This window comes from Pan troglodytes, chromosome 1 (genome assembly GCF_028858775.2).
Source record: "Pan troglodytes isolate AG18354 chromosome 1, NHGRI_mPanTro3-v2.0_pri, whole genome shotgun sequence".
Classification (NCBI taxonomy): domain Eukaryota; kingdom Metazoa; phylum Chordata; class Mammalia; order Primates; family Hominidae; genus Pan; species Pan troglodytes.
This window is the reverse complement of record NC_072398.2, coordinates 210,997,458-211,066,987: the sequence shown is the minus strand read 5'-3', so window position 1 is coordinate 211,066,987 and position 69,530 is coordinate 210,997,458. Positions and strand designations below refer to the sequence as shown.

The window sequence follows — 69,530 nt, the reverse complement described above, 5'->3', positions numbered from 1 at the left end:
ATCCTTGTCAAAAATAAATTTTCCACATTTGTAAGTCTGATTCTCAATCATCTATTCTGTTCCATTGACCTATTTGTTTATCTTTATATCAATACCATACTATCTCGATTACAGTAACTTTTTTTAAGGCAGAGTCTCACTCTGTCACCCAGGTTGGAATGCAGGGCACAATCATAGCTCACTGAAGCCTCGACCTCCCAGACTCAAGCAATTCTCCTGCCTCAGCCTGCTGGGTAGCTGGGATTACAAGTGTGTGCCACCAAGCCATGCTAATGTTTGTTTGTTTGTTTGTTTGTGAAGACGGGGTCTTGCTATGTTGTCCAGGCTGGTCTTGAACCCCTGGGCTCAAGCAATTCTCCCACCTTGGCTTCCCAAAGTGCTGGGATTACAGGTGTGAGTTGCCGTGCCTGGCCCACTTTATAAGTCTTAAAATCAGGTAGTGTAAGTCCTGCAATACTATTCATCTTTTCATAGTCGATTTGGCTATTCTAGATCCCTTGAATTTCCATATGAATTTTGGGATCAGCTTGTCAATTTCTACAAGAAAAGTCTGTTAGGATTTTGATTGAGAGTGCACTGACTAATGAGCAAATGAGAATTGACATTGTAACAATATTGGGCCTTCTGATTCATAAGCATGACACATCCCTTGATTTACTTTGGTTTTCCTTGATTTCTCCGAGCCTCATTTTAAAGTTTTTAATGTACAATATCTGTTTTTTGGTCAATTTTATCCCTAAATATTTCACATTTTTGGATATTATTGTAATTTTTTTTTAAATTTCAGTGTCCAATTATTCATTGCTAGTATGTAGAAGTACAATTATTATGACTATTTCGTATTTTTATCTTATATTCTGCAACCTTGCTAAATTCAGTTGTTAGTTCCAGCAGCTTTTTTTGTAGCTTCTACAGGATTTTTTATATGGACTATTATGTTGATGCCAATAGACATCAACTTTCTTCTTCCTTTCCAATCTGAAGACCTTTCATTCCTTTTCTTGGCTGTTGCACTAACTGAAATCACCAGTACAACGTAGAATAGAAGTGATGAGAATGGACATTCTTCCTAATCTTCAGGAGAAAAGCATTCAGTCTTGCACCATTAAGCCTGGTGTTGGCAATAGGTTTCTTGTAGATGCCCTTTATCTTTTTTTTTTTTTTTTGATGGAGTCTGGCTCTGTCACCCAGGCTGGAGTGCAGTGGCGCCATCTCGGCTCACTGCAACCTCCGCCTCCCGGGTTCAAGCGATTCCCCTGCCTCAGCCTCCTGAGTAGCTGGGATTACATGCATGTGCCACCACACCCAGCTGATTTTTGTATTTTTAGTGGAGACCAGGTTTCACCATGTTGGACAGGCTGGTCTTGAACTCCTGACATCAGGTGATCCACCAGCCTTGGCCTCCGAAAGTGCTGGAATTACAGGCATGAGCCACAGTGCCTGGCCGTAGATATCCTTTCTCAAGCTGGGGAAGTTCCATTCTGTCTCAGTTTGTGGACAGTTTTTTAAATCAGGAATGGATGTTGGATTTTGTCAAGTGGCATTTGTTTTGTTTTCTTGGATTTGTTGAGATGACCATATGGCTTTCCTTCTTTAGTCTGTTAGTATGGTATATTTACACTGACTGATTTTTAATGCAAAACCAATCTTTCATTCCTGGGATAAACCCCACTAGGTCATGGTATATTTTCCTGTTTACCAGCATTTGCCCGTTTGCCAATATTTTGTTAAGAATTTTTTTATCTATGTTGATGAGGAATTGTAGTCTTGTAGTTTTCATTTCTTGTAATGTCTTCATCTGGTTTTGGTATTAGAATAATGTTGGCTTAGTAGAATGAATTGGGAAGAACTTTCTTTATCTAAATTTTCTGGAAGAATTTGTGTGTAATTGGTGTTATGGACTCAATTGTTTTCCCCTCCCCTAAATGTGTAATTTGAAGCTCTAACCCATGGTACCTCAGAATATGGCTGTATTTGGAGATAGTGCCTTTAAAGAGGTGATTAAGTGGAATCAAGGGGGGGTCCTAATCCAGCATGACCTGTGTCCTTATAAGATGAGTAAATTTAGACACACAAAGAGACACGAGAGATGGGCATGCGCAGAGGAAAGGCCACGTGAGGCCACAGAGCGAAGGTGGCATCCTCAAGCCACAGAGAAAGGCCTCAGAATGAAATCAGCCCTGCCAGCCTCTTGATCTTGGACTTCCAGACTCCAGAACTGGGAGAAAATAAATTTCTGTTATTAAAGTCCCTCCATTTGTGGTATTTTGTCATGGCAGCCCTAGCAAACTAATACAATTGGTGTTTCTTCTTCCTTAAGTATTTGGTCAAGTTCACCAGTGAAGCCATCTGGACCTGGAGTTTGTTTATGGGAAGATTTTAAACTATATATTCAGCAGCTTTCATAAATATCCAGCTATTTCCAGTTGAGTGACTTTGTGCCTTTCGAGGAAATTGACCATTTTATTGTAATTGTTGAATGTATTTTTACACTCATTTTAATACCAAAAATTACAAATAAAAAAATAAAAACCACCATTTATTCCACTGTCTAAAGATGTCCATTACTAATGCTTTTACATTGTATCCTTCTAGATAATTTTTATACCTGTGTACACCAACTCCTTTTTAAAAATGCTATTACCTTGTAGTACAGGGTGGTTTTTTTGTGTCAACAAATATTATTTGAAAACATGATTATGGATGGATGGCTAATAATTTGCTTAACTAACCCCTAATTTAAGTTGCTTCTAATGGGGTTGGGGGAGCATCAAGAAAACACCCCTTCAGTGTCTCTAGGAGCAACTCAAGTTGGCATTTGGTCTGCAGTCCCAGAAGTGGAATTACTGGGTCAACCAGTTTATTATTGACTCGTTATTGAGCACCCTGAGCTTGGTAGGGGGAGGGTGGAGGGAGAGGGAAGAGCCCGTCCTCTTCCTCAAGGATCAAGCCTCTCTGAAGACCAGCCCAACCAGCATGTCCAGTGGGAATTCCAGTTGATAAAGTAGCAGTGATGCTGCTCAGAGGCTCTCAGGGGTCCCCGGCCCCAGCCTTGGCCTCCTCGACCTACGTCGGAGTGGCTCTAGTTATCTGCAGGTTGGAGGCTGTATCTTCAGGATTTGGACATACTGAGCCTTACTTCTCGATTCTTCCTTCTTTGGAGTGTGGTGACATCATTAAGTGGTATTTGAGAAAATGGAGGCAAAGATAGAAGCCAAACTTTGTGCAGACAAGTGAAGACAGAGACTAGTCTTGTTTTCCAATCACTCCCAGTCTGATGAAGGAGATGCAGCCTTGTCCCAAGGGGGAAGCCCTAGGCTTTTGGAAAAAACAAAGGCCCCTTCCTTCCAGGATCCCCAGTCTGAAGGAAGTGTCAAGATTCATAAACCAAAACATATACAGGTAACATCACCTGTATATGTTTTGGAATGCATCACCAAATGCAAACAAACACCCTCCCATGCAAGGACCTGTGACTGGATGCAGTGGGGTTTTTCCGGGATAACTTCCTGGAGAGGAGATGGACCTGGATCCACAGAGAGGCAGCTGGGCAGAGGAAGGGTGGGGGCTGGGTGAGGGGGATGACATGTGGACTGTGGTTTGGTATAGCCAGAAGAGGAGGCTGGCAAAGCCAGGGGCAGGAAGGGAAGCCCCAGGGGTCTCTTCTGCCCCTTGTTGGCAGGTTTGAGGACATTGAGAGAGATGGATCAACTTGAAGGTGAGGGGATTATTTTCAGTGTCAACTTCCAAGAGTCATCTTCTCCTGCCTCCCTTACCATCCCCTCCTGGCATCTCAATTCTCCCCAAGGCTGGAGATCAGCCCCTACTTTGCTGTTGTTTGTAGACATGCGGTCTCACTATGTTTCCCAGGCCGGTCTCAAACTCCTGGCCTCATGCAATCCTTCCGTCTTGGCCTCCCACAGTGCTGGGATTGCAGGTGTGAGTGATCACGCTGTGCCCAGGCCTCTACTTTGTAACAATCAGATCTTTAACTGGGCACTTACACCTGCCCCAACCCACCACATGACACCCGACTTGTATGAGCATCACCCTCATTCGGTGAGGCCTTGTTATGTGCACTTACAGCTGAGAACTCAGAGACCAGGGAAGGGAGCTCTCCTACCAAGGCCTCACGGCTGGGAAGTAGGGGTCCTGGCATGGGATCTTCTATCAGTGCGACTGCTCAAACCCCCAAGCTCAGCCCAGGTGACCCAGCCCTGAGAGGGGCTCCCAGAGCTCACACTGCCTTGGATTCTCTCCAGCCCCATCTTTCTCATACATACCACCCCCCTTCAAAAAAGGCAAATGGTGCTGACAACCAGGCCCCCCAGGCTCTCCGTCGGATAATTGTGCCCCCTTCAAGGGCAAATTTGGCAATGTCACAACGCTGCTAAGTTGGTTTAGGTAGAATCCTCAATTTTGTCCTCCATATCTGATTGGGTTTCTTGTCCTCCGCGGCCCCCAGGTGATGTCTGAGCAACCCACCTGCCTTCAGCAGGAATCCTGGTGGATCGTTTAGCCAGAGTCTCCCAACCCCCTACGACCCCTGATGTTTCTTCTGGTTAACTTTCCAACCTCAGACCCCACCCTGCTCCTTGGCTATGAATTCCCGCTTTTTCTTATTGTATCTGCTGTTGAGTCCAGTCTCTCTTCCCCACTGCGGAACCCACTGCCATGGCCCTACACCTGTCCCCGTGGCCCCTTTGAACAAAGCCTGCCTTACTGTGTTTCAACAAGTGTCACTGAGTGATGTTTTATCTTTAACATCTTTCAGATGGGGAAAGAGAGGCCTTTGGGCTAATTTCCTTTCAGATGCATGGGGAAAGACTGATTCTCCTATCAGGTATGTAAACCCCCAAGTCAGGCAGACCAGAGCACCCAGGGGTGGGGACTGTACCAGCTGGCTGTGGGCAGGGCTGTGGGGGAAGGAGGAGGAGGTGGAGCCTCCTTTTTCTAGGGCATGTGTCACCTGCCTCCTGCCCAGGGGCATTGCTCCGGCACTCCCCTGCCAGTGTGCGAGGCAGCGTGAAGCTGGGGCCTGCTCCCCGCAGCCTCTGGAGCGCATCTCAGACCTTCCGAGACCTATGTTGCTGGCCCCCCAGAACCCGCAACATGGCAGAAGGGGCGCAGGCCAACCCCAAAGGGTTCAAAAAGAAGGTGCTGGATAGATGCTTCTCTGGGTGGAGGGGCCAACGCTTCGGGGCCTCCTGTCCTTCAAGAACCTCCAGGTAGGTGCCTGCTGCCCTGAGATGGAATCCTCCAGGGAGGGGCAGGGACAGGGGTGAGGGACTGGCTCCTAGAATCGCTTTCTCCTAAGAGTCCACATGGTGGGCAGAACCCCAAAGGGATCATTTAGTCAACCTTCACGTGGCACTCATGTGGCCCAGGGAGAGTGAGGCCACAACCCTCATGTGGCCCAGGGAGGCTGAGGCCACACATTTTGGAAGCAGTGCTGGGACTGGAATCCAGGGACCTAGGACTCCTGGCTTTGGATTCAAGACCCAGCTGCTAGGCTGGGTCATATGACTTCCTTCCCGGACTCCCTACTGTGTGCATGGGAGGTCTGGCCTGAGACAGCAGGCTTCCTGTCCTGAAGGCTGATGCGTGGAGGGGGTTCCTGCCAGAGTGGGGGGCAAGGAGGTGTTCGTGCCTCCTGGCTCTGCCATCTGGGGTGCGCTCCTCCAGGAGGGGCTGGGCAGGTACTGATGACAGCGCTAGGAGCAGCAACTAGGACATCAAGGGACAGCATTGATGACACCTGTCCTGAGGCTCAGGAAGGGAGCAGCAGGTCCAACACTGCCAAGGGTGGAGGGGATGGACTCAAGCTCCGGGTTTCGTCCTCCCTCAGGTCTAGCCTGGGTATGAAGAAGTTCTTCGCCGTGGCCATCCTTGCTGGCAGTGGTGAGTAAAGACTCCAGAGGGCTCCTCCTTCTCTCCCACTCCCAGCTTGTCTCCCGTGACCTTGGGCGCCTGAGTTATGGTTCCACTGACCAGCCTAGCTTCCTTCCTGTCTCTGGGCCTCTGCTTCCTGTCTCAGCCCAGCAGGCTGCACCCAATTCTGGGGCTGTTTACCCCTCCAGCCACCTGTAAACATGCATTTATGAGCCCCGGGCGGCAGGGTGCAGGGCTGAGCAAGCATCGTAAAATGCTGGTGTTGGCTGGGCATTTGTGTACCTGTGTGTACTAGTGTGTGTCCATCAGACAGGAGTTAATGATTTTGTGTGCAGACAGGCACAGGCATCTATGTGTGTATAGGTGTGTCTGAGCACGTGATGTCTATGTGTGCAACATGCATCCATAAAGTATGTCACAGTGTAGGCACCTGAGTGTGAGCCCATTTGTGTCTCTTTGTGTGAGTGTGTGTTAATTGGGGTGTGTGTCTTCAGAGCATGCTTATGGATGAAGGATGCATAGATCTGCAGGAGGGTGTGTGTGTGTAGGATGGGTGTCTGTGTACTGCAGAGTGGTGGGAGGTCAGGGGCTTCTTTCTGGGGGTGGTACCCAGGGCATCATGGCTCTGGGCAGCCGCCCCATAGGATTGTTGCGTGAGGCTCTTGACACAGACCTGACCCTGCCACTCGTCCCGGCATCATTTATGTGGCAGGTGTCCCAGCTCCATGGACCATTGGCTGGGCCTCTCACTGGCCTTTCATGCAGCCTGTTAAACCTTGCCAGAACACAGCCTGGCTTGAGGAAAAGAAATAAATGACAAAAACCAAAATAAGATTCCACGTGGCCAGATGTGAGAGAGGGCTGGTTGCATTCAGGCAAAGTAACCTGTTATTGAGAAGACGACTGCTTGAGTTCAGTCCGAGCCACTGGTTAGGGGCAGAGCCTTCAACCCAACTGAATGCGGACTTGGATTCCTTCGCTTGGACGGTCAGTGTGGATGTGGCCTTGGGCCAGGCCCCTGATTCTCCCCTGGATGCGTTGTGTATGTGAATGCATCTGTAATGCACGAGGGCGAGTGTGCAAGTGTGTGTATCAGGTATGTGTGGGTGTGTATCATGTATGTATGGGTGAGTGTAGGTGTATGAGTGTATCAGGTATGTATGTGTGAGTGTTGAGTGTATCAGGTATGTGTGGGTGAGTGTGAGTTTGAGGTGTCTGGGAATGAGTGTGTATGCAAGTGCATGTGGTGTGTAAAGGAGAGTGTGAGGTGGGCAGGTGTGTGAGTGTGTGTGAGATGGGTGTGTGTGTCAGTGTGTGTGTGTTCACCCTGTGCATGGCCGCGTAGACTTCTTGCTCTTCTTCTCTTGCCACATGGGAGTTGACTGTCGGGTGTCCTGGGAATGGAGGTGCCCCCTCCCCCAGGGTAATACTTACAAGGCCAGGGGCAGATGGGGAGGCGGCCAGGGCCTCGCAGTGGTTGGGTCCCTCCTCAAGGCGTTGTGTGGGCCAGGGACTCTACACACCTTCATGATCACACTTCAACCTCCAAGGTGCCCTGCAGGGAGGCGTCATGATCCCCATCGTCTGCTTTGGGCATTGTGATCCGAGAGGTTGCTGGTGTGTGCCAGGCCTCCAGCAGGGCACTGGCCTGCCTGATCTCTCATGGTTGAGATTGTTACTCCCATTTTACAGATGGGAGAACAGAGCCCCAGGGAGTCCCAGCTGGGCTTGGTTATTGGCCTAGTTCTGTCTGACTCCAGATTCAATGCTCTTCCCACTAAGGCACATTGAGGTGGTGAGTTCCCTGTCATTAGAGATGTCGGACACCATGTCTCTGGAAGCAGGCAAGAGTGGCCTTTGGGATTCCCCTGAGCCACCAGTTTCTGAAACCGTTGGCTTTCCCCTCTCCCAGTACATTTCCTCATTCAGGCTGGGGAGCAGGGTGGACATGGAGAGAGTGGCAGGAAGGGTGCTGAGCAAGGCCCCTCAGGCTGGCTTCAGCTAGAATGGCTGGGGTGGGGGAAGCAGGCGGAGCTGCACTGCGCTGCGCTGTGGTTAGCTTCCCAGCTCCGCAGTACACAAACCTGGGGCAGTCTGGGCTCTGCCCCCTCCAGCCTGTGGGACCTGGGCAAGCCTGCACCTTTCTGAGCCTTAGTTTCCTCACCCATAAAATGGTGATAGATTGGCTCTCCTGCTGGTGTGTGTAGGGCAGCTTCCCCCAGGTAAGGACTGTAGGTGCCAGGCTGGGCGTGTGGACGCAGTGCTGCATCCAGGAGGATGTGCAGAGGCAGCGCAGGCAATTCAGAGAGCCGCCGCACAGGCACAGACCGCAAGACGGAGAGAAGCAGTGGCCAGGGGGAGAATGTGTCCTGGGGTGGGCCGGCCTGGCAGGTGCCACAAAGCTGATTTCGCTGGTGCAGGAAGTGTCCTTGCACTATTTCTCCCTCTGTATGTGTGTGGGGAGACTGTTTTCCTTCTTCCCACCCCCAGCCAGTATCAGCCTGTAATACGAAGCCTTTTCTGTTTCTTCATTAACGATCAGGGCACCGAATTGTCGCTGGATTGATCCTGAGATGCACCAGGCCCGGGATCAGGGTGGGGACTCTGAGGCCCCCAGGAGGGCAGAGGCAGGAGGCAGAGACCAGGAAGGGACCCAGAATCAACCCCCTGAGCTTCCTAAGAGCATGTGGCCTTTGTGAAGCCCCCTCCAGCATACCAGGCACTTGGGCATCCCCCTTGAGAAGTGTGTACAGCCAAGTGGCAGAGGGTGTGGGTGCAAAACCCTCACTGCCTGGGTCCAAATTCTGTCTCCACTGCTTTCTGACAACGGGATGTAGAGCAAGTTACTAAATGCACTGGGCCTCAGTCTTCTCATCTGCACAGTGGCATAACAAGAGCATGCAGGGGGTTGCAGTGAGCATTCAATGGATTCATGCACACGGAAGGGGCTTGGGACAGTACCTGGCATGGAGCAAGTCCCTAGCAAGGATGACCTGCGTTGTTTTCTCAGGGCCGCAGGGATGTGGGTGCACACCATACATGGTACCTTGCAGATTTCTTTCCTCTGGCTTAGCTGCCCATGCTTCTTGCCCCAGCTTCCTCTCCTGCTTTCTCCTTCCTTCTCCCACCTACCCTAGGTATTGGGAGGATAGTCAGTCCAGACTCTCAGGATGAGAGAGGTTGGGAGCGGCCAGCCCCGGGGCAGGGGCTCAGAGCACCCCCTGGTTCTCTTGCAGTTCTGTCCACAGCTCACGGCAGCCTGCTCAACCTGAAGGCCATGGTGGAGGCCGTCACAGGGAGGAGCGCCATCCTGTCCTTCGTGGGCTACGGTTGCTACTGTGGGCTGGGGGGCCGTGGCCAGCCCAAGGATGAGGTGGACTGGTAGGTACCAGAGGCCTGGGCTCTTGTCAGGGGCCAAATGAGGACAGCTGAAGGTCAGACTGAGCTTGCCCTCCATCCCTGAGTGGGGGAGACCTTCTTTCCCCAAAGGATCCGGCTTCTTTGATGAGTTGGTGACCAGAGCCTGGTCTTTGACTATGTTCTCTCCAAACTGTTTTGAGCGCTTTCTGTTGTCCATCTCCAAGGTCATGGGCTTGGAAGTGTTTCAGCCCCTCCTCTCTCTAGGAAGGGACCTTTGACTTGCTCCAAAACACACATGGGAGAGCAGTCACACAGCTGACACCCCACAAAGGCAAGGGCTGTGACCCCTGCCCGCCTCACACTGGAGGCTCTGGAAGACAGGACCATGCCTCCTCCATCAGACTGTGAGCTCCCAGCAGCCATGGCTTGTCTTCTGCTCCTATCTCCCCAACAGCAGGCAGCACCAAGTTTGTATCACAGAAAGCTAAATAAATACACATTGACTAGCTGACTTCACGCCCCCAGAGGTGATGGGGACAGCCACATTGCCTGTGCTTCTTGTTCGCCATCCTACCAGTCCCTGTTGACCCTCCAGACCTTTGTCCCTCCCTGGCCATGAGGCACAGCCAGGGGTGGCCTCTGCCTACAGTCGACGCTCCTCCAACCTTGACGTAAACCTAGGCAGGTCCCTGACTCCTCCCACTGCTGCAGCCAGGGCTCTGGGGGAAAGCTGGGAGCCCTGTGGATAGAACAAAGACACAGGGGAGAATGTGTCCTGGGGGGGCAGGCCTGGCAGGTGCCACGAAGCTGAAGCTGTGAGGATCAGAACCTGGGGTGCCGGCCCCAGCTCTGCTTGGCTGTGTGACCTCAGACAAGTAACTGTCCCTCTCTGGGCTTCAGTTCAAATGTTTGACCTGCGAGAGACTGGAAGAGATGATCAGAGGTCTCTGCTGGTGGGAGATGGGCCAGCCCGGCCATGCCTGTCCACTCACCTCTGCCGCTCCCTAGGTGCTGCCATGCCCACGACTGCTGCTACCAGGAACTCTTTGACCAAGGCTGTTACCCCTATGTGGACCACTATGATCACACCATCGAGAACAACACTGAGATAGTCTGCAGTGAGTCCCTCTCCTGTCACCTGGGCCCCCAGAGAAGGGAGTGGCTGGCTCTACCAGCCTGTGCTGGGATGGTGGACAGGCTTGCCAGATTAAATACAGGCTGCCGGCCAGGTGCGGTGGTTCATGCCTGTAATCCCAGCACTTTGGGAGGCCGAGGTGGGCGGATCACTTGAGGTCAGGAGTTCGAGACCATCCTGGCCAATGTGGTGAAAACCCGTCGCTAGTAAAAATACAAAAATTAGCTGGGCTTGGTGGCATGTGCCGGTAATCCCAGCTGCTGGAGAGGCTGAGACACGAGAACCACTTTGAACTTGGGAGGCAGAAGTTGCAGTGAGCCAAGATCACACGCCACTGCATTCCAGCCTGGGCGACAGAGTGAGACTCTGTCTCAAAGAAGAAAAGAAAAAGAAAAAAAGAAATACAGGCTGCCTAGTGAAATTCATTTCTTAGCTATACAATGAAAAATGTTTTAATATTAAATATGTCCTAAATATTGCATGGGACATATTGATACTCAAAACTAATGCTAGTATAAAATTAATTAATATTTATAGATAAGGAAATGTTTAGGACATACTTCTACTAATACATGTATTTTTTTTTTTTTTGAGACGCAGTCTCTCTCTGTCGCCAGGCTGGAGTGTAGTGGCGTGATCTTGGCTCACTACAACCTCTGCCTCCCAGGTTCAAGTGATTCTCCTGCCTCAGCCTCCCAAGTAGCTGGGACTACAGGTGCATGCCACCATGCCCAGCTACTTTTTAAATTTTTAGGAGATACAGGGTTTCACCATGTTGGCTAGGATGGTCTTGATCGCTTGACCTCTTGATCCACCCACCTCGGCCTCCCAAAGTGCTGGGATTACAGGTGTGAGCCACTGCATCCAGCTAAACATGTACTGTTTACCTGAAATTTTAATTAATTAAGACAGGGTCTTGCTCTGTTGCCCAGGCTGGAGTACAGTGGTGCCATCGTAGCTCACTGCAGCCTTGACCTGGGCTAAAGTGATCCTCCTGCCTCAGCCTCCCAATTAGCTGGGATTACAGGCCAGTGCCAACACGCCCAGTTGATTCTTGTATTTTTTGTGGAGATGGGGGTCTCACTATGTTGCCCAGGCTGGTCTTGAACTCCTGTCCTCCAGCAATCCTCCCACTTCTGCTTCCCAAAGTGCTGGGATTATAGGTATGAGCCACCAGCCCAGCCTGAAATTGAAATTTAACCAGGAATCCTGTGTTTTGATTTTGGTTTTGCTTTTTTGCTAAATCTGAATCTGACCAGCCTAGCTGTGGCTTGAGAACATCTCCCTGAGGTGCTCTGATGCTCCAGTCCTGGAACTGGCATCCCAATTCTCCTGTCCCCCAAATTCTGGGTGATTCTGATTCTGTGGGTGTTGGTGGGGCCCAGGAACTTGGCTTTCAGCCGGCTCCCCAGATGGTTCTGAGACTGCAGCTCTGCAGGGAGGCTCTGAGAGAGACATGCTGGCCTGGGAGTCGGGGGACCTGGGTTTGAACTCTGGTTCTGTCACCATCTCCCTGCTCCATGTAGCCCTGGGCAGGTCCTTCCCCATCTGGCCTGTTTCCTCACTCATGGGTCCACTGAGGGGTTTGGATCAGAGCGGACTCTTTCTCTTCTGGTTCTGTCACTCGGACCCCACCTGCAGAGGTGGCTCCATCCTAGGACGCCCAGTGTTTCCAGGGATCCAAGGTATTAGCACCTGGCCTGGCGGGTTCCTTCATTTACCATGAACTTGCTGTGGCTATTTCCCAACTGAGACATGTAGGTAAGCGCAAGTGGCATCCAAGTAGCAGCGCCCAGGTGTCCCTGCCCTGCCCCACTCTGTGCCCCTCTCTGGGACAGGACTTCCCCTGGCCCAGCCTGTGGGCAACCACTGGGCCCTGTTTGCCCCCATGTCTTCACCTGGTGGTACCAGTTGTTGCTTATTAATAGCTCACAAGCAACGCTGGCTTTGCAAAGACACTCAAATCTCCTGTCATTGGGAAAGAGTCTAGTGGAGACTGGGGTGCACTTGGGACCCCTTGGGAGCCCAGATCTCTGTGGTCCTTATGTTCTGCTGTTCAAACATGAGGTGGATGGGCTGGCCTGAGATAGCAGACGCCCCCCTATTAAAGCAGCTGGAGGAGATTCTCCCCCCGCCACCACCCACCAGGGGTAACAGACGAACTTAAAGCAGTGACTTTCATGCTGGGTTCTGGGAATCCCTGGGGCCATCAGAGCCAGAGGCCTTGACAGGTGATGGTCACAGTCCCTGAGAGGTTCAGCTGGTACTTTAGTGTATTTTATCATTAAGCAGCTTCTTCTGGTGCTGTCTGATGCATCAGTTTTCTTTAAAGAGTTTCGTTTAAGAGACAGGATTTTGCTGGTAGAAAGTATGAAAAGTTTGCAGACCGATCAAGCTAGTTGGAGGTTCTCAAAGGGTAGCCCCTGAACCAGCAACAGCAGCAGCTGCAGCAACCAGGAACTTGTTAGAAATGCCAATCATCAAGCCCTACCCAGACCTACTGAATCTGATACTTAGGGGTGAGGTCCAGCAGTCTTTGTTGGAACAAGCCCTCCAGCTGATTCTATTGTGCACCTAAGGATGATTTCTGAAATCTACTAACTATAACAACAGCATAGGGACAAACAACAGTAGCATTAGCCCTGGATTAGGCATGTGAGAGGCTCTTAGGCACTAAGCTTTTGAACAATTGTTTTTCCCACTCATTTCTTACCAATAACTCCCTCTTCTTCTTTTTTTTTATTTTAAGATGAAGTTTCGCTCTTGTTTCCCAGGCTGGAGTGCAGTGGCATAATCTCGGCTCACTGCCACCTCCTCCTCCAGGGTTCAAGCAATTCTCCTGCCTCAGTCTCCCAAGTAGCTGGGATTACAGGCGTCCACCACCATGCCTGGCTAATTTTTTGTATTTTTAGTAGAGATGGGGTTTCATCATGTTGGCCAGGCTGGTCTCAATCTCCTGACCTCAGGTGATCCACCTGTCTTGGCCTCCCAAAGTGCTGGGATTACAGGCGTAAGCCACTGCGCCCGGCAATAACTCCCTCTTCACTGGGCGTTCTTTGATTCTGTGATTGAAGGGAAGAGGTCTGGGATGGCAGGAAGTAACAAGCCTGGGTGGCGTGGGGGGTGCTTTAGTTCTGTGGGTGACTTAGGTAAACCCATCCCCCTTTCTGGGGCTCAGTTTCCCCAGCTATGCAATAACAGTGTTGGGCTTCAGTGGTTCCCCAATTTTACTATACACCAGAGTCCCCTAGAGAGCTTGTTACAACACAGACTGCCGGGCCCCAGCCCAGAGCTGCTGACCTTGTAAGCGTGGGGTCGGGCCCATGGGTGGTGCTGGTCCTGCTGCCCAGGTAACACATTCTAAGGACCACTGGGACCTCCAAGTCTGTGTGCTCCCCTTCCCCAGCAGTAGTCCTGGGGGAGCTGCTGCCCCTTTCATCCACAGCCTTTGCCACCCCCATCCCCCTATAGGTGACCTCAACAAGACAGAGTGTGACAAGCAGACATGCATGTGTGACAAGAATGTGGTTCTGTGCCTCATGAACCAGACGTACCGAGAGGAGTACCGTGGCTTCCTCAATGTCTACTGCCAGGGCCCCACGCCCAACTGCAGCATCTATGAACCGCCCCCTGAGGAGGCCACCCGCAGTCACCAATCCCCAGCGCCCCCCGCCCCTCCCTAGAGCCTCTGAGGTCTGAGAGAGAAGAGCGGGAGGAGGGTCTGGCTTGGGGACCAGACGAGGTGCAGGGAGGGTAGGAGCCAGGCCGGGAGCCTGAGGGTTGCTGGTTGCCTCCTCCCTGGAGCTCTCCAGTGAGGGCTCAGCCCTCAGAAGACTCAGGAAGGCCTGGGTCCTGACTCCCCCAGCCCAGCCCCAGGCATGGGTGCCTCCTGCTGCTGGTTCTGGACTGGGTGGGAGGCACAGAGCTTATAGGGGTCTCTCCTGAGGGTGGCCGGGGAGACCTGAGAGAGAGGAGGAGGGGCCTCTGAGTGGGGCCTCCATTGCTGGCGCCAGTTTAACTCCCCGGAGCCTTAGAAAGTCTGAGCCTTAGAAAGTCTGGGTCTGAGCATCCAGGCCCAGAGCTGGATGCATCCTCAGCCCAAGATCACAGGAAGGCAGATTGCTGGTCACAAAGCATGGGTTCCGGGAGCCCCTCAGTTGATCCCACAGGATGGCCTGGGGTGGTGGCTACTTTGGGCTTGAGGCTCTCTAAAGCCCCATTCACAGAGCAGGTGCCCCACCCCAGCCCTCACTGAGGTGGCCATGAGTCCAGGTTCAGACCCTAGGGGATGTGCAGTGCTGACTGTCCCAGCCCCGAAGTCCAGCCTCAGAGCAGGCTCCTGGGCACTGACAGAGCCACACACCCAGGTACACCCCCCAGGCTAATATGGGGACACACAAAAATATGGCCTTCAACACCTACAAGTCTTCTCTGTGCCCCCCATCGACCCATGCACGTCACCCCAACCCTGCTCTGCCACACCACGTGGGTCTGAGGAGCACTCCTACCCCCCGGCTCCGGGTCCCTGACAGACACTGCCCTCCTGGCCTGCACCTGGAACGGCAGCCAGGACACTGGAGGGGCACCCACACCCTCTCTCCCTGGGCTGTGGATGGGTGTCGCAAGTCCCATCCCTCCTGGCCTGCACCTGGAACGGCAGCCAGAACACCGGAGGGGGACCCACACCCTCTCTCCCTGGGCTGTGGGCAGGCGTCACAAGTCCCATTGGTGGGGAAGAGGCTGAGGGCTGAGACCCACCTCAGTGAAGAGGGAAACGTAAGCAGGGAGAGCATCAAGGCGGGAGGCAGCCTGGAAACTTCTAGAAGAGGGTCAAGGTAGGAGGCTACATGGAAACTTCTAGAAGGCAGTAAGGAACAGGGTGGTGAAGGAGAGGGGAGAAGATGGGAGCATGGAGAGACGAGGTGAGTGACAGCCGCCAGCAGGGAAGGGCCTCCAGGCAACACAGAGGAGCTGGGGGCCAGGGCCTTACGGGGCTGGGTTCCTGTGTGGGGCGTGGAGCTGGGGCTGAAGTGGAGGGGACGGCCCTGTGGCCCCCAGCACTGTTGTTTCTCCAGGTGCACCTTACCTTCCTCCTTACCTGCCCGAGCCTCAACTCAGGGTCAGCAGCCTCCACGGAGCCAGCCCCACCTGCCCGAAAACCACTGAAGCCACCCTCCGCCTGGACTCAACAGCCGCCAGCAAGCTCGCCTGGCAGTGCCCCTGGAGCACCATTGTCGCTGGGGAGGGAGAGCCGGGAAGGGTGGAGAAGGAGGCAGAAGGGACATGTATGAAAAAAAGGACAGGAAACCTGACCAGAGGCGGTTTCCAGAGCCCCAGCCTTGGAGACAAGGACACTGCCACCCAGCGCCACAGTCAGTCTGGGAGGGGCCCACGCCCCCCACCCCCCACGCCACACCGCCGCCTCCTGCTGGCCATGGTTCTCCGGCTGGGGGGAACGCAGGTTCCCAGCTGCGCCCCTCCCCCCCGCACACACACCCTCCCCTGTCCCTCGGAAAGTCTAGGCCAGGGTCTGGGGATGGGATTCTGCTGCCAGGGGTCCTGCCTGCCCCCACTCACCCCAGACGCTTCGGATGCTGCAGCTCCTGGATAATCTCCACAGGACTCGGCTTCCTCTCCTCAAATGAATAAAGGCCTCCTACCTCAACTCCCCATGGCTGGCCCCTCCTTGGCCAGGCATCGGGGGAGGGCACAGTGACTCAACCCTGCTTCTCCAGCTCTGGGGAAGGTGGGTTCCCATGCCCAGTAGCTGGCATGGCCCGTCTCCCTCCTGCCCCCAGCCTGGGAGTGAGAAGTGGTGCCCAAACTATGGACCCTAGGCCCCGTGGTCCGGCAGTGGGACGATGACCATGGTATGATGATAACAACGGGGCTAAGCGCTTTTCAGGCACAGATCTCTGCCGTACTCTCTCCACCCATTTCTGTTGAATAACCGAGTCCCAGAGAGTTCAAGTCACACAGGTCACAGGTGGTGGGGCTGGGCTCTGAGTCCTCTGTGTCGGACTATTTTTTTTTTTTTTTTTTTTTTAGACAGAGTCTCGCCATGTTGTCCAGGCTGGAGTGCAGCGGTGTCATCTCGGCTCACTGCAACCTCCGCCTCCTGGATTCAAGCAATTCTCCTGCCTCGGCCTCCCGAGTAGCTGGGACTACAGGCGCCCGCCACCACGCCCAGCTAATTTTTGTATTTTTATTAGAGATAGGGTTCCACCATGTTGGCCAGGCTGGTCTCGAACTCCTGACCTCAAGTGATCCGCCCACCTCAGCCTCCCAAAGTGCTGGAATTACAGGTGTGAGCCACCACTCCTGGCTGCGTCTGACTTTTAATCCCTGCTCCTTGCAGCTCCTGAATTATGATGTGGGCACCTGGGGCAGTGGGAGGAGAGACCGAGGTCCTGATGCCGGCCCATCCAGTTCTCCTTCCAGCTCTGCCGCTGACATCTGTTGAGCCTTGGTGGGCCCATCTGTGAAATGGGACTACATTTCTGCAGTGAAGGGTCCCAGGCTTGTTGTGACAGCCACTGAGACAGTGGGGAGGAAAGGGCTTTGTGAGCCGAGTGGGGTGGGGAGGGGAAAGCAGGAGATTATTACAGTCGAGATCATTAGTATGGAGGCTGGATATTTCTTCAGAGTGAAAGTGAGTGACCGTGGGGCCATGAGGGTCCCGCAGGGCAGCTGGGTCCTGGCCCCTTCCCGACTCAGGCTCCTTCCTGTATGGGCATCCGTTGCCTCCCCTGCAGGGACCAGAGCGGCTGTTTCTTTTTCTTTTCTTTTCTTTTCTTTTTTTTTTGAGACGGAGTCTCACTCTGTCACCCAGGCTGGAGTGCAGTGGCGCCATCTCGGCTCACTGCAAGCTCCGCCTCCCGGGTACACGCCATTCTCTTGCCTCAGCCTCCCGAGTAGCTGGGACTATAGGCGCCCACCACCACGCCCGGCTAATTTTTTGTATTTTTAGTAGAGACGGGGTTTCACTATGTTAGCCAGGATGGTCTCGATCTCTTGACCTCGTGATCCGCCCGCCTCGGCCTCCCAAAGTGCTGGGATTACAGGCATGAGCCACCGCGCCTGGCCCAGAGCGGCTGTTTCTCATGCTCCCTAAAGCCGTGGGCTTCCCTGGGGACATCAGCCGGTACCCCTGTGTTATATGGGGAAGCTTTCACAGGCGACCCTGCAAGAAGAGGGATTCCTCAACTCAGTATTTTAAAAGTTTGAAAATCCCTGGACAAGCTCACCCCACGGGTTCGTTCACCCAGCAGCCCTGCATGAGAGTCCCCTGTGTGCCAGCTGTGGTGCTGGGCTTCCAGCCTCTGCCCGCCCCCCCCTCCCGAGAAGCCTGCAGCCCAGGCGGGAGGCAGACGCTGAGCTCTTAACCTTGACACGCGGTGCCAAGTGGTGTGGCCGGGAGCACAGGGGTGAGGACTCAGGTCTGTGTGGCAGTCCCAAAGGTGCCAAAAGAGGATGGATGCAGCTGGGGTGGTGCAGCTGGGGTCTCCCTGGCGTGGAGAGGAGGAGCAGGGGGTCACATTTTGTGAGGAGGGGCCCCTTCCACCGCCTGGGGATCTCCTCCCCTGGGGACCCATGAAGACTCCATCCGGGGGACTGAGGTCTTCCACGCTAAAGCGTGAGGACGGCGCTGTTAGTGCTCCTCCCTGTCCTGGGGCTGCCATCTCTGCCCAGACCTAGGTCCGCCTACCCCCTCGGGAGACCCATGCCCCTCCCGGCTCCTTTCCCGGTTCCTCCGACCTGTGGGGCGTCCCTGACAGCTTTTCCAGAACGCGGGCGACACCTAGTGGACATCACGGGTCACAACCGGTGCTCCACCGCACCCCTCCCGCCCCTCTGCCCTGGACCCAGAGTGGAATTCTGTTGAGGGCCTGCCACAGGCCCACAGTGTCCAGGAGAGCACAGGAAGCCGTCAGTATGGCCTCCACCATCCTCTCATTGTTGTCATCACCGCCTCTCGAGAAGCGCTGCCCTTAAAGCAAACAGCACAGGCTGGGTGGCACCCTGGCCCTGTCCCTAGCGGGCAGTGTAGATGTGGCAAGTCGCTTCACCCCTCTCAGCCTCAGTTTCCCCCTTCTGTAAAATGTGGTTGATAATGAAGCACACCCCATAGGGTTTGAGGATGACATGAGCTCAGGGATGAGAATGCCCCTAGCATAGGGCCTGGCGTGGAGAAGGGAAATTTTCTAGAGTGGGTGACTGGTGCCCTGGGCAAAAGACCTTCAGGTCGGGGTGGCAGACAGCGGCAGGTAGAAGAAGGTGTTGCTGATGGAAGTGGACTGCCTGTGATATTCTTCCCCAAACAGAAAACTGGCAGAAGCAAAGCTGTTATTTAGCAAGACAATCTGGCTCCCTGCCTGTGAGTGTGAGGGGGAACGGGAGCGGGTGGGAGGAGGAGGAGGGAGAGGATGCAGAAGGGAAGGGTCTGTGGACCCTTGCTGTCCCTAAGCCATAGCCAGGCACCCGGGGCCTTGACTGACCCTGCCCCCAGCTGGGCCTGAGAGCCGCCACTTCCTCGGCCCGGCCCTGACTATGAATGCAGAGAGGCAGCCCTTCCTCCAGAGGCTGCCGCAGTAACGCTAGCTGTTGGCTTCCCCAGTTGTGGCTTCCTGACAAGCAGCTGATGCCACCCACTGTGACAACAAGGAAAGTTCTGGAGAAAAACACCAAGGCTCCTAGCAACAGGAGACAGGGGTGCACAGTTAAAAAAAAAAAAAAAAAAGAAAGACATATTGGGCCAGGCGTGGTGGCTCACCGCTGTAATCCCAGCACTTTGGGAGGCTGAGGTGGGCGGATCATGAGGTCAGGAGATCGAGACCACCCTGGCTAATACGGTGAATCCCTGTCTCTACTAAACAAAATACAAAAAAAAAAAAAATTAGCCGGACATGGTGGGGGGGCGCCTGTAGCCCCAGCTACTCGGGAGGCTGAGGCAGGAGAATGGCATGAACCTGGGAGGCGGAGCTTGCAGTGAGCCGAGATCGCGCCACTGCACTCCGGCCTGGGTGACAAAACGAGCCTCCGTCTGAGGGAAAAAAAAAAAAAAAAGACATATTGCCCTGCCAAAGTCAACCCCTCTAAAACACCCATGCTCTGCCAAGGAAAGGGGTCTGTGATCTCAGGATGTCAGGGCCCAAGTAAGAAAAGCAGAGTGCATCGATCACTGTGCCCAGAGCTCTGTGTGTCCTCTCATTTAACCCTCTCAGCAGCCCTAGGAGGTGGGTGAGGAGAGAGGCCATTTCTCTTACTGTCTCCTGTCTCTGAAGAGAAGGAGGAAGTAAAAGTTGAAAAACAACAGGAATGAAGTCAGTGGCAAGACCAGCCAGTGCCACTGATGACCAGGCCTGAGGTTAAAAGTTTAACCACCGCTCCCCCAAGCCCGCCACTCTAACCACATGTGCTCTCAATCTACCACGACCCTTTCACGTGGAACCCCTTAGAGTTGTAAGCCCTTAAAACGGCCAGGAACTCTGTCTTCGGGGAGCTCTGTTCTTGAGACGCGAGTCTGCCGAAACTCCCAGGCAAATAAAGCCAAATCCTTCCTTAACCTGGTGTCTGAGGGGTTTTGTCCACGGCTCGTCCTGCTACATTTCTTAGTTCCCTGACCGGGAAGCGGGGTGACTGATGGACGGTCCAGGCAGCCCCTTAGGCAGTTTAGGCCTGCCCTGCGAAGTATCCCTGTGGGCGGCTCTGGCCAGCTTGAGTGACGCGGATCCTGAGAGTGCTCCCGGGTAGGTATTTGCCCCAGTGGGATGCCTCATCAGAGTGGTGCATGGCAGGCCCCCGTGGAGGATCGACGCAGTGGCTGAACACTGGGAAGGAACTGGCACTTGGAGTCTGGACAACTGGAATACGGTAGGACCGGTCCTGGGAATTTCCCCACTCCATTTGAGTGGAAGCGTGGACTGATCACCCACCGTGTGCCCTTATCGGCACTTGGGTCTCGGCATTGATTTTGATTTGGTTTGACTTGTTTGCAATCGGCACTTTGGTCTCAGTATTGATTTTGATTTGGCTTGACTTGTTTGCAAAAAGGAAAGTGAAAGTGAGTGCTTGAGTTTGAGACAGTCGAGACTACAGTGACCCCTTTACCCTTTCCTTCTTGTAGTGTGAGTGTTGTTTTGTCTCGGGAGGAAGGTGGGTGGAACGCAAAGTAAGCCCACTCTTCTAGGAACTATGTTGAAAAATTTCAAGGAAGGATTTGGTGGAGACTATGGAGTGAACTATGACACCAGGAAAGCTTAGAACTTTGTGTGAGATAGACTGAGCAACATTAGAAGTGGGTTGGCCAACAGAAGGAAGCCTAGACAGGTCCCTTGTTTCAAAGGTGTGGCACAAGGTAACTGGTAAAGGATACCTAGACCAGTTTCCATATATAGACACTTGGTTACAGCTGGTTTTAGACCCCCCCACAGTGGTTAAGAGGATAGGCAGTAGTAATACTAGTGGCAAAGGGCCAAACAGCCAAGGAAGAATCCTGCTCCACCCACCGAGGCAATCAACTCCTAAAGTCCTGTCCGACCCAACATCAGAGGATTCATGGCAAGAAACAGCACCAGTGACCTCCCCCTTTTACCAAGAAGGAAGGCCTTCCATTCCTGAGCCCACTGCACCCGAGCTTCCACAAGGCCTATATACCCCTAGGCCATCCAGAGTAGAAAAGAAAGGATGCGAGGCCTCGGGAGAAACCCCTCCCTTGGCAGCCTGTTTGAGGCCTAGAACTGGGATACAAATGCCCCTGAGACAGCAATGGTATACTGGGGTAGATGAGGACGGGCATATGGTGGAGAGGCGTGCCTTTGTGTACCAGCTCTTCACCCCTACCGATCTCCTCAATAGGAAAAACAATACCCCATCCTATACGGGAAAGCCTCAAGCTATAATTGATTTGCTCCAAACTATAATCCAGACCCACAACCCCACCTGGGCTGATTGCCACCAGGTGCTCATGTACCTCTTTAACACAGATGAAAGGAGGAGAGTGCTCCAAGCAGCAACTAAGTGGCTGGAAGAACATGTTCCTGCTGATTACCAAAACCCCCAAGAGTATGTGAGGATCCAATTACCAGGAACAGACCCCCAGTGGGACCCAGATGAAAGACAGTATGCAAAGGCTAAACCGGTACAGGGAAGCCCTTCTGGAAGGGTTAAAGAAGGGAGCTCAGAAGGCCACAAATGTTAACAAAGTCTCTGAGGTCATTTAAGGGAAAGATGAGAGCCCAGCACAATTCTACGAGAGACTATGTGAGGCCTATCCTATGTATACTCCCTTTGATCCCGATAGCCCTGAAAATCAGTGCATGATTACCATGGCTTTAGTCAAACTACAGAAGACATTAGAAGAAAATTGCAGAAACAGGCTGGGTTTGTAGGCATGAATACGTCACAGTTATTGGAGATAGCCAACCAGATGTTTGTAAATAGAGATGCAGTAAGCCGCAGAGAGCACCACAGAGAGTGAATGCCAAGCCCAGCGAAACACTGACCTGCTAGCGGCAGCTATTAGAGGGGTTTCCCCCAAAGGGGCGAGAGAAGGGGGGGCCCCAGGAAAAATACCCAATCTGGCCATCCACACTTGCAGCATAACCAGTGTGCTTTACTGTAAGAAAATAGGACATTGGAAGGAAGGGGCCCCCAGTTGAAAGGGAAACGAGGTGACTCTGAGCAAAGGGTCTCAGACAAGGACGAAGGAGCCTTGTTCAATCTGCCAGAAGGGTTATGGGACAGAGGGGGACCAGGCTCATGTGCCCCCAAAGAGCCCATGGTCAGGATGACAGCTGGGGGCAAGAACATTGAGTTTCTAGTCGATACTGGTGCTGAACATTCTGTAGTGACCAGCCCGGTTGCCCCCTTATCCAAAAAGACTATTGATATAATTGGAGCCACAGGGGTTTTGGCAAAGCAAGCTTTCTGTTTGCCCCAGACCTGTACCATAGGGGGGCATGAAGTGACTCACCAGTTCCTGTACATGCCTGACTGCCCCTTGCCTTTGCTAGGAAGGGACCTACTTCGCAAACTGAGAGCCACCATCTATTTTACAAAGCACAGCTCTTTACAGCTAAAGTTACCTGGAACGGGAATCATCATGGCCCTTATGGTTCCTTGGGAGGAGGAACAGAGACTCTTCTTAACTGAGCCAGGCCAAGGGATAGGACCCTCTCGCTAAGTGGTGGCCAAGGGCAGAAGACAACCCTCCAGGACTGGCAATCAACCAGGTCCCCGTACTCATAGAAGTTAAGCCTGGGGCCCAGCTGGTCAGGCAAAAACAGTACCCGGTCCCCAGAGAAGCTCTTGAAGGTATCTGGTCCATCTCAAGTGCCTGAGAGCCTTTGGAATTATAGTCCCTTGTCAGTCTCCATGGAACACTCCCCTCCTGCCTGTTCCCAAGCCAGGGACCAAGGACTGCAGGCCGATACAGGACTTGCACTTGGTCAATCAAGCTACGGTGACTTTACATCCAACAGTACCTAACCCGTACACATTGTTGTGGTTGCTGCCAGCTGAGGACAGCTGGTTCACCTGCCTGGACCTGAAGGACACTTTCTTTAGCATCAGACTAGCCCCTGAGAGCCAGAAACTGTTTGCCTTTCAGTGGGAGGATCCAGGGTCAGGTGTCACCACTCAGTACACTTGGACTTGGCTTCCCCAAGGGTTCAAGAACTCCCCCACCATCTTTGGGGAGGCCCTGGCTCGAGACCTGCAAAAGTTTCCCACCAGAGACCTAGGCTGCATGTTGCTCCAGTATGTCAATAGGCATAGCTAGGCAAGGTCCAACTGTCCCGCCCAGCATACAAGCTTATGGAGCTTGTATGCTGGGCTTATGTCAATGACCTCCTGCTGGGACACCCCATGGCAGTCGGGTGTGCCAAGGGAATGGATACCCTGCTCTGGCACCTGGAGGACTGTGAGTATAAGGTGTCCAAGAAGAAAGCTCAGATATGTCGACAGGAGGTACATTACTTGGGATTTACTATGCAACGGGGGAGTGAAGCCTGGGGTCAGAAAGAATGCAGGTCATTTGCAACCTACCGGAGCCTAAGACCAAAAGGCAGGTGAGAGAATTCTTAGGAGCTGTGGGGTTCTGCAGGTTATGGATCCCAAACTTTGCAGTACTGGCCAAACCTCTGTACGCAGTCATAAAGGGAGGTAACAAAGAGCCTTTTGAATGGAAGTCACAAAAGCAATGAGCTTTTCATGAGTTAGAAGAGAAACTCATGTCAGCCCCAGCCCTGGGGCTACCTGACCTGATGAAGCCATTTACACTGTATGTGGCAGAGTGAAAAGATGGAAGTTGGGAGTTTTAATCCAGACGGTGGGGCCCTGGCCAAGACCAGTAGCCTACCTCTCCAAACAGCTAGATGGAGTTTCTAAATGTTGGCCCCCATGTTTGAGGGCCTTGGCAGCAACTGCTCTGCTAGCACAAGAAGCAGATAAACATACTCTTGGGCAAAACCTGAACATAAGGGCCCCCCATGCTGTGGTGACTTTAATGAATACCAAAGGACATCATTGGCTAACAAATGGTAGACTAACTAGGTACCAAAGCTTGCTCTGTGAAAATCCCTGCATAACCATTGAAGTTTGCAACACCTTGAACTCTGCCACCTTACTCCCGGTGTCAGAGAGCCCAGTTGAACATAACTATGTACAGGTGTTGGACACAGTTTATTCTTGCAGGCCTGACCTCCGAGACCATCCTTGGACATCAGTAGACTGGGAGCTGTACATGGACGGGAGCAGCTTCGTCAACCCGCAAGGAGAGAGGTGTGCAGGATCTGCAGTGGTAACCCTGGATGCTGTCACTGAAGCCAAATCGTTGCCCCAGGGTACTTCAGCCCAAAAGGTCAAACTCATTGCTTTAATTTGGGCCTTAGCACTAAGTGAAGGTAAGACTGTAAATATTTATACTGACTCTCGGTATGCCTTCTTAACCCTCCAAGTGCATGGGGCGTTATATAAAGAAAAAGGCCCGTTGAAATCTGGGGGAAAAGACATAAAGTACCAGCAAGAGATCCTGCAATTAGTAGAGGCAGTATGGAAGCCCCAAAAGGTGGCAGTCATGCATTGCAGAGGACACCAGCGAGCTTCCACCTCGATTGCCTTGGGGAATTCCCAAGCTGACTCAGAGGCTTGAAAAGCAGCATCCACCCCCTTCTGGGCATCAATCACAGCCCCCCTGTTCCCTCAGGCACCTGACCTTGTACCTACTTATTCTAAAGAAAAGAAGGACTTTCTCTAGGCAGAGGGAGGACAGGTGATAGAAGAGGGATGGATCTGGTTATCGGACAGAAGAATAGCCATACCACAACTGCTAGGAGCCGCAGTCATATTGGCTATGCATGAGACCACCCACATAGGCCAAGAGCCATTTGAAAAGTTGTTGGGCCAGTTCTTCTACATCTCACATCTGTAAGCCCTTGCCAAAACAGTGGTGCAGCAGTGTGTCACCTGCCAGCAGCACAATGCTAGGCAAGGTCCAACTGTCCCACCCAGCATACAAGCTTATGGAGCAGCCCCCTTTGAAGATTTCCAAGTAGACTTCACCAAGATGTCCAAATGTGGAGGTAACAGGTATTTGCTAGTTCTGGTGTGTACACACTCTGGGTGGGTGGAGGCCTATCCAACACGAACTGGGAAAGCTTGTGAAGTAACCTGTGTGCTTCTCCGAGATCTCAACCCTACGTTTGGACTGCCCTTACGAATCAGCTCAGACAATGGGCTGGTGTTTGTAGCTAGTTGGTACAGAAGACAGCAAAGGTATTGGGGATCACATGGAAACTACATACTGCTTACCAACCACAGAGTTCTGGGAAGGTGGAGTGGATGAATCAGACTATCAAAAATAGTTTAGGGAAAGTGTGTCAAGAAACAGGATTAAAGTGGGTATAAGCTCTCCCTATGGTATTGTTTAAGATTAGATGTACCCCTTCTAAAAGAACAGGATATTCCCCTTATTAAATATTATATCATAGGCCCCCCTCCCAGACTATGGGGACTCCCAGGCACGCCTCGAGAGCTAGGTGAAATTGACTTACAGCAACAGCTACAGACTTTAGGCAAAATTACACAAACAATTTCAGCCTGGATAAATGAGAGGTGCCCCGTCAGCTTATTCTCCCCAGTTCACCATTTCTCCCCAGGTGATCGGGTATGGATCACGGATTGGAACATAGCCTCCTTGCAGCCACGGTGGAGAGGACCCCAGACCATTGTATTGACCACTCCCACAGCCATAAACCTAGAAGGAATCCCAGCCTGGATTCACCACAGCCATGTAAAACCTAAAGCATCTGAGACCTGGGAGGTGAGACAAAGCTTGGACAACCCATGCAAGGTGACTTCGAAGAAGATGACAAGCCCTGCTCCAGTCACACCTGGAAGCTGACTGGTCCGTGCATGGCTGAAGCATGAGGAAACTCATCGTGGGACTCATTTTCCTTAAATTTTGGACTTGTACAGTAAGGACTTCAACTGACCTTCCTCAGAATGAGGTAGGGCAAAAAGTTAAAACAGACTTTCTGTTTAAAAGGGACTTGTGTGTATAATGCTACCCAGTACAAGATATGCAGCCCAAGAAGTGACCAGCCTGATGTGTGCTATAACCCATTGGAACTACTTTATCCCTGTTGGAAAATGGAGTATGTAAATCTAGGAATTCATGGAACTGGACTGGAAGACCTGGGTAGTGAAGATGACAGTGAGAACTCCCACTAGTGAGTGAGGTTCTCAAAGGGGGGAATGAGAAGTGAGGCCATTTCTCTTACTGTCTCCTGTCTCTGAAGAGGAGGAGGAAGTAAAAGTTGAAAAACAACAGGAATGAAGTCATTGGCAAGACCAGCCAGTGCCACGGATGACCAGGCCTGAGGTTAAAAGATCAACCCCCCACTCTAACCACATGTGCTCTCAATCTATCATGACCCTTTCATGTGGACCCCCTTAGAGTTGTAAGCCCTTAAAAGGGCCAGGAACTCTGTCTTCAGGGAGCTTGGTTCTTGAGACATGAGTCTGCCAAAGCTCCCAGCTGTTGAGATGCGAGTCTGCCAAAGCTCCTGGCTGAGTAAAGCCAAATCCTTCCTTAACCTGGTGTCTGAGGGGTTTTGTCCACAGCTCATCCTGCTGCAGTGGGGACTATTCATAGCTTTGCTTCTGCAGGGAGGAAATGAGGCCCAGAGGAGCCAAGTAAATGACTCAAGGTCACGCAACAAATGCAGGATTTGAACTCCAACTCCAGAGCCTGAGACTCAGAGGGCATCAGATCCAACTTCCTCATTTTGAGAAAGTGGGTGGGAAGTAAGAGATTGTGAATCAGAAGACAGGGGTTCACATTCCAGCCCTGCTGGGCACTAGCTGGTGCCCTGCAACAAGTCACTAGTCCGCCCCCCTCCCCGGTCCCCAGTTTTCATCAGATGAATAAGGGGGAGGGCAAGAGGATGGGCAATGCCAGTGGGAGAGGGCAGGACTGAATAGGGTGGTCAGCATAAGCCTCATCAAGAAGGTGGGATTCCAGCCCAGACTTGAAGGGGTGGCACTGTAAAGACAGCCCAGTGGGAGCCACTGAGGGTCTGAGCAGAGAGTGCCAGGCTCAGTCACTGCTGGCCGACTGCTGTGTGAGGAGGAGATGGAGGGGCCGAGGGTGGGGTCAGGGAGAACAGCAGAGAGCAGCTGCAGTGACCCAGGCACCAGTGATGGTGGCTCCTACCCAAGAAGGCGGCAGTGAAAGTCCTAAGAAGTGGCTGGATTCTAGATTTTTTCCCCTCTCTCTCTCTCTTTTTTTTTTTCCATGTAAACATTTGATGGAAGCATTTTATAAATACAGAATCTAGATGCATTGTGAAGGTAGTGCCAACAGATTGGGTGTGGGATGTGGAATATGATAATTCAACACCCAGGTTTTTGGGCTGCAGGGACAAATGATAAAGAGCCTTCAGCAGAGATGGGCAAGGCAGGTGGACAAGGAGCTTGCATAGACATATGCTGCTTTTCTCCAGACCTCAACCTGGGAGGCTCTGCATGGCCCCACCGGCCCTCCTAACTCCTCCTCATCTTCAAGTCTCAGATAAGATGTCAGACCCCCAGCAGTCCTCAGGAAAGCTTCCCTCATCCTCCAGGAGGTGGGCATTGCTCCCCATGCCCACCCCAATCCTGGCACCCCCAGCTTGTTCTGCAATCCCCTGCTTACTTGTTTTCCCTTTGGTCCAAGAGCTCCGTAGAGTCTGGTGCAGAGGCCCTGGCTTGGAGTAGGTCTTCAGTAACATGTGCTCATGGAATGGATGATTTCCCTTCGAGGACAGTAGGCTTTCCCAGAGAGAGTCTGCCCATTCTTCTACACTCCCATCTCAGCTCTCCAAGAATCAGGGCATCAATGCCAAACAAATGGGGCTTGCATACCATCAAGGGCCCATCATTTCTGTCTTATAGATTTAGGGGATGGAAGAGAGGAGGGAGTGAAAAAGATGGCCTGGGGCTGGGTGCAGTGGCTCATGCCTGTAATCCCAGCACTTTGGGAGGCTGAGGTGGGTGGATCAGTTGAGGTCAGGAGTTCCAGACCAGCCTGGCCAACATGATGAAACCCTGTCTCTACTAGAAATACAAAAATTAGCTGGGCATGGTGGTGGGCACTTGTAATCCCAGATACTTGGGAGGCTGAGGCAGGAGAATCACTTGCACCCAGGAGGTGGAGGTTGCAGTGAGCTGCGATCGTGCCACGGCCCTCCATCCTGGATGACAGAGTGAGACTGTGTCTCAAAAATTTTTTTAAAAAAGACGGCCTGGATCTCACACGGGAACCCTATCCCCCACCCTAAGCCTGGCCCTCACCCCTCTTCCTCCATTGTGTCGGTCAGCCAGGCACCTTCACAGTCTGGAGCTGGTCTCTGCAGTGGTCAGGATCCCCGAGGTGGGGGGGTGCCTGCTGGCTTGGGCCTGGCCACCTTGGTTCCATGCCCACCTTTCTACAGCTGCTTCCCTCATGGCCGGCTTACAGTCTCCCTGATGTTCGTAAACCTCAAGCTGCCCATCTGCAGTTGCAATTTCCACCCATGTGTGTGGGAGAGAAGAGCAGGCCAGTCACCCACATGATAGTACAAGCTGAGCCAGCCAGAGCGCAGGAGCCTGGGCCCCCAGACCCTCCACTGACCCTCCACATCTGGTGTCTTTTTCTGTCTTCACATCTGTCCATTTTTCAATCCAGATTTTGTGTCTGAATTCCTAAAAGCTGACACCATTCTCAGCATTCTCCCCAGGAGTTTTGGACCTGATTTTTGTTTGTTTTCTTTAAATATCTGGATCCCTACTGCCTGGCACTGTGCCTGGCACATAGCAAGTGCTCAATAAATGTGTGTTCCCTGAACAAGCAAACGATTACAGCTGTGTGTTCTCCATTATTCCATGAACTTGACCTCCTTCCACACCTTCAAGGTAAGGAACAAAGGCCATGTCCACTGCATTTCCATGGCCTCCAAGTCCAGCTCAGGGCTGAGAACCCATCACTCTCAGTGAATAAGGGAATAAGGACCAATTACACCTGTTAGTTATGGCTGCCTAACAAACCATACCAAAACCCAGTGACTTAGAACAGCAGCCTTTATTTAGCTCACAATTCTGCATGTTGGCAGTTTAGCCTGGGCTCAGCTGGACAGTTGTTTTGGTCTCAGCCAGGTTCCCTCACACATCTGTAGTCAGCTACAAGCTGAGTCTCGCTGAGCTCTCTCTCACGTGTCTGAAATCAGCTGAGACAACTGATCCAGGTGGGCCCTCATTCTCCAGCAGGCTAGCTCAGGCTTTTTTGCAGGGTGGGGGCAGCTGTCCTAAGAGAGAGTAGACATGCCCTAGACCTCCTGAGGCCTAGCTCAAAACTGGTAACCCATCCCTCCCACAACATTCTATTGACCAAACTAAGCCACAAGACCAGTTCAGATTCATGGGGTGGGGAAAACAGATTCTGCCTCTTGATAAGAAAAGCTAAGAATGACATCATAAAAACTGAGGACGCAGAGGGGCAAGGAAAGTGGTGGCTTTGTTACCAGCTAGAGCTGGGCATGGGCCTGGTGCTCAAGTCTGCTCTGTGTCCTGGTTTGCAGTGGGGGTGAAGAGAGAGTTTGGAGTAGATCCTGGGGCTTCTCCCCTCCTGGAAACCCTGGGATGTGGGGTTGGGTGCATCTCTATCCCGTCCCTTTGTTTTACTGCATCATAGCACTTACTACAGTCTAATGTGTCTCTAACTTCTATATCCATGCATTTGTAGTCCTCCCCACTCCACAGAATGCCAGCTCCTGCAGGGCAGGCATCTCGTCTTTCCCATTTCTGCTCTCCAGCCCTCTGATGCTGAACGACAGGGAGTCCTCTTGGTCAGAATGCTGAAGGGTGAGCTGCCCTGCGGGAGACATTTTGTCCTCCCTCCCAGTGGAAGAACAGGGGCCTGTTGGGGATGATCTGAGAAGGCTTCCTGGAAGAGCAACACTAGAGCGGATGCTGGATGATGAGAGGGACCCTGTGGTGTCCCTAGCACCGGGGCTTATGTCTGCCACACCTGGGCCGGCTGGAGAACTGCTTGAAGTTTTTCTCATAGGTGGGCAGGCTCTCTTTGAAGCAGTGCACGGATTGCTTGTCACACTCACAGGCCTTCAGCCCGCAGTGGCAGCTGGCACCAGGACCAAGGGTGCATCCACCTGCAGAGACACAGAGGGTCACTGGGGGCTCCCAGCCCAGCCCCAGGGTTTGGTTCTAAGGCTGGGGAGAATGGGGAGCTCACTGTAAGGGGCCAAGGGTTAAGGACAGAAAGGAAAGCCACTGAAAGGGATACGTGTATGCATATGTGTGCATGTGTGTGTGTGCATATGCATTTGTGCGCGTGCATATGCATTTGTGTGCATGTGTGTGCATTTGTGTGTGTGTATGGTCGTGTGTGCATGTGTGCCTGTGTATGTGTGTGTGCGTGTGCATGTGTGTGTTTAGGGCTCACAGCCACAGCTTCCCTGCATCCTCAAGCCCTTCCCTGATCACATCTGGGCATCCCACGAGTGCTGGAGAAGCCTAGAAGGAATCAGGAGGCGGGGGCGTGGGCTGCGTGGAGGGCCCTGAATGGGTGCGCCCAGGCAGCACACAGGCCAGGGTGATGGGAACATTTTCCCAGAGCTCATCTCCTATTTCCAGCTGCCTGCTTGACATCTCACTTGGATGTCTCAGGCATCTCCAACTTGAGGCGTTCACAAGGGAACCCTTGATATCCTAGTGCTCCCTCTGCCTGTGAGCCCGTGATTCACCCACATTCTCAGGAAACTAGGAGCCGACCTCGCTGCCCCCGCTCCTTCCACATTTCACATACGGTCTGCCAGCGGGTCCCGCTAATCTTCTCTGTGTTTAAAATAGCCCATGTTCTGCCCTCTTCTCTCCATGTCTTTGGCCACTGCCCAAATCCCTGTCATCAGCAGCTCTTCCTCCTTCATGGAAGGAAATAAGCAGGGACCTTCTCAAACTGTAACCCGAGTTACGTTCACTCTCTGGCTTACAGCCCCAGTGTGGTTTCCTATTCGGGAAAGACATGCTGAATCCTTCCGTGACCTCCGTGGCCAGGCACACTTGCCGGGATGCCACCCTCACCAGCCTCTCCACCCTCATTGCCCTCCCCCTCCACTCTCCCAGCCTCCCTGCTCTGGGCACACCAGCCTGTTTCATGTCACAGGTCTTGCTCTGTCTTGTCTCTGGGCCTTTGGACTTGCTGTTCTTTTTGTCTAAAATGCTTCTCCCCAGGATCTGCAAGCAGTGGGATCCCTGCCACTGTTTGAGGCTTGGTCAAATTTCACCTCCTCAGAGAGGTGCTTCCTGACCACCTGAACTAAAGCTCTCTCTGGCCATGCCCTCCATACCCGTTTGTCTCACTCACTGTGCTTTTTACTTAACTTCTCTTATTGGTTTCCTGGCTTGTGTCTGCCTCCCCTCAAAGAAGCATAAGCTGTGTGCGGCTGGGACCTTGTCTAAGTCATCACAGTATCCCCAGCATCCAGGATAGATGCTGCACACAGCAGATGCTCAATAGAATCCATGAATGAAGAATAAGAGAAGGGATGAATGAAGCCTCTATGGGCCTTTGGGGTTCAGTGTCTGCACTTTGGCCGAGTCACCACTAGATGGGGACCTTTTATTTACCTACTAATCAGAGCTGTCGCACTGTGTGCATGCGCGTGTGTGTGCATGCGCGTGTGTGCATGCGTGTGCCTGTGTGCATGTGTATGCTTGTGTGTGCAGGTATGTGTCCATGTGTGCATGTGTGTATGTGCGTGCGCATGTGTGCGTGCATTGTGCATTTGTGCGCGCGCGTGTGTGTGTGTGCATGTGTGTTTAGGGCTCTCAGGTACAGCTTCCTCTTTCCAGATAACTCCACCCTAGTCCGCTCTCAGGGTTGGCAGTGAGGAGGGGAGGCCACCAGACGCCCGGTTTATGACCTTGGGCAAGTTAGCTTCAGCTTCCTCATCTATGAAATGGTGCTAAAACCTAGTCATTTCAGAAACACATGACACTGTCCCATTCCTGGGGTGGTGGTGAGGGTCACTGGTGTCTACCGACAAGTGGTCCGGATGTGCCTGGCACGCAGAAGGTGCCCTGTGGGCGCTTGCTGCTGTTCTCAGGGTGATGCACTCCAGCTCCACGTGGAGAAAAAGCAGCGCCCTGTGGGGCCGGCAGAGCTGCCTGCAGTCAGTCTGTTTGCCACTCTCCCTCTGCAAAGCCTGCGTCCTGCAGAAGCCGTCTTCCCACGCCTCCCTGGAACCTCTCACGTTGTGCCAACACCACCGAGCTTCCTGCCCTCCCTGCTTGCCCGCAGGGAATCTGCCAGGGATGTTCACTCCTCTGGCTCTCCGGTTTTGCGGCTCCCGCCACTCCCACTGTTCTAGCGCCTGGGTGCCCTCTGCCCTCCCACTCCCCCTCCTGCCTCTGGGAAGATCCTTCCAGATGCATCAAGCCCAGCTCCCCAGGTAGCCCCCACTCTCTCAGGGGGCGAGGGCTACTTGAGCTCAGGCCCCCCAGCCAGCCTCACTGTCCAACCAGAGGGCCTGGTCCAGTTGCTGCCGCCCTGGAAACACTTTTCTCACCTTCCTCAGCCACCTTCTTTCTCGTCCCTCTCTCTTTCTGTTGATCTCACTGTCTTCTGGTCCTCTCTCTTCTTCTATTCCATCTCTTGTTTCCTTTGCCTCAAGTCTCTAGCCCTCCTTCCTTTCTCCCTGCCCCCTCTCCCTTTCTCATTTGGTCTTCCTGTCCTTTCTAATGCGTGCATCTGACATCCAGTTCTACTTCAGTGGCCTGCCCCATCGCCAGGCCTTCCAGAACTCATCTGGAGCAGCAGTGTTTTGCAGTGGACTGTCACTTCTGTGGCATTCCTCAACCATGGACCGGGCCTGTCATGACCTGGATGATGAGACAGCCCCAGGCCAAGAAAAACCATCTTTGGAGGCCACCTTTTAAAAACAAGCTTAACTCCAGATCTTGCATCTTTTAATGTGCTAATGGAGAAGCTGAGGCATGAAGAAAGGAAAGGAGGGCTTTGGAATGACTTTCTTGCTGCATGAACTACATCTCCACAAATAAGAAGAGGCAGCAAGTCTGCATTCCTGCCTGTGGCTGTCCCAGGCCCCAGTCTGAGCCCCTCACCTCAGCCCTGGTTGTCTCTGAATTCTCTGAGGGGTGTTCTTGGTCAGTGTCAGAACTCTGAATACTCCCAACTTCTCCGCTACAGCTCACACCTCTCCCTTGGGCTCCAGACTTCAATAAGCACGTGTCCACCTGCCTACCCCTTACATGTCTGACACGTGTCTCAAACTCAAGGTGACTCACACCAAACTCTTGCTGTCTTCATCATCAGCTCTCCCCCCATCTTCACGAGCTCAGTATTTGGTGCCACTATCTACAGCCACTCAGGCCAGGAGCCTGGGGTGCAGCCTCTGTTCCCTTCACACCCCATGCCGAACCCATCAGCAGGTCCTGTCGGCCCCGACCCTACCTGCACAGCATTCCCGACATCTGACACTTCCCATCCCCATTGTCACCGTGCTGATCTTGGCTGTGGTTGTGCCTCCTTGTGCTTTGCAATAGTCCCCTAATGAGGCCTTTCTTTCCTCCCTGACTCTCTTCTTTCTCTGCACTGTAGCCAGAGTGATCTTTCTGGGGCAAAAGTAGAGCATCCTCTGCTTCACATGCTCCAATGACTCCCTTGCCATTGACATAGAAGGCACGTGTCTCATCCTGTCCAACCTCATCTCCATTCTTCCCCAAGGCTCCTCTACTCCTCTACTCCTAGCACATTGGCCCTGAGGTCTCAGACCAAATGCCACCTCCCCAGAGAGGCCTTCTTCGACCACCTAAAGCAGGCACCCTTCTGTCTCCTGACCCCCAAACGCTGTCATTTTGCAGCCTGTCGCTTTGTCTGAGGTGCTTCAGAGCACTTGGCCCTGTTTGAATGTGTCTTTATTAATGAATATGCTGTGGTCTCTTGTTCTTTTTGGAACACAAGCTCCTTCCAGGCAAGGATCTTGTCCTCCTCGTTGCTGATCTCCTGACCCCAACATGCAGTAAAGGCTCTTTGCTGACCACATTGCCACACTCACATGGCCTACAGGCCAATGCCAGCAGCTGACCCCTCGGAGACAGGAAGCCAGGTTCTTGGGCCAGATATGCTGCTTCTGTGCTTTGGGGTGTCAGGCAAGTTGCTTCCCTCTCCAAGCCGGTTTCCTCAGCTTTCAAATGGTGATAAAGATACGTGCACTGCCTATTTCATGAGTGCTTTTGTTCATCTACTCATTAAACAAACAAGTATTGAGTTCCCAACATGTGTCTGGTCTTTGGCTAGGAGCTGGGGGCACAGGTGCAAGCCAGCAGACCCCACACTGCTTAGTCCAGGGGCATCATTCCCTGTGGGCTCTATGAGAACCAGTGCCCTCAAACAAGACAGGCTTGCTCCTTGCTCTCACGGACCTTTCTAATCGGTGGGGGAGAGTCGATGCACACAGACACAGAGAAGTAAACAAGATCATTTCAGGTAGAGATGAATGCTGGGAGAGACAGTGGGTAGCGTGTCAGCGAGTGGAGGCTGAGATAAGAAATATATTCAGCAGTAAATGAGAAAAGTCTTTGCAAAATACAAATTCCAGCCGTTACCATTTTCATCTTCCCGCTTTGGCAGAGGGAGGCAGTCAGAGGCCGGGAGATGCAGATGATGGAGTTTCAGTTGGCTGGAACCCCATCTCTGCCTCCCACACCGGGTCCTCCCTGTACCACACATGTATGTGCATGTGGGCGGAGGGGGTGTCACTGCTGAGTGAGCTTAAAGTCCCTTGCAAAAATGCCAAGTACTTATGTAAGCCCACTCAAAGGAGGGATAACCACCTCCCAGGTGGCCTGAGGGCAGCTGTCCCTACCACCAGGCAAATTGGGCCCTGGGCTCTGGTGACAGGCCTTTCTCTGCACTGATCTCTCAGTGACATTTAGAGTCGTGGACAGACCAAGTTGTTTTCTCCCTCTCCCTCCCCTGCTTACCTACTGCATCCCAGAGCAGCCCCCGGTTGCTAGGCAACCTGGGACCAGGCCTGGGTGCAGGATTTCAGAACTCATGGGAGGCTAGGGAGTTGGTTAACTCTTGCAGGGGCGGCGCTTTGAACGGAGGTGCAATTAGGATAGGGAAATAGGTTTTTCTGTTGTTGCTTTTCTTTTTTGAGGTAGGGTCTCACTCTGTTGCCCAGGCTGGAGTGCAGTGGTGCAATCACAGCTCACTGTGGCCTCATCTCCTGGGCTCAGGTGATCCTCCTATCTCAGCCTTCTGAGTAGCTGGGACTACAGGTATGCACCACCACATCTGGCTAATTGTTTGTATGTTTAGTAGAGACAGGGGTCTCACTGTGTTGCCCAGGCTGGTCTCGAACTCCTGGGCTCAAGTGATCCTCCCGCCTCAGCCTCCCAAAGTGCTGGGATTACAGGTATGAGCCACCACGCCTGGCCAGGAAAGGGGTTTTATTCCATAAGGGGTTACTGACCATAGCCCGATGGGCACAAGTACAGAGCGGACTCTTCAAAGAAACAGTAATAAAGAAAATCCCAGTGCCGTAAGCAAAGAGGAACAGAAAACTTGGACAAAAAGAGGAATTTCCACATCTAAAAGGAAGGGCATTAATGAAGCACCTACTGTAGGCCAGCCACTGTAGCTGGGTTGCTTTAGCTAATCCTTCCAGCAGCCTTATGAAGTACAGGCGATTCTCTCCATTTTACAGCGGAGGAGATTAAGGCCCAGCTATTAATACAAGGGGTGGAGCTGGAATTAGACCCAGTGCTGCCCGACTCTGAGGCTTCTCAGCAGGAACACAAAGCTCTGGGGCCTTACAGCGAAGCAAACTCCATCTGCCCCTCTTTCCTTCCCTGGGCCAGGGCAGAGCATTCTGACCAGTTTGCTGCAGATCCTGAGACTTACACTGTGTGAGGGCCTCCAATCATGCACACACCAGCACCCTCCACAGGGGAAGCTGGTGTGAGACAGGGCACCCGGGGTTTGAATTCCAACTCTTCTCTCCCTGGCTGTGTGGCCTTGGCCATCGTGCTTAACCTCTCTGAGCCCCAGGGTCCTCCTTGATAATGGGAGATAATGCTCACCTCAGTGGTTTATCATGTGAGTTCAGGTGCTGTGTGTACAGCATCTATCACAGAGGCTCATACACTATAGCTGTTGTTATTGTACCCATTTCATGGATGGGAAAACCAAAGCCCAGACAACTCCGGCCAGACGGTATGTTCCAGAGCACTGAAAAGGTTCAAGACACATGCATCTTAATCTTGTCTGTTTCTTGGATCAAACTCATCCCCTCTGTGGGTCTCAGTCTCTTCATTGCTACAAGGAGGGGCTGATCTGGATAATCTCTAAGGGCACTTTAGCTCTGGAGTTTCCACAAGACTGCGAATGCCAGAAGAGCAGGGACTGGGTCTGCTTTATTCTGTGCCCCTGGCCCCTGGCACAGCACCGGCACTGGGCGGGTACCCAGTGGATGCTCGCTCAATACTGGGGCAAGTAAACCAATGGGCCTGGGGCTCAGCACATGTCAGCAGCAGACTCTGGATTAGAATCCAGATCACCTCGCTCTCAGCCCTGCTCCTGGGGGCAGGGGCTTGGCAAGGTGGGGGTGGGGATGACAGGGGCTGGCCTGGTCCTCACTGGCTGGGTCAGCTGAGGAGGCGGGTGCTGATGCCCTGGTACTGATGCGGAAGCCTCCTCCCATGCTAGTGCCCTGAGCAAGGCTCTGGACTCAGGAGCCCTGGTCAAGGCTTCAGGAGCAACTGGCTGCTTCTGCTCTGAAGGGGCAACGTGGGAAGAAAGCACAGCCCAGGCCACGTACTTTCGGGTCCAACTCCCAGCCCCTGCTGGCACCTCCCACCACTGCCCAGCAGCGCCACTGCCTGGGGCTCCAGCCTCTGCTCCTCAACCTTTGCTCCACTCTCCCTCATCTCCTGGGGTCCTGGGCTGGGAGGGTGAAGAGCGTTGAATAGAGAAGCTTCCCTGGGTGCAGAGAGCCCAGGCCAGCCCTGGCGAGTGCAGCCAGCCCACAGGAGCCCAGGGTGGAGGCTTGGGCTGGGCCAGCCAGGTGTCCCCACCCCTGTGGCAAAGACAGGTGGGAAGAGGCCATGGGAAACTCGATCCCTGGAGGCCACCTTCTCCAGTCCCCTCTCCCCATCCCTCCCACCAGGCCCTGATCCCTTCCCCTCTCCTGAACATGGCCTTGGAGGTGTCACAGAAAAGACACTTTGCTTTAGGCCTGAGAAGGACCACACCAGAGAGCTCCAACTCAGGAAGTCTCCTTGAGCTCACATGGGGAACAAAAGGGGGTTCTTTCCCTGTCAAACACGTGCTGGTGGCAGTGGGCAGGGCAGGCCAAGAGCTGAGGCAGGTCCTCCCGGTGCAGGGGTCCGAGCCCCCAACCCACACAGCTGGTGTCAGGGAGACCTCACAGTCCTAACTCTGGGTATTGGTGTGTGCTGAGCTGAAGTGGTGGGTGGGGGGAGCTCAGGAGACCAGGGTTCTGAGCCCTGGAACCCACTACGGGATGGAGGATGTATCTCCCGCCCTAGGGGATGAATGGCAGAGAGGTGGTAGTTCTCTGACCTCAGGAGGAAACAGAGGAACTCCAAGGTGCACTCACAGCTGTGAATAAATACACCTGGGAAGGAAAGTGATTCATGCAACCCCACGAGGCCAGGCAGGAAGTGAGCCACACACTATAAGAAGCCACTTCTTTATTTGTTGCTCTTCACCTTCCCAGCCCAGGACCCCAGGATCCACCCTGGCTATGCTGGAAAGGATGGTGCTCACGAAAGACTACTGTCCAGTGCCTCCAAATGTGCCTGCTGTTTAGGCCAGGATTGCCCTGCACATACCCATACCCTACCAGCCGCAGAACACGCTCCGGATGCCAGGGCCACACCCCATGTGAAGGGCACTTGATCCACTTGCCCACATGGCTCCTTGAATGGTCTCAGTAACATGTGAGTCCCCCTTCCCTTCCCACCTATTTGCTTTTGTGGCCCTGGCAGCACCTATCTTAGTGCTTGGCATGCAGTCGCCCTTAATAAATATTTGTCCAACTGGAAGACAGCTGAGCCGTTTTGTTAACAAAATGACAGAAACAAGGAAACATGTTCTCAACAGCAGCAGTTGTCAAGGGAAGCTTCAAGATTAGCTCAAGTGAACAAGTATTTATTGAGCATGTACTATCTGCCAGGCTCTGGGCCCCCAGAGAGTTCAGGAGGTACACTCATGGGTGGGAGAGACCAGGGCAGGATGAGCACGGACACTCTGAGAAGCTCTGGAGCATCAGGAGAAAGCTCAGGAATACCTCCTTCCAGCACTTGGAAGCATTTCATTTTCTAAAAGATCTCTGGGTCAAAGAGGAGGTGAATGTTAAGGAAAGGCCCAGGTTAAAAGACATTTCCATACAGAAAAGGCTACTCACAAACCACTGTGCCATTGACAATGTGGAACTGGTAGCTGTTCAACACAGGCTGGCAGCTGAACTCCTTCAGCTTCTCGTAGCAACAGTCATGTGCCCGGCAGCATCTGGGGCGAGACAAGAGGGAGATGAGGGGCTGTGCCTGGAAGTGGATCCCTCAGGAATCTGCTGGAGGACCTTATCTGGGGACTAGAAAGGGCTTACCTGCCTCCTCCTCTAGGCAAGAAGGCATTGAAGGTGAGGAGATGAATTATCAATAATATTAAAAATAGGCCAGGTGTGGTGGCTCATGCCTGCAATCCCAGCACTTTGTGAGGATAAGGCAGGAGGATCGCTTCAGTCCAGGAGTTTGAGACCAGCCTGGGCAACATAGGGAGACCGCCTATGTTTTTTAAGTTAAAAAAAAAAAAAAAGCCAGGCATGGTGGCACCAGCCTGTGGTCCCAGCTACTCAGGAGGCTGAAGTGGGTGGATTGCTTGAGCTCAGGCGACGGAGGCTGCAGTGAGCTCTGATTGAGCCTCTCCACCCCAGCCTGGATAATAGAGCAAGACCCCGTCTCCCAAAAAATAAATAAAATAAAATAAAATAATAATAACCAGTAGCATTTCCTGAGCCCTCTCTAGTATCTGTTGCTATCTCATTAGCTACTCATAGAAACCTATAAAGTACAATCATTGCCGCCCTTTTGTAGGGGAGGGACTGAGATTCCAAGAGGCCAATTTTCCAAACTTAGGCAGCTGGAGAATGATAGACCCAGGACACAAACCTAGGCCCATTCATTCATTTAACACTTTTTACTGAGCACCTACCGTGAGTCAGGCACCGTAACGGTCTCTGACGAGACAACTGTCTGTAAAAGCCGACGTAGTCCCATTCATGGCACCCAGAGTTGGCTGGGGGCTGGATGGGAGAGCACTGGAGGAGAAATACCATCTGGAGCATGGGCTCAGTCCATGTCCTCAACCACTGCACAAGGCACAGGAAGGCAGAAACTGAAGCTTGGATTCTAAGGCCTGAAAGGCCAAGAAAAATGTTTCAGTCTCCCTCTCTCACCATTCCCATCTGCAAGTGGGGGCTCTGCTGTTGATCAGCTTTGGCTAATGATGTTCAATTTCTAATCAGCCTTTGGACTTTGACAGGGGAGGCACAGACCATCAAGGAGAGGGGACAAACTTTGAAACAGGCAAATTCTTGTTCAATCCTAACTCTGCCACTTAGAAGCTGCATTGCCTTTAGGAGGTGGTTTAGCAACTCACTGTCCTCACCTGTCAAATGGGCTGGTATCACTGTCTCGTGCATTCCCTGCGAGAATTAAATTAGGTTTGTATGCCAATCGCCAGTCCCAGTGCTTGGCAAATAAGGGCATTTCATAAGTGTCAGTTGCCCTTCCAAGGCTCTGAGGTCCTCCCATGGTTCCATGAGCCCCACCCACAAGACTCGAGCTCCAGGAGTGATATTTAAGGCCCCACTGTGGGGACATGTTTCTCCATACTAGGTTAAACGTGGCAAGGAACATTTTGCTTTCTTATGTCTTCAAATGAAATGACACGCAAACTGTCCCGTTTCTTACCTCCCCACACGTACATTCACCAGATGACACCCACCTCTACTTTTTCTAGGAACTCACACTCCCCCACCCCCATCCTTTGGAGTAGGCCTGGAAGCCAGGTTTGTGCCATGCAACCTCACCCAGATGGACAACTTCTCCAAACTGGGCCACTTAGATTCCCTCTCCTAGAATATGGAATTAGGACTAGTGAGTCAGTTGTGCTGTGCCTATACTCCTAAAAGCTGGAGAGCTGAAAGCACAGCACTTTTACTATGAGGATGAAACAGCTTCTAGAGCTCTGGGCAGGACCAACAGCATAATTGCAGAGACTAAAGCAAAATGAAAACGTGAGGCCCTTTATTAAGAATTTCAAGATGGTGGCAGCAGAGCAGTAAACCATGTTTAGGCCCTTATGAGTGCCAGGCCCTGTGAAACTTTACAGATCACACGCTCAAGAAGCTGGCCCTGACCCTTACGAATGTTGGGCCCTGTGAAACTTCACAGGTCACACCCTCAAGAAGCTGGCCCCAACCCTGGGTTTCTCAAGACCCATCCTCCAAATCCTGTTCAGTTCTTCCTTCCATTAGCCTGAGTTGTTTTCTGTTATTTGCCATGCAAGAATCCTAACACCCTCTCTCTGGCTTCGAGCATGAACTTTAATGCAAAACAAATGATAAGTGGCCTTAGAGCCTCTGCACTCACCTGTCAGTGTCATCCACGGGGATCCCTTTGCCCCCAAGCCCACAGTAGCAGCCATATCCGTAATATGAGAAGAAGGCACTTCGCCCCGTGATGTGTTTGACCATCCTCTGAAACTGCCAGAAACTGCTGTGGGTGGGGGCTGCCACCACCGATGAGAAAAAAAGGAAGAAGGAAGTTGCAATGAGCATGATGCTGCCTTGATGTCCCCTCCCCTTACTAGAATGCTGAGCATTCGAAATATCACCAGATCCCCAAAGCGAAGTGCAAGGGGCATGGCTGGAATCACCAGCCTCTTTCCTGGGGAATAAAATAGGTTCAGATTTGCCCCTGTAACACAGCTAGTTTTTTGCTAACCCAGATGAATACCCAGTTTCCATGAGGTTCAGAACAAGGCTCTCCCATCAACCATAGTCTTCCCCCTCAAAGCAAGAAACCACAGTTCTAGGCAGAACACCCTCGGGTCTGATGCAACATGAATGGCAAAAGTTCAAAGCCAGAAATGCCAGTCCCTCCAGATGTCATCAGGCCTTTACTATCTCACAGGAGAAACAAAATACTTAAGAGGCAGGAAAGGTATCCTCAATTATTATTTTTTTAAATGGCAAGTACACATGAACTCAGCTGTTTTTGCTTCTACAAGATGCTTATGAGAGTGGGCACAAATGCATACACAAAATGGTTTCCTGAAGCATTATCTGTGATATCAAAAAATTGGAAACCACCCACATGTCCACCGACAGGGGGATAATAACAAAATTATGTGTCTCAAAAATAAACTACATTTGATAGCACTATCTCTAGGCAATTGGGATTGAAGAGAGAGAAAGAAACAGGCAACATTCATTTTATACACGTCTCTGCTGTCTCATGTCTTTTCATAATAAGTGTGTGTTCCCTTTCCTTCTTTTTTTCTTTTGAGACGGAGTTTCGCTGTTGTTACCCAGGCTGGAGTGCAATGGTGTGATCTCGGCACACTGCAACCTCCACCTCCCGGGTTCAGGCAATTCTCCTGCCTCAGCCTCCTGAGTAGCTGAGATTACAGGTGCCCACTGCCATGCTTGACTAATTTTTTGTATTTTTAATAGAGACGGGGTTTCACCATCTTGGCCAGCTGGCCAGGCTGGTCTCGAACTCCTGACCTCAGGTGATCCGCCCGCCTCGGCCTCCCAAAGTGCTGGGATTATAGTCATGAACCACCGCGCCCGGCCCAGCATGCGTTCCCTTCCTATTATGGTGTTTTGAATGTGTGTGGGTAAAGGCTATATAGAGGATGTATATCAAACTCTTAAGAGTGGTCACATCTGGATGTAGGGAAAAAACTGGGGTCTGGGGAGGATGAGGAGGAGCTTTACCTTGTTGCTATATACTCATTTATTTTACTTTTTAACTATAAGCAGGTAGTAAATTTGCAATAAAAATACAATAAAGACATGAACTTGAAGAAGAGAAACAGAAATAAGAGTTTGGGGGAGTTTTCTCAGGTGCCTTCGATCTCACTATCGTGTTCAGTCTAAACGGGGGTGTGGCGGAAAAAACCCATGGGCGGTCACTGCTGCCCAAGCAGTCCCTGGAGCCGCACTGAGGGGCTGCAGAGGCGGCCATCCCTGCGTACAGGTATCCTCCTGCACTATCACCTTGCAAAGTAAATTCCACCACTCACTGTGGGGAAAGGAAGTCTGTTTTTGACATCTTTGACTTAGGGACTCAAAAGTTATTGTGACTCAATTGAAAGAGACAGGAAAATGGATCTGGACAAACCTCCACTCAACGAATCCAGCAAAAGAGTCTATCAGTCTCCAGTAGACCCCAAACTGTTTCCCAGTAGGTCTTTCTTCACTTTGCAGAGGTAAGCAATCAGATCTCCCAGCAGAAATGACTTATAACTACCAATTATCCCATAAGTCACCATAAAAATGTCTTTCTGATAAGCATTAATCATTCTTAAATTAGCTGGATATATGTCTGCATTTTTGTTCTGAATCCAAATGGCCTTAAATAAAGGCTACTAGCATCCAAAGGAAAAAAGACTCTTGAGGGTGAGGGGGGTAAAATAGTAGTCAAACTCCCTTTCTAGCAAATGGTTGGCAACCTCTGATTTCCTAGACACTTTATAAGATCCCAACACTGGGATCAGCCCATTTTATAGCAGAAACAGAAGCAAGAGGGCGTTGGTGGGAGCCCGTTCCATTCCTGATTCTTTTCTGCAGGACTTGTGACTTCCCTCACCTGGTGCCACCTGGAGAGTCCCCCCTCCCACTGACATAAACAGGAAGACAGAAGCTTGGTGCTGCCCCACCAAGCTCTCTACTTACAGCAGAAGAGGAGGAGGGTGAGGATGGCAATGACCTTCATTCCTGAGGAGACCAGGGGGTCTGAGGTTCTACAGCCACGCCTTCACCTGTGTGTGAGGGGTCTCCCAGTTGAACCTCTGTTCCAGGACAAAATGACCAAAATGAGGCAAGGGTATTTGGGTGCAAAGCCCTAATTGTAGCGCCTTGGAAAGACCTCAGCAGAGGACTCAAAGAAATCATTTTCAAATCTCATTCCCTTTGAATGTGGTAACCTTTCTGGCATTTAGATCTGAACATATAAAAATAAGAAGGGTTCCATGGTTTTAAAAGTGCAAATGTTGGTTTGGGTTTTTTTTCCAAATTTCTTTCTTTGGCAACATCATCCCTTCATCTCTTCTTTTTTTCTTTTGAGGAGTCCGTATTTTCTCTGTTCCTGAGTTGGAAAGGCACCTATGTTGTTCATCATAGAAATCCCACACAGGAATGCCTAGCTTGGTTTGCATCTAGTCCCACAGTGCCTTCCTTCCTTGATACCCAGGCATCTTATTCATCAACTTTACCTCTCTGCATCTTGGTTTCTTCTCTTGTAGAGCGAGACTAGAAATTCCTGTCAATAATTTCAAGCCTTTATTTTAAGGGCTTCACAGGTATTACATGGTTTGACCCTTACAACTCCTTCTGAGGTTCTATTATCATTTTGAAGATGGGTAAACCGAGACCCAGAGAGGGTGAACAAATTCCTCATGATCACATAGCTGTCTACTTCACAGGCCCATTGTGAGACCTGCTGGAATAATGAAAGTAAAACTGTTTTCTACTATCAAATGCAGTCATAGGTAGACACAGAATTCATATTCCGATTAGTGTGGGTAATGATACCCATATTAGAACAGTAGAGGAGAATGTGGGTTGCAGCCCTGCCATGGAGCTGCCAGGGATCAGCCAATGGCTTTCTTTACATACAAGTGGTCTTTATAGCCCCCATCATAAATCAGGCTAAATCTGGTAATGTCAGGACTTGGAGTGTGAAACAATAGCTCAGTTGAGCCTAGAGAAGTTGGCAGGTGCAGAGCTTGGGCTAGATTTACACCTGGTGGCAAAGCTTCCAAGGAAAACTTCAAAATGACCACCCTGCTGCAGATCCCTGGGAGAGTTAATCAGGGTGTCTTTGCTATCTTCCCCCTTTGGCAACATTCTGGTGGATGCTGCGAGGTCGGGCCCTGACCAGGCCTGGTCCCAGCCAACCTTCACTTCAACTGCTGTGCGGGATGTTTTTTAATTAGGTTCTGTCTCTACAGGCTTGCTTCCTTTTTCTCTTTTGAGTCTAAAAAAAAATCATGTGCAAGTTTAGCCCACGAAAAAGGGGCTCAGTTCTTTTGAATGAGCAGGTGATGACACTTTAGAGAAACAAAGAAAGGGACCTGGGTGCATTACTGGTCATGAAATCCGATAGACTCTTATTAAGCACCAACTATGAGCTCTTCTAATGAGAACATTCTGACCCAAGGAAGCTGCCAAGCTGGCTAGAGAGACCAAATAGGTAAACAGAGACCAAATATAGCCCCAAAGCCCCATGTGGGCAGCAATTCTGTTTGGTTCTCCATTAGTTCTCGAATGCTTCACACAGTCCTGGCAGGCCCCCTCTTCAGGGCTGGGGTACCAGCTGCTGCTGACGCTGTCCCTCACTGAGAACCACTCTCTGCTGCAGGTACCGCGTGGTCCAAGGTTATGGCCCCTCCCAGGGAAGACAGGAGAAGGAGTCTCTAGCCAATCCCTGGCTGGGGTGATAGTTTAAAGGGCCATCCCTTGCCTTTTTCAGCTCTGAAAGGCGGTCCCAGCCCCAGAGCTCCCTGTGGCCTCAGCAACTGCCTCTGTGTATCAACTTCCCCTCTATGTCAGTTTCTGTGTGTGTGTGTGTGTGTGTGTGTGTGTGTGTGTTAGCTTGTCCTTCTGTGTCAGCTTCTCCCTCTGTCAGTTTCTGTGTGTGTGTGTGTGTGTGTGCGCGCACGCGTGCGTGCTAGCTTGTTCCTCTGTATCAGCTTCTCCCTTTATGTTGGGCTCTGTGCGTGTGTGTGTTAGCTTCTACCTCTGTGTCAACTTCTCCCTTGTGTGTCAGCTTCTCTCTCTAGGTCAGCTTCTCTCTGTGTGTGTCGGCTTCTCCGTGTCAGCTTCTCCCTTGCATGTCAGCTTCTCCCTCTGTGTCAGCTTCTCCCTTTTGTGTCAGCTTCTCCCTCTATGTCAGTTTCTATGTGTGTGTGTGTGTGTGTGTGTGTGTGTTAGCTTGTCCCTCTGTGTCAGCTTCTCCCTCTATGCTGGCTTCTCTGTGTGTGTCAGCTTCTCCCTCTGTGTCAGTTTCTGTGTGTGTGTGTGTTAGCTTGTCCCTCTGTGTCAGCTTCTCCCTCTATGTCAGTTTCTCTGTGTGTGTGTGTCAGCTTCTCCCTTGTGTGTCAGCTTCTCCCTCTATGTCAGTTTGTGTGTGTGTGTGTGTGTGTGTGTGAGCTTGTCCCTCTGTGTCACTTTCTCCCTCTATGTTGGCTTCTCTGTGTGTGTGTTAGCTTCTCCTTCTGTGTCAACTTCTCCCTTGTGTGTCAGCTTCTTCTGCTATGTCAGCTTCTGTGTGTCAGCTTCTCCCTGTGTCAGCTTCTCCCTTCCTTGTATGTCACCTTCTCCCTCTGTGTCAGCTTCTCCCTCGTGTGTCAGCTTCTCTCTGTGTGTGTTAGCTTCTCCCTCTGTGTCAGCTTCTCCCTTGTGTGTATGCTTCTCCCTCTGTGCCAGCTTCTCCATTATGTGTCAGCTTCTCCCTCTGTTCCAGCTTCTCCTTTGTGTGTTAGCTTCTCTTTCTATGTCAGCTTCTCCCTTGCATGTCAGCTTCTCCCTCTACCCATTCTTCCCTTGCTCACTTCCCGACAGCTGTATCTCCTGGAGCCTCCCAGCAACATACTTTTTTGTGTCAGAGTCTGTTTCTAGGGAGCTCAGCCTGCATCCATGTGGAATGATAAGCACTGCTCCAGTGACTGTATAAATGCCTCTGAGCTCAGAGGAAGGAGCAGTGAACTCTCTTGGGAAGGTCACAGAAATCTTCCCAGGAGAGGTGGTATTTGAGAAGGCCTTAAATTCCCCTTAAGTTTATGCTCTGCTCCTGTTTACTCCTCACTACAACCCTACCAGGCAGGTTCTATCACATTCACATTTGATAGAGGAGGAGACCAAGTCTCAGAGAGCGGAAGTAACCTGAAAAAATCCACACAGCTATGAAGTGGGCCAGGACTTAAACTCTGGTCCCTTTCTCCAAGTCCAGTGCTCTTTCTCCTTGCCAGTCTCCCTGCCTAGACCTCTTGTTCGTGTGGCATTTTGAAGGTTTGAGGGCATTTTCATGCACTGACCTTCACAGCTATGACTCAGGCATGGTTCTCTCCATTTGACAAGTCATTTGGGGCTGCCTACGATTGTGCTGAAGCTAAAGCAAGAGCACAGGACCCGAGGGCCCGAGGCTTGATGAGGGGCAAGAATGTAGAAAGCATGGCATGGCCTCCCACGCCAGCCCCTAGGGCAGCAGCCAGTAAGTTGCAGGGTCCCTAGACGCCACCATCTGGGTCCTTTCCTGGACCCATCAATTCAGCTTTTATCAACAGTGATGAAACACTGGTTGGCTTTCCTCCCCATAGAGAAAATAAGATGGATGGAGCCTGCAAGCTCATTAAGGACAGAGGTCATGTCGTTTTGTTCACCTCTTTATCCCTAGTGCCTTCTTATCAGTGCCTGGCACAAACTAATACTATCCACGATGATGGCTAACGTATATATCACACTTATGCCTTGCAGGGGTTCTGAGCACTTTACATATATTTACTCACTAAATCTTCACATCCCCTAGCTAGATAAGTGCCATTATTACCCTCATTTTGCAGATAAGGAAACTAGGCATGGAGAGATGGGCAGTAAATAAATATTTGAGGCATGAATGAATGAGTGAATGAGTGTTAAGAGTCTTATCATACTTCAAGTTACAGAAATAAAAACAATAACTGCAACCCCTTGAGTACCAACAGGAGGCTAAGCACAGGATGTGAATTAGGATTCTCCTTGAATCCTCCCGAATCCTCCCGATGAGGCATATACGATTCATTCCAGTTTACCAGTAAGGGTAATTGAAGCTGGCACAGGTCAGGTCATTTGCCCTGCAAACTGACAGGGCCCAGACTTAACCACAGGTGCGTCTGACTCCATAGCTGGCAATCCTAATCCCTGAAAGCTCTCCTGCTTCCATGCCTATCCAAAACACCACCGAGAAGGCAAAACCCAAAAGAGCCCAAGCAGCGAAGCAGGTATCACAACACTCTTAGACTCTTGTTTTAGATGCAGTTCTAACAAGCTGCTCAGCTTCATTTCTCAGGCCCAGCAGCCGGACAGGAATGGAGTTAGAGCAGCTTCTCTTAATAGGAAGGTAAGCGAGGGGTGATTAAAGCGATAATCAACGAAGCCTAGAAGCCTGGGTCACTGTGTGCTGGGACAGCTGACTCCATCCACATCAAACTAGTGCACCTAGAGCACAATTATTGACTGCGAGTTGCCAAGGAAAGGTAGCATTGTGCAAGAGACTGCAAGGGTGGAGAGCAACTAACTCAGGGGCCTATGTCAAAGAAGAGGGCTGGAGTTGTTCTGCCACTTCCTGACAGATTTAAATGATCTGAGCCTCACCTTCCTCCACTAGAGAGGTGGAGACAATGATTCTGGCCCCCCACAGAATGCCAGCAAGATTCCACAAGCTCCTGAAGGTGAAAATACTTGGTCAACAGTAGCCAAGGTGAGTTACAGTGTTTGATGTGTTCTGCTTAACAAGACTGGAAAGTAGGCTATACATTTTTGGATATTTTCCAACAATACGGAGAAAATAATAAAAAGCTGTGGTACAGTCATGCACCATATAATGACATTTTGGTCCAATGACAGACCACACATACGATGGTGGTCCCATAAGATTATAAGGTAGCTGTGCTATATAGGCATACCATTTTTTCAAATCTTTTATACCATATTTTAAATTGTACCTTTTCTATGTTTAGATCTGTTTGGATACATAGATACTTACTATTATGTTACAATTGCCATCGTGTTACAGTATTTAGAACAGTAACATGCTGTACAGGTTTGTGGCCTAGGAGCAACAGGCTATACCATATAACCTAGGTGTGTAGCAGGCTAGACCATCTAGGTTTGGGTAAGCACACTCCACAATGTTTGCACAATGAAAAAATCACCTAGCAATGAAGTTGTCAGCATGTATCCCCATGGTTAAGTGACCCATGTCTGTACTTCAAGGGTTAAGTTTCATCATCCAGAAACTTCCCTCTTGCAGATCCCCTTAGGAAGCTGATCACAGGAGCCATGACTAACTGCCAGCCTCTTGGCCTTGCTACTAGAATATCCACCTGGTTCACCTTCTGCTTAAAGGTTACCCATGATCTCAATCCACATGTCTAATGAGACCAAGGACAGGCAGAGCAGGACACTGGCTATAGACTCTGAAATCTAGAAGTCACTAATTCAAAATGGGGCCAAACACTCTGTGGGGACAAGCCGCTAAGAAACCGGGGCTCCTGCCTTCAGCCAGCCCCTGGGGAGGTCATTTGGACCCCAAGCCAAATATGGTTGGGGAGGATACCAATTAGCAGCTTGCTGGATCGCTCAGTGGAAACGCTAGCCTTGGAATCAGCACCACCATCATCATTGCTGAGCACGTATCACAAAGTAAGCATTGTGTGGACAAGGCAGGGGATTCCGAGACAGGCAAGTTCCTGCCTTCAAGGAGCTCATAACCTACTGAAGGAGATGCACACTGTAAGGGAAGATGATGCAACAAGAGTTAGTAGCCCTCACTAAGCACTTGGCACGTGTGTTACCTCATTTCAGCCGCACAACAATCCTGTGCTTATCATCACCATTCTAGAGATGCGGAAACTGACATCCAGCGAAGGTGAATCATTTACCTAACGTCTTCAGCTGGCAAGTGGTGGAGCCAGGATTGATACTCAAGCTTTGACGTCAGAGGCCATGCCTGCAGTCCCCACGACCAGTGCAACGGACAGCACAGATAAGGGCCATGGGGGAACACGCAGGTGAGGAGCTTGGGGGTGGGACTCTGGGGTCCAGGGTGGGCTTTGGAAACAGCTGGATGCAGGTTGTAAAATTGCTCTGCTGCTCCTTCACCAGGGGGAACCCTGAGGCTCCATTGTTTTCTAAAGCAAAGGAGGGCTATGATGCCTCCATTAAGGAGCGTTGTGAAGATGAAGGGAGCCGACCTAGGGAGGGTGCACAGCACCATCTTGGGCATGTTCCACTGGACCAAAGGCGACCAGAGAGAGCACATGAGCTTTTGTGGGGAGGCTGTGGTCAGGAAAGGACTTCACGGAAGAGGTGGCTTTTAAGATGGGCCTTGAAGGATCAGTCATTTTGGCTTAACTTCAAGGAAGAAAGCAGGGTGGGGCAGTCATGGGCAAAGACATTGGAGATGAAAAAGCTGGGGCCCATGTGGGGAGCAAGCTGGCTGCAGCCCAGGGAGAGAGCTGGAGAGTAGATTGGGACATGGCTAGAAAGGAAGGTGAGTCCACATTTCAGCTGGCAGGGCAATGACCTCTGCCCATGTTTACTGAGATCCACTCTGGGTATGTGCCAGACACCAGGCATTATCGGGTCCATCCTTTGAAGACATCCTCTTTATAGAAGGTCGGGGACAAAGGCAGCAGAGGCACAGCAATGGACTGGCGCCTTCCTTTCCTTCTCTCCTGCCTCCCCCTGGGGCTGGGCATTACACAACACTGGAGAGCAAAAGGCAGGTACTGCTGACGTTAACTGCATGTACTGCTGACATTAAACAGACCGCCATTTCACTGTGCACTGGCAAAGGCGCGCGTGCACACACACACACACACACACGGTGAGAAGCCAATTTGATTCTCCAAAGGATTGCATAATTCTTAGGTGATTTTAAAATAGCTGATGAAGAATCCACTTTAATCTTTTTTGGGTGGGTGATGAAGGGCTGAAGAGCATCGCTAAGACACTTTTGACAGAATCATTAACAAGAAATAAGCCGCCAGCACTCAGTTGCAAAACCAGCAGCTCCTAAAACCACCATCTTTTACACATTCCGAGGGCCACAGAGGCTTCCTGGATGACCAGAGTGTGTGAGGGGGCAACCCAAAGAAGAGACCTGGCCCAGCCCAGGCCCTCCCCAGCAACTCCCACGGGTCACAGACTTCCCTTCTGAGACGAGCAGAAACACCACCACTGACATGATCTTCTTTCACGGCCCCCAAAGAACTGCCTTGTCTGTGCCAATCGCTTGGCACCTAATCGTGTCCAGCCTGTGCCTGCTATTCTACCCTGGGCTCAAATTGTATTGAAAATAATCTGATTTGTAACTCTTTATCAGTGTGAAATGCATTCTCTCAACCAGACTCTGAACGTCTTGAAAGACGATTAGAATTGTGCTCTTGTGGCAATCCTGTGTCCACATGTCCGGGACAGAACAGATAGCAAATATTTTGCCACATGCTAGATAATGAATCTATGGTTCTTTTTTTGTTTGTTTTTGGAGAGATAGCATCTCGCCATGTTGCCCATGGCTGGTCTCAAACTCCCAGCTTCAAGCGATCCTCCTGCCTCGGTCTGTCAAAGTGCTGGGATTACAGACGTGAGCCACCACATTTGGCCTGAATCTATGGTTCTTGTGTGTCTACTAACATTATCTTCTAATGATACTGTCAGTAAATTATTCATCTGGGTATCCCATGAGTCTAGAGCAGAGCTTGGCAGACAATAGTCCAGTTCAGACTTCTTTTGAAGAAATCTTAATTCCACCTTGGAAGAAAGGCTTCATCCATGAGGTTGGGACCTGAAGGGTGAGTGGGAATTAGGCAGATGAGGGAGGGTCGGGAGGAATCTTCTACGGTCAGAGGGAGTGTGAGGGTGTGTACACGTGTGGCTGTGTGGCCAGAAACTGGCTTCCAAGCACCCATGGAGGAGCAATTCACCTTGGAGAGAATCAGAAGACATTAGAACTGGAGGGAGGGAGGAAAGCAAGGAAGTGTAGGCAGGCAAGTTTGCAGGTCTGATGGCAGAAGGCTGAGGAAGTTTCCATATGATGGCTTCTATTTTCTCTCTGAAGAGGGCAGTAAAGGTATCTTCTAAGAGGGAGGAAGGAGGGAGGTGGGAGAGGGAGAGGTGGGAGGTTTTGCAAGCAAAACAACGTTTTGAAATAGCCATTGAGAAGAAAGGAGAGGCTGGGCGAGGTGGCTCGTGTCTGTAATCCCAGCACTTTGGGAGGCTGAGGCGGGAGGATCACTTGAGCCCAAGACTTCAAGACCAACCTCAGCAACATGGCAGAACCCCATTTTACAAAAAATAATAAAAATTAGCCAAGCATGGTGGTGCACGCCTGTAGTCCCAGCTACAAGGGAGGCTGAGCTGGGGAGGTCCAGGCTGCAGTGAGCTGTGATTGCACCACTGCACTCCAGCCTGGATGAAGGGGCGAGACCCTGTCTCCCCTTAAAAAAGGAAGAAAAAGAAGAAAGGAGGGAGAGAGAACCCAGTGGTCGGTTGGGGATGGAAGTGCAGGGCTGAGAGTCTAATTGAGGTTAGAGACCTCGTGTTTCTGTTACACCAAGGTGTGTGGCTGGCCAAGACTTCTTTAATACCCGTGTGTAGGTGGACTGGTTTGGCTTGAGGTTTCATCAGATGGAAGGAGAGCAGGACTCGGGCAGGGAGGATCCTTTTGAGAATGCCGAGGTAATGGGCCAGGATAGGGAAGAAGCAGACTGATAGCGAGGGGGAAAGCGGAGACAGCAATGGACAGGAAACCCAAAGATGGTGAAAAACAGATACAGCAGAAGTGACTCAAGTGGCTGGAAGTGGAAGAGATTGTGGCTGGGGACATCAAAGGAGGTGCAGATGCTGTTGATAAGGTTCCCAGTGTGGCCCCGGAGTGGGAGGCTAATGTGAAAAGAGGTCAGGGAACTGGCGCTGAAAGGGCTGTACTGAGGATGGGGGCCCTGCTCCCCGCAACTCAGATACCCTAGAAGCATCCACTCAGAGTCTAGGGTTCCGAGAATCCATCAGTCCCACAGCCTCATTTTAAAACCAGGGACACTGAGAGGGTCAGGGCCTGACCCAAGGTGAGAAACGGGTTTTGAGACTAGTGGTGCTGCTCCCCGCTCCTCCATGCCCCGGCCAGGGCTCTCCCTCTCCCAGACACTCTCCCCCAGAGAGAAACAGAGGCAGGTGACGCTAGGAAGAGGAGGAGAGAAGGAGGCCGCGGGTCCCTGTCGCCTCCAGGCCAGGCAATCCACTCCAGGCTCGCAATCCACCGACCTGGAGTTCACGGCCTCCGCCCTCCTGGCCCAGCGGCCCCCACCCGACCCCACCCGACCCCACCCGACCCAGGCCGGTTCCGGTCACGCCGGAAGCACGTGGCCCCCCACCCTGCGGCGTTGCCCGGGAGACCAGGGTTGTTTACCAGCAGGACAGAGCCGGGCGCAGGCGGCGGATGGAGCGGAACGGCTAGGTGAGCGCGGCTGCCCGATCCCGCGGCCTGCCCTTGGCCTCCGCCAGGCCTGGAAGGGGCCGGGGGAGGCCAGTCCCCGAGCCCCCAGCACATCACCCGGGAGGGCCTCCCCAGACCCAGCCCGGGGGACGCAAACCCTGGGAGACAGGCGAGGAGCCTGGAGAAAAGTCTGCTCCCGAGGCAAAGCAAGCCTGGCCAGAGCTCACCTTTACCAAAATAGGGTGACTCCCGGGCTCTGCAGAAACCGAGGGACCTATGCAACCGCTGGGCCATGCCCTCCAGGCTGAGATGTAGCGACGGGGACACAGACCCAGGGAGAGAAAAGGATGTCCCAGTCTCCGGCAGGGCAGAGACGAGAACCAGAGGGCCCCTCCCCCAGTCCTGTGCTCTTTCACTGAAGTCAATTCTCGCTTTCTAAACGCTCTTTCTCGCCCCTCCCCCAGATCCCTCCTCTGCCCCTTAAGCCTGTTGCCTTCTAGGGCGCTGGAACTTGGACTTAATTGAGTTATCCCCACCACCTCCCTGCCCTTCTGACGCTGGAATCATCCCCAGTTCTCTATCCAAACATTTGATCACTTGGTGGCTTGTGGTTCAGTGTGGCACTCTGCATAGGACAGTGTATTCTAATCCCTAGTTTGGGGTAGAACTGGGAATGGTACCAGAGTTTTTTCATTCTCAGGCCAACCACCATCTCCTGTTGGTTCTTCAGAGCATTTTTATCCTGAAAGCCTGGTGGGGGTGTGGGTTGTGGGGGGCGGGATGGCAACGGATAGGATTAACTGATACAGTTTTAAAAGACCAATTCAAATGTATGTATCTTGGTATATACCAGCAGATGGTATGTAGGTGGTTATATTTTACTGCATATACTGTAGGCTTAGATTTGGGTTGTGAGTGAAATAGGGTGGTCTGACCCTGTGGTGGATGGTGGGCACCCTTAGAAAGCAGGAGCCCTGCTTTAGCTTCTCCTATCCACATTTCCTTCTTTCCAGTTGATTTGGTGGTGAATCTTAAGGAATGGGCACCTGCCCTTCTGGCAACTTCTTGGAAACAGTTGGCAGTGTTTGCTTCCTGACTCCTAGCAGGCCGCTGGGGTGCAGCTATTGTGTTTAAGTAAACAGGCCACTCGCCTATTCAGCTTGGCAGCTTGATAGATGCCTACGCCTAGATCTTGTCAAATCGGTTTGTGGTTGAGCGGCTGCCAGGCCTAGAGGTGGTGAAGTGAACTGAGCAGGGAGAATCATGGCTGCTGCCTCAATCCTGGACTGAGGGTGGTGGGCAGAGTTCAGGACCTGAGGTATGAATATAAAGGCACAGTTGGCCCAGATCCCCAAACACCTGTTTCCCCCACCGCCCCATCCCTGTGTGATGGATGCTGGGGAGAGCTGGTGTTCCCTCCGTGTAACAGATGGTCCCTGTGCTCGGGAGGAGGCAGTGGGTTATGAAAGCAGGTTGGATATAATGGTTTTACCTGAAGGAGGTGTTAGTCTCTAAATAACCATGAGTGGGCTCCTAGGAATTAGTCATAATTGAGGTTTTTCTCTGAGATAGCTCACAGCCATGTTATCTTATGACCAGGGTGTCTTGAATATGACACCCCCTGAACATGGATAATTATATGGAACCAAAAGGTATAGAAAGTGCATGCACATACTCAAGTTTTACTGTTAAAAATAATCCCGCAGAGAGCCTGTGAGAACACATGACTCTCCTCATCAAAGTTGTTAAGGAAGAGGTTTCTAAGTTACCAAACTCACTGACAGTTAAACCTTCCTGAGGCATGTGTGGGTGTTGGAAGCCAAGCCTGTGATAATTCTGTAGAAGCTGTGGCAAATTAATAGCCATTCCACAAGTGGGGAGGGTGGGCCGAGAGGGGCGTGGGTTTGCCTGTGGAGCTTATCTTTGGCAGAACAGTTGGACAGTTATGACCTTCTCCTGCCATCCTGAGTGAAAGTGCAGAGCTGCTAATTGCCAGAGAAAGACTTGAGAAGGAGACTAAAGGGGGAAAAACACATTCTTCACAGTTGATCAGAAAATAGATGAAATTAACAAGGAGATGGGCAGTCTTTTTTGATGCCAAAAGTTTGCTAAGGAGAAGGCTCCTGAGCTACTAGCAGCCAGACTGGGTGTGAAAGACGAGGGAGAAGTGGAAAATGGGAGTGGAGAGAGACTCAGGCTGTGAGTAGAATGCAGCAGACATAGAGGCCTTTAAAAGAGGGTAGCTTTGTCCAAGATTTTGAATTGAGCAGGGCATCAGGAAGATATAGGGATAATGTGTTGCGTTTGGTCCTGGTCTGAGTGGAGAGGAAGCAGATACTCCTTAAAATTAGGCAGCAGTGGTTACATGTGCAGAATGGTGAGGTTAGAATACAAACCCTGAGAGGCTCAGATTACATTGTTCAAGATTTTGTGATGAAAGGAGTGAATTTGCAGGAAGTGCAAATCATTCTGCAGGAAGTGAATTTGAGGTAAATAAAATGTGGAATTAGAAGAGAAGTGATCAACTTGGGATTTTATTTTCACATGTTTTGAGGCAACTGCATAGGTGGTAGCTCATTGCAGTCCACCTCCCTGCATTTCTGTGCAGTGGACAGGGCAGGCATGAGTTTCAGGACTCACCCAGCTGGTTAACCAGGAGTAGAATCACCGAGAACACAAGGGGAAAAGTTCTAGAGCAAAACAAGGAAGGCTTTTGAACTTAGCACATAGGAAGCACTAAACAGACAACCCGAAGCAAACAACGACGACAACAAAAAACGCTTAACATTTAATTAAGTTTCTACCATGCACTAAGCCTGGTGCTTCCCACCTTACCTACATTATTTCATGTTATTATCCTCATGTTACAGACAAAAAGACTGATGTTCTGAGGTACTTAAGTAATACCTCTAAGATCATTTAGCTAATTTGATAGATGAGGAAAGTTTTGTGCCAGAAAGGTAGAGTGATTGCCCCTTGATCAGGTAGCTAGCCAGTGGCAGAGAAGCTGAAATTGAACCCACACTTTGTGACACCTGGTCCTCTGTCCTTTGCTCCCAAATATGCTGTTTCTTGGGGACCATGAATCACTGGAAAGTCACCAGAAGGTCTTTAGAAGGCTAGGAGAGGCCAGGTCAGCTTTCAAGCAGAGAAGGCAGGAGTCACAGTGGTGGTCAGGATTCAGAGGGAGGCAGGGAGCCCAATAAGATGTCTGCAATGTTTAGGGAAAGATGGAACTGGAGATTGGGAGGAGGAGGTGCTGGTAGTAGTGTTAGTGAAGTGGCCACCAAGATGGCAATGAAAGAGGAGGTGTCATGGTTTAGCAATTCCGGGTCTGCACAGAGAAATGTTCACGCCTCCCACCATGCTTCAGTTCATTGCTCCTGGTGGATTTAACCAGCACTCACACAGACTTTTGGTGGGAGATCCAAATACAGAGGCCCCAGGGTGCCTATCAGGTAGCTGGGAAGACAGAATCTGAACAGCTCGGGAGGCTGAGGCACAAGAATTGCTTGAACCTGGGAGGCAGAGATTGCAATGAGCTGAGATGGTGCCACTGCATTGCAGCCTGAGTGATGGAGTGAGACTCTGTCTCAAAAAAAAAAAAAAAAAAAGAAAAAGAAAAAAAGAAATGTGAGCAGCTAGCAGATATACAGAATGTGATGTGCTGGGCTCAGGAAGCAGCTTGTATGGGTACAGAGGACACAGGATCGGGTGTCACAAGACCTGGGTCCTATCTCCAGCTCTGCCACCAGCTGGCTGTGTGACCATCGGGAAATCACTCTACCTTTCTGGCTCATACATCTGTAGAATTAGCATGCGTCCAGAATTGCTGTAGGACAGGGACCAACAAATGGTGGCCCACAGCCCAAATCCGGCCCGTCACCTATTTTGTGTGGCTCATGAACTAAGAATAGCTTTCACATTTTTAAATCATTGAAAAAGAATCAAAAGAGAGTATTTTGTGACACATGAAAATTATCTGAAATTCAAATTTCAGAGTCCAAAAATGAAGTTTTACTGAAACACAGCAGGTTTTCTGGTTTTTACCAGAAACTTCCCCCCTCCTAAAAGAATAAGAATTAGTCCCCCACCTTAATCACGCTCTGGTGCAATAATTTTTATTTTCTTCATAGTGGTTGTTACTCTTTGAAAATATCTATTTACTTGTGGGTTTTAACCCCTGTCTTTCCTCACTATAATAATTTACATTGCAAGGACTTCGGTTTGCTGATCTCTCGCAAGTGCCTAAAATAAATGAATGCATGCCTGAATGAATAAATTGCAGCTGGTGCCCCTTACTAGATGCCAGAAATTTGTGCTTATTCTGGGCACTCAGGGAGGGAATGGCTTGGATCTAGGAGTCCCAGGAAGTTTAACCCACAGTCTCCTGTTTTTTTGCTGCTTCCTTAGGGGTCTTGAGAAGCAATGGCCACAGAAGCCCCTGTGAATATAGCACCACCTGAGTGTAGCACTGTTGTCAGCACAGCAGTTGACAGCCTCATTTGGCAGCCAAACTCACTAAATATGCACATGATAAGGCCCAAGTCCGCCAAGGGACGGACAAGACCGAGTCTGCAGAAATCCCAGGGTGCGGAGGTGTGCGTTCATCATATACCATCTCCACCTCCAGCCATTCCCTATGAGTCGCCAAGCAGCCAAAAACCAGGAGCCTGTGCACCCAAATCTCCAAACCAGGGAGCTTCTGATGAGATCCCTGAGCTACTGCAGCAAGTACCCATTGGGGCTTCCTCTTCTCTCAATAAGTATCCAGTCCTTCCTTCCATCAACAGAAAGAACCTGGAGGAGGAGGCTGTGGAAACCGTTGCCAAAAAGGCCAGCTCACTGCAACTGAGCAGTATCCGGGCTCTTTACCAAGAGGAGACGGGCACCATGAAGACAAGTGAAGAAGATTCCAGAGCTCGAGCTTGTGCCGTGGAGAGGAAATTCATCGTCCGAACCAAGAAACAGGGCTCTTCCAGGGCTGGAAATCTGGAGGAACCATCGGACCAAGAACCAAGGTTGCTGCTTGCTGTTAGATCACCAACAGGCCAAAGGTTTGTACGCCATTTCCGGCCAACAGATGATTTGCAAACCATTGTTGCTGTGGCCGAACAGAAAAACAAAACCTCCTACCGACACTGCAGCATTGAAACAATGGAGGTGCCCAGGAGGCGATTTTCTGACCTCACCAAATCTCTGCAAGAGTGCAGAATCCCCCACAAGTCTGTGCTGGGCATCTCACTGGAAGATGGGGAAGGGTGGCCCTGAGTCCACAGCCACCCAGCTGAGGTCCTGGGTCTCTGAGCAAAGGAGCATGCTTGGGCGTTGTGGCCTCCTAGGCAGCCTGTTTCAAGTGCCATGTGGACCTGGTGCAGCTGGGAAGCTTGGGACTCTCGTCTCCACTGCGTGTCCTTTGAAGCAGTGAAGTCTGTGCCTATGCCGAGCGCGCTAAGAAGTCTCCCTTCCAGCTGTTCCATTCTCTCCACCACTAGCGTAACTGGCAAGTTACCAAGGTTGTTCCTGAAACAGCAGTGATCATGACTTCTCCTTTCCAGAGTTTTGGGTCCTTCTGAATTAATGGTCCTTTTGGAACACCACCTTGCCTTTACAGTGAACTGTGATTCTCTTGAAGCCAATGCTTTCCTGTCTGTATTTGATGCAGGATTAAACTTCCCAGAGAGGATTCTAGTCTGGTAAATAACCACAGTGTAGGAACTATCTAACTGGCATTTGTGTTTCTTGCGAGTATTTTAAAGAAACAGGCCGTTGACCCCATCTTTGGAAGTAGCCCTTTGCCATGCATGGTCAGTTTCTTAGGGATTTACTATTTGTGTGAGGTGGCATCTAAGGGAAGAATGGGTTTTCTTCCCCAAAACATCAGCATTTCTAAAATAGTCCTAAAGCTTGAAAGTAAGTTGCTTCCATGAGCATGGATTACCCAATAGCTACTTTTTAATAGAGACTGACTAGGTTTACAACTTCTGGGAGCTACTCTGTGGGCTGAATTCTTCCAAAACTGAGAAAAGCCAGTGCAATCTGATTTCTTTTGCTTTTGTCAGTAATGGAATCTTTTGTTTTTAAAATGTACAAACCTATAAGTCTAAACAGGTTTGTACTGACAACCTCCTTGGCTTATTTGGGGGTGGAGCAATTGTTTTATTCCCCAGTTTCAGTGCGTTGCCCACTTCAAACATGGCGTGTCCTTTGGAGCTGTGACAGAGGTGCCCGTTCTGACTTAGAACCTCTGGAGGAGGAGGGGGGTGCCTTGGTCTCATGTTACTTTGCTGTGCCTGTGCTGAGAGACCATGTGCCCGAGCATCTGGTTGACCAGCATGAAGTATATCAGCCTGTCTTAGCCTGAGCTGCTTTGAAGACCGTGGGGTCTTGTGTTTCCAACTTTGAAGTGCTGATGTGGACAGTTTGCCAATGTTCTCTTCTATTGCAAGTTCAGCCAGACTCCATGACTCATCTGATCCCTTTTATGGCCAAATCATCCTTCAGAGTAGGGAACACTCAGACATTCTGTGCATGTTGTTCCCCCAAAGCATGGTCATCACAAAGTCCTGAGTTCTGGTGTGTGCTCCCGCCTCCTGGGTATACAGAGAGAAGGCAGGAATCAGGAGTTCCAGAAGCATATACATGTGGCTACCCCAGCAACAAGCGCATCCTGTGCTCAGATAAGCTGCATGGTTGGGAGTGTTTTTTCTTGCACGTTGAGGCTTAGTGGAGATGGGCACCACTGCCATTTGCTCAGAAGAAGGCTGGTCTGGTCCTAACTGCATCCCACACTGCCCAGATCATTCTAGAATAGGTTATTTCTGAATGTTTTATAGAATTTCTTAATACCATCCTGGTTTGGTCAGCCATTCCTTTGATTGGAAAGGTCAGCTGGGGCCAGTGGTGCCTCAGGCAGGCCCACACAACTGGCCACCTCTTCCCGTTAATGACCACAGCAGACAGAATTTGAGCCCAGCACCTGAAAGTACAGGAATTTCACTTCCCACCAGGACTCGAGCACATAACTCTGTGTCTGATCTAGGAGGCTGGGGGAAGAGCCTCCCATAAAATCACACCTACTCTGTGGTAAGAATAAAATCCCACCCACCTGGGACTTGGTAATTTCTCCAGACAGGAAAGCTTTAGAAAACTTGAGTGAAATGGAGCAAGCTTGAAGGAGTTAGAATCTTCTGTGCTTAGGGTTTGCTGCTGCTGGTGAGCTTAGAATTTTGGGGTTGGGAAAAAGTGGAAGGCATAAGCATAGAAATATTTTAGGATATTTTAGGATATGTGAATAAAGCTAGACTCAAACCATCATAATAAACATTTTTTTGGACAAAAGATGATACGATAAAAAGCAACTTGTGTGAAATTGAGTCAGTGGAGAAGTGCATCTCGTATTTTAACCTAAGACTTCAGCTCCCACACACGACTGGACAGAGGGGTGTGTTAGCCTGATCTTCAGTTTTCTCATTGGGAAAGCACTTGTTCCACTGTTGGAACCAAGTCCTCCTCCCTGGGCACTTCTGATGCCCACTGCAGAAGCTCCGGGGCTCCTGCTCTCAGCTTCTGTCACAGCACTTAGCTTGTCCGGATAAGAGTCACCTGAATTTTTCCTAAACATCATTCCAAGTACTCTGATTTTGGGGATTGGCAAGAACAAACTAAATCAGAATTCAGAGTTCCTGATGGCTTCACATGTTGCATTGCAGCTGAGGCCCCCTGTCCTAAGTGGGCTCAACCGGCCTAGCACACTCCTCTTGGTGGCTTTGGGTGGGTCAGCCTTGCCCAATTTGGGGTCATAGACCTCAGTTATTCATTTAACCAATGGCCATTGAGGGCTTACCCAGTGCCACACTTTGAGACAAGCATGGGTGTCCTGAAAAGAAAGTGTTGGCAAGAAAACATGAACCCACCATTGGACTCTCAACTCAAACCTTACTGAAGTCAGTGGCTATAGCTTTATCTGCAAAGGACCCCAAAGTGAGGATCCCACATTGTTACTACTGGCTCTTCATCCCACCCTCTGGAGATGCTAAGGAAACTCTTCCCCACCTTTTCTAGTGATGGAGTAGGAACTTTGCATAGGACAAACCTTCACGATAGGTTACTCTAGTATATTCCCTCATAAAGTCCAATAGGTAAATTAGTCTTGGCAGCAGAAGGAACAGCAGGAGAAGTAAGTGATTCATCATCTAGAATCCAGAAAATTTGCACCAACAGATGGCAGGTGGTTATAACACAACAGTTCTTGCCCTGAGAATATCTGGGGACCCAGCCAACAGCCTTCAAGGCAGGGCACTCCTGCGGAAGAGATGGCTTGTGAACATGACTGTGGACCCAGAGTCACCCCAGAGCTCCCATATAAAATGCTTCACAGACAGAGAAACTAAGAGCAGCCTTGGGGCATTCATTCCAATTAATAACCTTAAAGACTAGAGCCAGATCCACCTGCATTACAAAAGCAGGCATTCGAGGAACTAAACTTTGCTTTTGTTCATGCTCTTACCTGCCGTTTTAAATGGGTTTCTAATGTCAAATAAAGCCACCCTGCCTCTTGGGACAAAGATGTTTCTCTTTACCTAGTTTTAAAAATAAAATCCTCATAATAAGTTCGGATAAAAGAGACTTTTACATGGTAAGAGGATCTACTTTTCTACCTTTTAAACGGAATAATGAAGACAGCTATATTATTTTGCTTTAGCATTAGTTTAGAAGTCATTCCAAGAATTAAGCAGGAATATCTGTTTTCTTAGTCCATTAAGGCAACACCCCACAATAAAGTGAAAAGTTCACGAGCCTATTGACTCTCATCCAGAAACCAGAACCAACCAAACCCCACCATATAACAGGGAAGGCCTGAGGTCACTTCGGAGGAGTTAGCAATCAAAGGAGAGCAGACTTTTGGTGACTCAGTTACCAACACACAACACTCATAAAACTAAAATTGGGTGTTTTATTTTTTGTCTACACGGGTGGCGTGCCACTTTCCTTTCCTGATTAGGGAAGCTTCTCCCAGCCCTTTCTGACGTTCATCTGTGTGCCTTTATGTTCAAACAGTTTAGGAAGCAGCAGCCCTCCTAACAGTCGACGCGGAAGCACAAATCTCTGGAGGTATTTTTGGACACACTTAAATCCTATCCCAAGAGGCTGAACGACTGTGGTGACAAATGCTCACGGGTAAAACTGAGCAAGGCTCATTCAGACTGTCCTGCTCAGAGGCGCCCTCTGGCTGCCGTGTTGAGGGGCTGGGGTGGAAGATGGAAGACCGAGTGCTGGAGGTATGAAGGTGACCAGAGAGAGGTGATGGTGGTTCGGGCCAGGGTGGTAGCCAGAGATGTCATGAGAGGTGGCCAGATTCTGGACATATAATCCATTTTCTTAAGGAAAAAAAAAAGGATAGTTTGACAAGTTGGGATTCACCCAGGTGGACTTAGCTTGACCAGTATCGCCAACATGGATTGTTTCTGCAAAAACAAACAAGCAAACAACCACCACGGCAGCAAAGCACATGGCAGGCAGGGGAAAGACACTGACCAGCAGGAACATTCCCATCAAGGAAATGCACGAGTGTTTTTGGACAAAGTGTACAGAGAAAATCAAAGCTATTCATTGTTTTAATTAAGAGATAAAACTAAGGTCACTGTTTCACTTAATGTTGAGATATAAGTTAAAAGTATCATCTAACTCTAGGGGTATGATATGACTGCTGACCAAGGTCACTTAATAAGAATTCCTTGTTCTAGTTAAATACACTGTTTATCTCTATCTCCTGTCCTTCATCCCTCCCTTTCTTGCCACCCTTCCCTCCATTTATTCCAGTCCAGCAGCTGACTGGGGATGCATTTCTTCTTGGGAAGGCAAACAAAGCCATCATTCTGGGGCTTAATTAATAAAGCTCCTAGTTTCATAGTTTTCATGCTCACCTCGTGTTTATATGAGGGGATCTGTGCAATGGGGCCTTGGTCCCTTTTGTGACTGGCTAAGAGCTGCGTCTCTCTGACATTTGTTCTCTTTGATAGGAGATGTAGATGTCATGGGTCCACTTTGGCTGGTGAGCACCTCCAGCAGACAGCCTGGGTCTGCTCTAGCTCTAGCCACTGTTAACAAGAATGGCCAGCCACCTGCACACAAACCCTGGGAGAATGGCGGGGGTGCCCACCCTGCCAGCTGGGACATATTCTCTGGAAACTGCTGCCCCCACCCCACCACCTGCATACAACCCTGGGATCCTGAGGATATCAGCCCAGACCAGACATAAGCGTACCAGGTCCTGAAGACTCTGGATCTGGACTCTTGGCCACTCTGTAGAGGATTTCCCCAGCTGAGGCCTGGACCTCAGCTCGTTCTTTTCCTTCTTCTTCTTCTTCTTTTTTTTTTTTTTAGATGGAGTCTCACTCTGTCACCCAGGCTGGAGTGCAGTGGCGCAATCTCGGCTCACTGCAACCTCAGCATCGCGGGTGCAAGCGATTCTCCCATCTCAGCCTCCCGAGTAGCTGGGACTACAGCTGCGCACCACCATGCCCAGTTAATTTTTTGTATTTTAGTAGAGATGGGGTCTCACCACGTTGTTCAGGGTGGTCTCAAACTCCTGAGCTCAGGCAGTCAGCCCACCTCAGCCTCCCAAAGTGCTAGGATTACAGGCTCGAGCCATTGCGCCCAGTGCTCTTTTTCTTCTTAATGGAGTTCCCAGCAGGCTGTCACCTGATTCAAATCATCTGTAACAAATTTATCCAACAAATATATATTAAGCACCTAGATGGCAGGCACATATCAGGCTCATCAGTGAACAGGCCAAAACTCCCTCCTCCCACATACTAATGGGAGGAGACAGAAAGTGAATATACATAATTAATATAGAATGGTAGAAGAGGATACATGCCATGGAAAAGAGAAAGTAGAGGCCGGGCGCGGTGGCTCAGGCCTGTAATCCCAGCACTTTGGGAGGCCAAGGAGGGAGGTACACGAGACCAGCCTGACCAACATGGTGAAACCGCATCTCTACTAAAAATACAAAAATTAGCCGGGCGTGGTGGCATGTGCCTGTAATCTCAGCTACTCAGGAGGCTGAGGCAGGAGAATCGCTTGAACCTGGGAGGTGGAGGTTGCATTGAGCCGAGATCGCACCACTGCACTCCAGCCTGGGCAACAGACCGAGACTCCATCTCAAAAAAAAAAAAAAAAAAAAAAAAGGGAAGGAAGGAAAGAAGGAAGGAAGGAAAGAAAGAAGAGCAGGCTGTGGGGATCTGGAGAGCATGGGCGGGGCAGGGAATTGGCAGAGGATGAGGTCTGACACGGATGGTCAAGGAACACCCAAGTGAAGAATCAGAAGCAAACAAGGTTGTCAGTCTGTAGATAGGTGGGGGAAGAGGGCTCCTGGAAGAGGGGGTGCAAAGGTCCTCAGAAGAGAGCACTTCTAGCCTGTTAGGGGAAGGACCAGCAATGGGTGTGGCTGGAGCCAGGTGGGTGGGGCAGTCAGAGATGGGGGCAGGAGATACGCAGTGTCACTCTGGGTCAGATGCAGAGCCACCGCAGGCAGCTGAGCAGAGGAGTGGTGCCCGATGGATGTCTTCAAATCCGCTCTTGGCTGCCGAGTTGAGATTAGGCAAAGGCAGAAGACAGAAGACCAAGTAGAAGCTATTAGCATAATCTAAGTGACAGATGATGACCAGAGTGGTCCCCACAGGTGTCATGAGAAGTGGACAGCTTCTGGGTATAGAACCTATTTATTTTTTAAAAAGTGATAAATTTATTGTAAAAGTAGCATTGAAGTAAATGCTAACCCATAATGTACATCATCATGATACCTTATTTTTCCAGGCACAAAAGGCTCATTCTTATAGAAGTCATTATATTCTTCCCCAAAAACAAAAACACATGCTTTTTTTGAAAAATGGAAAACTTGGGAAATATAGAGAAGATTAAAGAGGAAAATAAAAATCATCCATAATCGTTTTGGTCAGAGATAACTGTTGTTAATATTTTGCATATATTTTTTTTCATTCTTAATGACTAAATTTATGTTGCACATTACTTTCTTGCCAGTAGGCACACATGCATATTTTTAACATTTGTAATCTTAGCAAACACAGTTAAATATTCTTTCTCCAAATATCTACAGCCTTCATAATTATTTTAAGACTGAGTAATACTTCAACATGTTGATGTACCATAATTTATTAAACTACTTTCCCTTTATGGAAGGAAAATCTATGTGTTTCCATTTTTTTTTTTTTTTTTTTTTTTTTTTTTTTTTTTTTTTTGCTATAGAAGTCTAGGCTGAAATCTTCATTTAGGTAGCTTTTGCATCTTTTGAATTACTTCTTTAGGACAAATGTCCAGGAATAGGATTGGTAGGTCAAATTATATGAAAATTTTTATGGATTTTGCTTTTACTTTTCAATGCATTATATAGCAAAGCACGTAACAACTTCATTGTAGCATCTTCAGTTTTGTGGTTACTGCTTTTTAAATTTTCCCAAATTTTGTTGATTGAAAATGGAAACTAAACTTCAAAAACTTTCCATGCTGCTGATTACTATTAAGTATTAACATTTCCCATGCCTCTCAACACGCTTTTAATACTAAAATGAAAACACGAAGGCACAGTTACATTGTTGTCATAATCCAGACACTCTATTCCAATTAAAGCCAAGGAAAGTAGGACTGCTGGGGGCTGAGAGAGAAATGTCTTTGTTCTTACTATTCATATTTATATAAAGCATTACACCTCTCAAAATATGTATGGTCTTGAACATGGTCTTGAAAACGCATGCAAGATTTTAATGAATCAAATCTTATTTAAATACATATATTTTCATTGAGCCAACAAACAGAACATGTACATGCAACAGACATGGGACGTGACCATGACCATGGACCAGACTGGTCTCTGCTCTCGGGGAACTTCCAATCTAGTGGGAAGAGCCATGTGAATTTCAAACGGGCATATATGGTAAGAACAATACTAGCCTTTTATCTCACTTGTCCATAGTCAAGTGAGATATTGACTAGCACAACAGTGGCAGGAAATAGTCCTTTTCATCTACAATAAACAGTCTCTGGAAGGATGTCTGATTGCTTGACTTCGCAGCAGCCTGGTCAGAGCCGTTAGCATTCAGTCTGAGGACCAGGGCTACCAAGCCATTGTTTTCTAATACCTTTTAATTTGGACTTAAAAAAAAAAAAAAGAGTGTGGAGGAGGTGTGAGAGGCAGGTTGAGGCAAAGGCCAGCCTGGGAGCACAGGAAATCAGTTCACTCTGCAGAGAGCGTTTGTCCCCACCGCCATTGAGGAGACATTCATGAGTCTTACTGAAAATGCTCTTGCACTTGGTCTTGCCTGTTGAGGCTACACTACCCTGCTCATATCATTCCCCACCAGGCCTACCAGCCAAGGCATCTGGCATCAACCTGTCTAGAGTCCTCAGTCCCATCCTCCAAGAAGTCCAAGGTGTGAGTCACAGACACCTGCTCAAGAGAGAAATTGACATGTACATTCACGGTCCACCCAAGAGGCTGTCCCTTCACATTCAGGCAGAGGAGCTGCAAGACCAGTGTGTAAACGGGCGTGTGGCTGGCAGACAAAGGCCAGGCTGCAAGCGTTAGGGGAAATGCAGAAAGTCACCAGCAAATCCCAGACAGCACGCTTTCTACAGATTGGGATGGGTAACTCCCACTCAGTGTAGCCAGAAACGCCTCCCAAATGGCTTTTGAATTCTAAGACTGTCCAATGGGCAAAAATAGAATAATGGATTTTTAAAAGGGGGACTCCACATCCAAAAGACTCTGGAACTTTTAAAGAAGATCTGCCCCAGATCAACTGAATTAATGTCTCTGGAGCTGGATTCTGGGAACCACTCTTTTAGAAACTCCCCAGGGAATGCTATGGCTCAGCTGGGCTAAGAACTTCTGGGCTGGATGAGGTCATTTCAAGGTCCCTTCCAACACCTATGGTCTGTGACTCTCCAGGGCTGTCCTGTTCTCATATCTTTGCTCAGGCTTCCTCTTCCCCGACCCCAGCACCACTTCTCAGGAGGCCACCTTTCCGTGTCAGCTTCAGCCCTGATTTCCCTGAAGCCTTGGCCGGAAGAGACCTCTCCCTCTCTTGAGTTTCTCCAGCTCATTATCTCCCTCAAATCATTTTATAAAACACTCCGATGTGGCGTAGAAAGAGCAGAGGATTTGGGATCAAGTGTCCCATGCTCTTCGTCTGGGTAGGTCATTGTTTCTCCAAGCCTCCGTCTTCCCACCCACAAATGGAAACAAGTGCTCCGTGAGGGGTCGTTGTGAAGAGTCGGATGAAATAACGTGCGTGGAGAATGCTTTGACACCTGTAAAAATAGATACAAATGCTCATTTTTATTTTAGCAACTACCCATCTTCTATTGTGGTCATTTCTCTCTTTATTTGCTCCACAGACACTTGCTGAGCACCTGCTTTATGCGAAGCACTGGGGATACAAAAAGAAAGATGTGCGCACTGCCCTCCAGGATCTCCCAGCCCAGTGCAGGGAGGCAGAGAGGTACACAGAAAGCTATTGTATCTATCACGAGATTAGCACAATTGTCAATTTTCATCACTGATGCACCCCCAGTGCCTAAAACAGTGCCTGGCACAGGGCAGTTGCTCAGTGAATGTGGAATGACGAATCAGTTCAAGGGTATTATGGAATCACAGACTGAGGATGGGGGAGGCCTCTGGAAAGTAACATAGGAGCTGAGGGTCGAAGGGCTGAGTAGGAAAGAACCAGTGCACATCTGGCCTCTTCCACAAGGCTCTAAGGCTCTGCAAGATCAGCTTGTGGCTAATTCATCGTTGTGCCTCTTGGTGCCTAGCAGTGGGCACTGTACTTACTAGGTGTCAGCCTCTCAGAAATGAAACTTAAAGATCCTGCTTTAAAAAACAAAAAGCAATTCAGCATCATAGGCACAAAACTAATTTAGGTCATCTGAGTCACCCAAGCCCTTCAGCCAGTTCACAGTGATGGGTCTCACAATGATGCCATCCCCAAAGAGCCTGGCATGATTTCCAAAGTTCCTTGCAGCGCTCTATGTAGAGCTGGCAAACACAGATTAATTCAGCCCATCTGCTTTGGTCCTCATCCACATATTTCAGAGCAGGTTTCTCATTACCTTAATCCAGATAATATATTCTTTGCAGCAAGAGACCATGAAGACAGGTAGGTTCCTGTTTTCTAAATAGTTCACATTTTCACAAGAACGGAAGCCCAGCCTACAAGTGAGACAGTGTTGCATAAGCAATCAAATACTCAAATGGCCCCTGCTGGAGTCCCTTTCAGGGACCACACTTCTGAAGGAAAACACCGTGGCCTGAGTTCCGAGTCTAGATCCAAGGCAGAGCTGTAACCCTGAGGACATTGGGTGAATACATTTTGGGAAATATTTATTTTGGGAATAAATTTCGAAATAATGTGCATGGAGAACGCTTTGACACCTGTAAAAATAGGTACAAATGCTCATTTTTATTTTAGCAACTACCCATCTTCTATTGTCATTTCTCTCTTTGTTTGCTCCACAGACACTTGCTGAGCACTTGCTTTGTGCCAAGCACTGGGGATACAAAAAGAAAGATGTGCCCACTGCCCTCCAGGAGCCTTGAGCACACCCCTGGTGCATTGGTTCAGGGCCCTTGGAATGCAATCTAAAGGTACATTATCTAAGAGGAAGAGGAATCTCCAGATTCCTAGATGTATCTTCTCTAAGCCAGTGCTGCTGACCTAACCTCAACTACCAGAGGACAACCTGAGCCACAAAAAGTCATTTAAGTTGCAAGGGCAAAAAGAGCTCTTCCTGTAGCACGATGGGTGGTGAAGTGCATGCTGCCCAGGCCCAGACGACTATGAGCTCTTGTCCTTGGGTCTATCCAAGAAGAGGAATGGAGCCCTGGGCCCAGGATGGCTTATACATTCCCTGTCTGGAGACAGAGGCTGGGTGACCTCTCAGGACCCTTTCAGTTCTATAACTCCACAGCCCACTAGGGTTGGGGTCTTCATGGCTTGTAACTGGAGATTTTGCTAAAAGCAGGTGCTACTGCAAAGTTGTGAGTGCAAACAGGCTTCTTTCTGCAAAACGCTCAGATCTGAGATTCAACAATTGCTATCGAGCCCTCTGACCCAGCCAGTAGCCAGCCTGCAGGGGACTGTTTCTGAAGCATTTACACCGGGCGCCAGGTGAACAAGGAGGCTGACAGCCTAGCTGAGCTCCAGAAGCTCTGGCATTTGGAGAACATCTTCCCTTATTTAATGCTTAGCCTGTGCCTAAACTGACACACCTTACGTCAGGATAGGGTGGTTGGGCAAGTGGGTGTGTGTAGAGGTTGCTGTACAAGTCAAATGACATTTTCTGCCTGAAGGAGATCACAGAATTAGGGAATGTTGAGTTCAAAATTCCTACAGAACAATCTGCCTGCTGTACCAGTGTGTCATTTCCCCATTCTCCTTCCCCTTCTCCAACTACTGTTCAGTCTGTACCCCATTAACCTGCCTTTGCTTTTCTTCATTTTTTTATGATTACCTGAAATTATCTTATTTGTTGGCTTTTTTATTTATCAGCTGTTTCCCCAATCCCAATATAAGGTTCATGAAAGCAGGGGCCTTGCCTGTCTGTGCCCCAGGCACCCAGTGCCTGGCTGGTAAGCACATATTGAATAATAAATGAGCATCCCATGAACTCTAGAGCACACCCCTTGTGCATTGTTTCGGGGCCTTTGGAAAATGGCAACCTAAAGGTACATTATCTAAGAGGAAGAGGAATCTTCAGATTCCTAGATGTATCTTCTCTAAGCCAGTGCTGCTGACCTTACCTCAACTACTGGAGGACAACCTGAGCCACAAAAAGTCATTTAAGTTGCAAAGGCAAAAAGAGCTCTTTCTGCAGCATCATGGGTGGTGAAGTGCAAGCTCCGCGGGTCCAGATCACCAGGGCTCAATTCCAGGTCTCCCACCTACCCATCAGGCCACCTTGGGCAGTTAGTTAGCCTCTCTGTGCCTTAGTTCCCAGTGTTGAAAACACAGGTTGTTAGTGTACTTACCTCCCAGGGTTGTAGTAATTA

General features: G+C 50.3%; 3 protein-coding genes across 7 annotated transcripts; 2 read left to right on the top strand and 1 right to left on the bottom strand.

Moving 5' to 3' along the window:
* The first annotated feature begins 4,968 nt into the window (after positions 1-4,968).
* On the top strand, positions 4,969-14,167 carry PLA2G2F (phospholipase A2 group IIF). The gene is made up of 5 exons (XM_001163707.5): positions 4,969-5,228; positions 5,849-5,901; positions 9,129-9,273; positions 10,261-10,370; positions 13,859-14,167. Exons 1-5 carry the CDS (start codon positions 5,113-5,115, stop codon positions 14,068-14,070), a joined length of 636 nt encoding a protein of 211 aa, XP_001163707.1. The 5' UTR covers positions 4,969-5,112; the 3' UTR covers positions 14,071-14,167.
* Positions 14,168-28,969: 14,802 nt separating this feature from the next.
* On the bottom strand, positions 28,970-52,860 carry PLA2G2C (phospholipase A2 group IIC). Of its 4 annotated transcripts, XM_063794179.1 has the most exons (6): positions 52,687-52,771; positions 42,940-43,055; positions 40,628-40,766; positions 38,380-38,483; positions 29,934-30,072; positions 28,970-29,211 (listed from the first exon to the last, which is right to left on the bottom strand). In XM_063794179.1, the coding sequence occupies exons 2-6, from the start codon at positions 42,977-42,979 to the stop codon at positions 29,175-29,177; spliced, it is 459 nt and encodes a 152-aa protein (XP_063650249.1). In that variant the 5' UTR covers positions 42,980-43,055; positions 52,687-52,771; the 3' UTR covers positions 28,970-29,174. The 4 variants fall into 4 exon arrangements, with proteins under 4 accessions (XP_063650249.1, XP_063650214.1, XP_063650236.1 ...); XM_063794144.1 differs by lacking the exon at positions 42,940-43,055 and having other exon boundaries at positions 52,687-52,860; NM_001329732.1 differs by lacking the exon at positions 52,687-52,771 and having other exon boundaries at positions 29,007-29,211; positions 42,940-42,980.
* On the top strand, positions 48,706-59,831 carry UBXN10 (UBX domain protein 10). Of its 2 annotated transcripts, none has more exons than XM_016955323.4 (2): positions 48,706-49,034; positions 56,873-59,831. In XM_016955323.4, exon 2 carries the CDS (start codon positions 56,888-56,890, stop codon positions 57,728-57,730), a length of 843 nt encoding a protein of 280 aa, XP_016810812.1. In that variant the 5' UTR covers positions 48,706-49,034; positions 56,873-56,887; the 3' UTR covers positions 57,731-59,831. The 2 variants fall into 2 exon arrangements, with proteins under 2 accessions (XP_016810812.1, XP_524586.1); XM_524586.6 differs by lacking the exon at positions 48,706-49,034 and adding an exon at positions 52,224-52,480.
* The last annotated feature ends 9,699 nt before the right edge of the window (positions 59,832-69,530 follow it).

Bases quoted from the DNA above. Each gene is read 5' to 3' on its own strand.
- PLA2G2F (XM_001163707.5), top strand. From the start codon at position 5,113: ATGGCAGAAGGGGCGCAGGCCAACCCCAAAGGGTTCAAAAAGAAGGTG. The intron at 5,902-9,128 runs GTGAGTAAAGAC...GTTCTCTTGCAG, and splicing joins GGCCATCCTTGCTGGCAGTG to TTCTGTCCACAGCTCACGGC. The intron at 9,274-10,260 runs GTAGGTACCAGA...GCCGCTCCCTAG, and splicing joins CCCAAGGATGAGGTGGACTG to GTGCTGCCATGCCCACGACT.
- PLA2G2C (XM_063794144.1), bottom strand. From the start codon at position 52,753: ATGGCCCAGCGGTTGCATAGGTCCCTCGGTTTCTGCAGAGCCCGGGAG. The intron at 38,484-40,627 runs GTGAGTGCAGAG...GTCTCGCCCCAG, and splicing joins CCCGTGGATGACACTGACAG to ATGCTGCCGGGCACATGACT. The intron at 29,212-29,933 runs GTGTGGCAGACA...ACTCTCTCTTAG, and splicing joins CAGTTCTCCAGCCGGCCCAG to GACAGCTGCCCCCACCCTGC.
- UBXN10 (XM_016955323.4), top strand. From the start codon at position 56,888: ATGGCCACAGAAGCCCCTGTGAATATAGCACCACCTGAGTGTAGCACT.